The 70,258-nt window shown below is 32.4% G+C and overlaps 7 protein-coding genes and 1 pseudogene across 13 annotated transcripts; 3 read left to right on the top strand and 5 right to left on the bottom strand.

The window, feature by feature from the left end:
* Nucleotides 1-3,014: 3,014 nt before the first annotated feature.
* Nucleotides 3,015-7,351, bottom strand: LOC146897579 (jasmonoyl--L-amino acid synthetase JAR6-like). Its single transcript, XM_085738501.1, has 5 exons — nt 7,302-7,351; nt 5,815-6,129; nt 5,623-5,724; nt 4,130-4,920; nt 3,015-3,821 (listed from the first exon to the last, which is right to left on the bottom strand). The coding sequence occupies exons 2-5, from the start codon at nt 6,105-6,107 to the stop codon at nt 3,280-3,282; spliced, it is 1,728 nt and encodes a 575-aa protein (XP_085594627.1). The 5' UTR covers nt 6,108-6,129; nt 7,302-7,351; the 3' UTR covers nt 3,015-3,279.
* Nucleotides 7,352-12,882: 5,531 nt separating this feature from the next.
* Nucleotides 12,883-15,651, bottom strand: LOC146897580 (jasmonoyl--L-amino acid synthetase JAR4-like). Of its 2 annotated transcripts, XR_015023037.1 has the most exons (4): nt 15,260-15,651; nt 15,072-15,173; nt 13,757-14,547; nt 12,883-13,657 (listed from the first exon to the last, which is right to left on the bottom strand). XR_015023037.1 is itself a non-coding variant. In XM_085736103.1 (3 exons), exons 1-3 carry the CDS (start codon nt 15,550-15,552, stop codon nt 13,812-13,814), a joined length of 1,131 nt encoding a protein of 376 aa, XP_085592229.1. In that variant the 5' UTR covers nt 15,553-15,651; the 3' UTR covers nt 12,883-13,811. The 2 variants fall into 2 exon arrangements, 1 of the variants encoding a protein (XP_085592229.1); XM_085736103.1 differs by having other exon boundaries at nt 12,883-14,547.
* LOC146897581 (jasmonoyl--L-amino acid synthetase JAR4 pseudogene) lies at nt 13,116-13,565 on the bottom strand (annotated as a pseudogene).
* Nucleotides 15,652-22,258: 6,607 nt separating the features above from the next.
* Nucleotides 22,259-28,929, top strand: ADNT1 (adenine nucleotide transporter 1). Its single transcript, XM_085736104.1, has 8 exons — nt 22,259-22,693; nt 24,107-24,155; nt 24,339-24,502; nt 24,745-24,782; nt 25,624-25,736; nt 25,857-25,970; nt 27,764-28,108; nt 28,508-28,929. Exons 1-8 carry the CDS (start codon nt 22,515-22,517, stop codon nt 28,589-28,591), a joined length of 1,086 nt encoding a protein of 361 aa, XP_085592230.1. The 5' UTR covers nt 22,259-22,514; the 3' UTR covers nt 28,592-28,929.
* Nucleotides 28,930-31,324: 2,395 nt separating this feature from the next.
* LOC146897583 (E3 ubiquitin-protein ligase ATL4-like) lies at nt 31,325-32,629 on the top strand. Its single transcript, XM_085736105.1, has one exon. It carries the CDS (start codon nt 31,691-31,693, stop codon nt 32,594-32,596), a length of 906 nt encoding a protein of 301 aa, XP_085592231.1. The 5' UTR covers nt 31,325-31,690; the 3' UTR covers nt 32,597-32,629.
* Nucleotides 32,630-35,599: 2,970 nt separating this feature from the next.
* Nucleotides 35,600-40,345, top strand: LOC146897584 (protein SUPPRESSOR OF PHYA-105 1-like). Of its 2 annotated transcripts, none has more exons than XM_085738868.1 (8): nt 35,600-35,861; nt 35,958-37,177; nt 37,432-37,589; nt 37,735-38,563; nt 38,690-38,836; nt 39,035-39,352; nt 39,435-39,494; nt 39,865-40,345. In XM_085738868.1, the coding sequence occupies exons 2-8, from the start codon at nt 35,987-35,989 to the stop codon at nt 40,057-40,059; spliced, it is 2,898 nt and encodes a 965-aa protein (XP_085594994.1). In that variant the 5' UTR covers nt 35,600-35,861; nt 35,958-35,986; the 3' UTR covers nt 40,060-40,345. The 2 variants fall into 2 exon arrangements, with proteins under 2 accessions (XP_085594994.1, XP_085594993.1); XM_085738867.1 differs by having other exon boundaries at nt 35,600-35,646.
* On the bottom strand, nt 40,148-44,245 carry LOC146897585 (uncharacterized). 5 transcript variants are annotated; one of them, XM_085738870.1, is made up of 4 exons: nt 43,827-44,100; nt 41,690-43,621; nt 41,120-41,239; nt 40,148-40,569 (listed from the first exon to the last, which is right to left on the bottom strand). In XM_085738870.1, exons 2-4 carry the CDS (start codon nt 43,587-43,589, stop codon nt 40,517-40,519), a joined length of 2,073 nt encoding a protein of 690 aa, XP_085594996.1. In that variant the 5' UTR covers nt 43,590-43,621; nt 43,827-44,100; the 3' UTR covers nt 40,148-40,516. The 5 variants fall into 5 exon arrangements, with proteins under 5 accessions (XP_085594996.1, XP_085594995.1, XP_085594997.1 ...); XM_085738871.1 differs by having other exon boundaries at nt 40,175-40,569; nt 43,755-43,887; XM_085738869.1 differs by having other exon boundaries at nt 41,690-44,212.
* A 10,694-nt stretch (nt 44,246-54,939) lies between these two features.
* On the bottom strand, nt 54,940-59,695 carry LOC146897586 (formin-like protein 1). Its single transcript, XM_085736106.1, has 4 exons — nt 57,625-59,695; nt 57,205-57,404; nt 56,223-56,467; nt 54,940-56,133 (listed from the first exon to the last, which is right to left on the bottom strand). Exons 1-4 carry the CDS (start codon nt 59,589-59,591, stop codon nt 55,324-55,326), a joined length of 3,222 nt encoding a protein of 1,073 aa, XP_085592232.1. The 5' UTR covers nt 59,592-59,695; the 3' UTR covers nt 54,940-55,323.
* Between the last annotated feature and the right edge of the window lie 10,563 nt (nt 59,696-70,258).

The raw sequence follows: 70,258 nt of genomic DNA on the forward strand, positions 1-70,258 counted from the left end.
GGCCAAGTAGATGAGTAGTTGTGTCGTGTCGTCATGTTTCCTAGTTAGTAGTTATGTTTTTTTATGTGATCATGTTTAACTGACTAACTTGATGTGGTTTTTGTGTTTTGTTTGAAGAAGTAATGACTAAATTTATTTTCTATTGTGCTTGAATTTCGAGGACGAAATTCTTTTAAGTTGGGGAGAGTTGTAACGCCCTCCTTTTTATTTAATTATTTTACTTAGTTTTAGAATATATTTATGTATTTATATGATTTATATGAGGGATATATGATTTATTGAGATTAGATGTCTTTTTATAATTTAGTTAATATATTTTGTTGAGTGATATTTTGTTATGTTATATGTTGGTATTTACTAGCATAATATATATGTTATTTGGTGTAGAAATATATTTGTTATTTTGTGTAGAAATATATATGTTATTTGGTGCAGAAATATATTTGTTATTTTATGTGGAAATATATTTGTTATTTGGTGTATTATTATATATTTAGTAGAGAAATATTATTTATTAGAATATGAGGATTATTAGTGTGAGTGGATTTGGGGGTTAGAATAGAAAGAAGAATAAGTTGTTGGGCCTAAATAGATTTGGGAAGAATATTTTAGTATTACAAATAGAGAAGCTTAGGTTAGAAAGAGTTTACCGGAAACCGCTTTTTGGAAAAGAGGAGAACAAGAAAGAAGAGAAGAGAAGAGAAAAGTCAAGAGAAGAGGAGAAGACCTTAGGAAAAGAACGCTGCTGCTGATTCATGAATTAATCTAAGGTGAGGGTGAGACTATCTTGCATTAATATTAAGTTGTTAAATCATTAGATTACATCTAACAAGTTGGGGAGAGTTTGTGAGAATTTGAGAATTAGGGTTTTGAGAGAGATTTGATGATTAGATGATGAAAACTTGTTGAATTGATATATAAATTGTGTACAAACCTTAGATAATCCATAGGATGATTATTGGAAGTAGTTTTGAGGTTAGAACCATGAGATTAGGTGAAACTTGGAGAAAATCTGCATTCTGCCCGAATTTTGATATTAAAACCTGTATTGATCGGTGCGGAATTGGTCTTAGGTGTAAACACGAAAGTTGTAGGTATGGATGTTAGCTTTCTAATGCCGTTAGTCTCACATCAATAGGATTTATAGAACTTGAGATATGGTCAAATTACTGCACGTAGGTCACAGTGAATTTTTATGGACTTTCAGCATAACTTTTCCGAATTTAAAATGAAAACTGGTATTGATCGGTACAGAATTGGTCTTAGGCGTAAGCATGAAAGTTTTAGATAATTTTGTTAGCTTTCTAGTGGCTTTGGTTTGACGTGAAAATGATGTTTGGTCTGTGAGTTATGATGAAAATACTACAGGGAGGTCTTAGCAAAATTGTACGGTGACAGCATTCTCTGTTTCATGTTTTTGCATTTTGTTCATATGTTTCTGTTTTGAATTGATCTTTGTTGTAAACATGAAAGTTGTTGATATTTGTGATATATTTCCAGTAGCTTTGGTTTGACATGAAAATATGTTGTGGATATTTTATTATGTTTTTACAAAGATACATAGTGAATTATTGTTGATGTTTAAATATGATGTTATATGATGTTGTTTATGATTGATGAATATGATGTTTTAAGATGTTGTTTATTATCATTTGATATTGTTATATTATGATATGACATGAATTATTTATGTGATCCATATGTTGTCATGATGCTAAGATGTTAAAATGTTAAGACGTTAAGATGATATGAAGTTGTTAAGTCGTCGAGTCGTTATGAAGTCGTCAAGTTGTTAAGATGTCATAGATGTTCATGAAGTGTCTAAGACGTAAGATGTTGAGTCCATGCATACTCATTTAAAGATGAGGGCTCATGCCCTGGAGCTTTTGCTCAACCACGACGATGGAGCTTATGCTCAACCAGAGACGAGGGCTCATGCCCTAGGAGCTTTTGCTCAAATAGCGACGAGGGCTTATGCCCTAGGAGTATATTTATGCTCAATAGTGACGAGGGCTTATGCTCTAGGAGTATATTTATGCTCACAAGCGACGAGAGCTTATGCCCTAGATTGGTACCACATGCATTTGCATTTTCATGATGATTCAAGATGATTTAAGATGATAAGAGTTGCATAGTCGAGTTGAGTCGCATTGTCAAGTCAAGAGTCGAGTCAATCATGAAGTTGTTTATGACTATGATTATGATGTCGATTATGAGTTTGATTACGAAGTTGGTATGATGATTATAAGATGCTAAATGATTATTGTTGTTGATGTTCATGATAGTTTTGATGATGATGTTTGTTTATGAGTTGATGATTATGATTTGATGATTATGGTTATGATTAGTACTTGATGTTATATGATGATGTTTATGTCTATGATTAAGATGATGTATGATACTATGATTAAAAGGATATATGATAATGCTTATGACCAATATTTGTAGATATGTGATGATATTTATATGATGATATGATACGAAGTATATGACTAATATAGGAAGAATAGTGACACTAGTTAAGGAAGCTTAAGTTGTTAGATATGATTAATGAATTATAAGATGTTTAAGTTGTTGAATGTACTTTATATGATTTATATGCTTAATATTATTGTTTGAGAAATCTCACCTCTCTGCTTGGAAATGTTGGTCTTCGTATGGGTAACTTGCAGGTAACCAGGATTAGTTGTGGTCGTGAGTGGACTCCTCACAGGTGTGTCTTAGGTGCTCTGATACGTAACGGGATGGGATTATGTCTTCTATTTATATTCCTTACGTATTACTTATGGATTTTTATGAATAAATGTTTAAGAAGACTTATGAGATTTTTATGTTGAGGCCTGCGTGCCAAAGATTATTTTTATTGTTGAACTAATTTCCGCTGCGAAGTTTGAATTACTTATGTTAAATGATTTTGAAGAATAAATTGTTATTTATTCAGTTTATGAATTTTTAAGAAGTGTAGCATTCCGTTTAAAGTTGAAAAACTCTGATTTATTTATGAAATTTTTACGTTGGGAAAACGGGGTGTTACATTATGCATTAATATTTAAAATTGTATTACAAAGTTATTCAATCAGATTTCACCTTAGTGCCACTTTATATTTTTTTCATAGAATACCTCACAAACATCTATGTGACACAATCTCATCTATGTGACAAAATCTGATTAGATGACTAAGTAAAATATTTCTACATATTGCAGCATACTCTTTAAACTACTTTATTAGATTGCTAATTTTATTATTTGATTATTATTATTTTTAGATTGAATTTAATTCAATTGTAAGCAGAACTAATATAGTTCTTGACAACATTTTCCAGCAATATTTGCAACAATTTGGTGTTTGTAGGACCAATACACCTAGGTGTCTTGAATTGAGCCGCAGATGCTCCTAATCCAACATAATGCTCAAGAATCTTCTGGAATGTTCCTTTTCGAACAAGTCGGAGTTCAAGGGCTCCAATACCTTTGACTTTCCTAGAACTAACATAGCCAAGATCAACAAAAGACTTGTCCAAGCATGTACAACATTCACCAAGCACTTCATCACTTGTTTCACCACTGATCTCCCAAAAGATAACATAGTGTCCTGGTTCTTTGGATAAATCAATGTAGCTAGTGTAGTCAACCACTTCAATTTTCTCCTCAGCTAACAACTCGGATGCTGTTTCCACTGATAGTTGCAAATCAACTTCTGTGTTCTTGTCAATGTTGATTGTAAGCATAAGATTGTTCCTGCGAATAAACCTGATTTCTGGAGTTGAGTTACGGAACCCTGTAACCTTTACTACATCTCCTAGCCTATACCTGTATAAGCCTGCAAATTATCCAAGATTAATTATCATAAACAAAATTAGATTTATATAAATCTGAAAAGATATCATGTGGTAATTAATATTTTATATTTGAAGTAACAAAGATTGAATCTCAGTAAATTGGTGAATGCAAGGTCACTTTAACACTTACAATATCCGAGAAAAGCATCATGAAGAAATCATTTAAAATATAAAGATACATTAAAGATTACTTATTATATTTGAGGCGACACTAGTACTCTAAAGACTGAATTGAAGGTTTATTCTAATTTGTAAGAAGAAAAAAATGCTATTAAAGAATTTATAGTACCTGCAGGATTGGTGAAAACAACCTCATACTCCTCGCCAATCTTCACATCAGTTAATCCAACTGGCTCAAGCTCCACCTTAGTTCCATCAAGTTGTTTCAAAGGAATGAATTCATAGTAAGCAACTTGAGGGAGAACAACATAAGTAGCAAACTCAGGAGCCACTTTAGGATTCACATTTGAAGCAACCCAACCTTCAGAGGCACCATACTCAGAAGTCACCAAAGGAACCTCTCCTGCATAGTGTCTCAACTTTTTCAAGTAATGTTCCATTGAACCTGTCATGATCCCTAGAACATACTTAGCATTAGGGAAAAGCTCCGGTATCAATCCATACCAATTGCTCAATCCTATGCATTTCTTGTGGATCAAGTTAGCTAGTTCAGGATTTGGTGTCAGCAGTTTAGACATAGCAGTTCTAATGGATGGATGTGTGATTCTACTGCTAAGAACACCTTCTCTGATATCAGTAACAAGTTCCTCCCAAACTTGTTCAAATGTTCTGAAAGCATTCACAAGGCTGTGTGCAAATGGTGATGAAATTAAACTAACTTCTTCTCTGAAAAGTAGTCCACATAAGAGGTGGCAGTAGAGTGTTTGCTGAAAATCAGGACTAAATATTACATCATCTGGACTGACACTAGGGGATTTTAATGCCTGCATGGTATCCTTGTATCCTGGATTTCTGAACACATTTGCTGTGGCTGTTCCTGCTGTCACACCTCCTTTTGTTTGGGATAATTTGCTGCTGTAGATGAAGCTTAAGGCCTTGCCATTTTCGATAGGAAACTCTCTACATAATGGAATTGTGTTAGTTTTTGTCCACTATAACTGAGTAGCAGAAAACCAGGTAGAACCTTCTTTTGATGGTGCCTCATAAATATAAATCTAATAACATCGACACTTCAGATTGAAGACGTGTTTGGTTTCCGACAACGACACTGCACCAATACTTGTGACGAGTTTTAATTACTTTCATTTTCTCAAATTATCATTGGTGTCAACGTGTCAGTGTCATATCCGAGCTTCATAGACAGGAAATATCTATGAACTTATTAAGCACCTAAATAGACATTGACACGTAGATATCGATAGTAATTTAAAAAAATGAAAGTGATTAAATGGAACACATGTGGTAATATCGTATTGGTGTCGAATATAGACATGTGTTGGACACTAGACACGCCTTCAACTATGTGCTACATTGGAAAAAAAAAAAAAATACATGACATGAAGTTGAGTAATACTACCTCCGTCCCGGTATAATTGACCTACTTTGGTTTTTCACACAGATTAAGAAAAGTGTATAAATAAAGGGGAAAGTGGAATATATTGTATTGGGAATGATAAAAGTAGTATTATTTAGTGTTATATTGTATTGGGAATGATGAAAGTTGTATTGAAAATTGAAATGGGTCAGTTATTTTGGGACACTTTTTTTTAGAAAATGGGTCAGTTATTCCGGGACGGAGGGAGTAATAGTTATGAATCATACTTGTTCCTAAAGGCAAAAGAGGTTTTATATATCTCCACTGTGGTTTCAAACAATTCATCATTCCATGGAATATATTTTTGCTTCCCTTTACTAGTACCAGAACTGCACAAACACAACAATTTTATCAGATGCAGAAACTTCTAACTTTTTCGCTTCAAATGAGAAGGTAAATAAAAAAAATGTGTGTCATACCTTAAGGAAAAATCAGTGATTGGTTTTCCAGTGAGAATAGGAGAAAAATCACCATCAACTATTCTATTGATATAAGGCTCCAAATCTTTGTAAGTGACCAATGGAACACATGCCTTGAAGCTTTCAGGATCAGTTCTTCCATTCAGTCCTAAACTCTGCAAGTATTCAGCTGATGCATTGACTTCCAAAATCCTCCTCAGTGTTTCCTTCTGAACATTCTCAGCATCCTTTGTTAGCCTCTCAAATTCTTCTATCACCTTTTCCATGTCAAATTTCTCAGTTATTTCCTTCATCTTCACAGTCCTTCACCTGCACCTATTATGAAAAAAAATGTAATCAAATAAAGAAAAAGAAAAAAAAATGAACGCTCTATTATAAAGTGAACCAATGAGCGAGTTTTTTCAGTTTGGAACTATTATTATAAGATTTTTTTATTACTTTTGTGCTTTAAAAATATATGACACTGACACATCAATACATGCAATCACATATGTTAATGTCAATGTCAGACACATATCAGATACTGAACACAAATTCGGTCGGAAGGTCGTTGTTACCGAGCTTTTGTGCCACCACAAATGAAATAGGGTAATGATAAAATAAAGTTAGATAAAGAAAAGTTCATAAAGAACCAAAGACTAATGAAGTGGAAATAAACTTTGCCTTACATAAGCAAATTGTGTCAGCCAAACTTCACCGTTCAATTACAATTTATTTATTTATTTTTTAATCAGTTACAATTTATTTATTTTTTATTATTATTATTATTATTATTATTATTATTATTATTATTATTATTATTATTATTATTATTATTATTATTATTATACTAAAAAGAAATATGTTGTTATACTTATGAGGTTCTGCTCTGTCTTTGTTTTTCAAGCCACTGGACCTAGCATAATAGATTTTTGAAAACGAGTTAACAACATAAACAAGATAAATTAGTCAAATACACATTATCCTACAGATACTCTGAACCATTAAAAAAAGAAAATTTGGAGAAAATGATAGAAAACAACATAACTGGCTAGTAATGAAGCCAACAAAACAAAGAAGAAAATTTACAAAAAAAATAAAAATATACTGAAACAAAAATCACAGCCAAACTTCTAAATTTTGAGTATATAAAAAATATCAACACTCGACACTCAAATCCGGTTCATGTTGAGAAAATTGTAGAAATAATATAAAATGTAAAATATTGAGTATATATGATTATTAAAAGGTCAAAAGAAAAATAGTCAAATGGAAGTAAAAGTAGTCCTTTTAAGGGTAAAAAGGACAATAGCAAAAAGTGGTTCTGATTTCTGAAAAATGAAATATTTGAGAATAAATGAATAGCTATATGATTGAGTACGGGACTGAAAAAGAGAAGGGTCTGTCAAAACAGAAAGAAAGGTTGAAAAATGGTTCTGAATTATGAAGAATGGACAGTGTGTGAGAGTGTGTGTTATGTGATGTGTAAGAGAGAGAGAGGAACGTACACAAGTTTGTTGTATGAGACAAGACAGAGGGAAAGTGAGTTGCTTAGGTCAAAGATTCACCTAAATGTGTCCCAGTATTTATAGGCAACAATTTGAGTTTGAAAATTTTAATGAACATAGAATCTGGACGGAATTAGGAGGGATGTATACGTTTTTTTTTTAAAATTAATAAAAATATTATTACTTTTCCTTAAGAAAAAATATATTATTACGTTTCTTATTTTTTCTTATTTCTTTCTTTTTTGACAATATTTCTTATTTTTCTTACCTGGTTCTTATCCATTCTTATCTTTAGATATTAATATTAAATTGTTTCGATTAGGATTGAATTCCAATTTCTTAAATTCAAGTTTATTGTGAGATTTACATTGGTTCATATAAAAGTTGACCATTTGTTTGTAAATGAGAACAATCAACACTTCAAAACTCATTTTGTATAGTTGTGTTACTTTGAATTGTAACTTGTACATAAGAACAAAGTTTCATTAAAAATCGCTAATGAGATTTCCGACATAGCTTAATGACAAAATCAGTGGATACTTCGTATATATATTTGGTCAAGGGATATACTTCACATTTATTACATGATTTGAAGGAAAAAAAATTCATTCTTATCCTTTCCATATGAATTTAGAACAGTTTATAATTTTTAAATTTTTTATATATAGTTTTTAATTATAATGTTTTTAAGGAAAAAATTAATGGAAAAATCATTTTGACTGAATTGATTTCATTTGAATTTGCTATTTTATTTAAATTTAAATACCTATGAAAGAAATTTGTATTATGAAAGTTTGTGTCCTGAATTGGTTGAATCGGCACATATCTAGGTCAACTCGATACTACCTCTGTATTTTATAAGTCGTTTTGCTATTTTCATACATATTAAAAAATATAATTAATTTTGTATAGCTGATGAGATTTCCGACATAGCTTAATGACAAAGTCGATGGATACTTCATATATATATATATATATATATATATATATATATATATATATATATATATATATATAGTTGGTCAAGGGATACTTCACATATTTATTGCATGATTTGAAGGAAAAAAAACTCATTCTTATCCTTTCCATATGATTCATGAATTTAGAACAATTTATAATTTTTAAATTTTGCATATATAGTTTCTCTCAAAAAAAAAAAATTGCATATATAGTTTTTAATTATAATGTTTTTGAAGGAAAAAATGAATGCAAAAATCATTTTGACTGAATTGATTTCGTTTGAATTTACTATTTTATTTAAATTTAAATACATATGGACGAAATTTGTTTTTTTTTTAAGGGAATATGGAAGAAATTTGTATTATGAATGTTTGTGTCCTGAATTGTTTGAATCATCACATATCTTGGTCAACTCGATACTCCTTTTATATTTAATTATAAATCGTTTTGCTATTTTCATACATATTAAAAAATATAATTAATTTTGTATTAAAAAGGTAAATTATGAGTAATTTTACAAAATTATCTATCATTAATGACATAGGAAAATAATAGAGTACTAAATTATAAAGTGTATGATAGAAAAATAAACATCAACCCAATAACGCTTAGATGAGATAGTCGAGTCTCTTATAGCTTTGCCAAGATCTTGGTTTTAAATCCAACCTTTGACATGCAACAGCGTCTCTAGATTAGATGCTCCAAACTAATGACCTGGAATCATAAGAATAATAATGGAATACTAGTAGTATCATAACTTTTAATATACTACTAGTAGTTTCATAGGTATCGTATCTAATTATATAAAATCATGAAAACTATGGTTAAATATGTTTTTGGTCCTTATAAATATGTCAACTTTTCATTTTAGTCCCTCTAAAATTTTCCTTCAATATTTAGTCCCTATAAAATTTTCAATCACTACTTTTGGTCCCTATTTTTAATTTAATTTTTGTATTTTTTAATGAAATTGTGCAGAAATGTGTAAAATATTCTTAAAAAAATTCATAAAAAAAATTAGAATTTTTTAACAAAACACAATTAAATATGAATTTTTAACCGTAAAAAATTTAAAAATTCATATTAAATTCATCTTTTGTTAAAAAATTCTGATTTTTTTTTTGGAGTGATTCTTATAATATTTTGAATTTTTATGAATTTTTTTATTAAATAATATGAATTCTACATATGAGTCTACTTTAAAAGAGGGACTAAAAGTGAAGATTGAAAATTTTATAGGGACTAAAAGTTGAAGGAAAATTTTAGAGGGACTAAAATGAAAAGTTGACATATTTATAGGGACCAAAAACATATTTAACCCTAAAAACTACTTTAGTTATAGATCAAACTCAATGGTGTGGTTTCTCTTAATTAATGTGATGATCAAATTTAATGGAGGTTCTTCTGAAAGTCACAATATTATAATGAACTTTTTTTAGTTTTTAGATGTCATTTGTTTAATTTTTTTTATCTTAAAATATGTTAGGATGAGTTGACAAAATACATATTTATTAAACATTTAAAATTATGTGGCGTTTTTTTAGTTGAATCTCGCTATATTCCATATACTCTCACTTCAAACACATACTCCTTATTTCTTCCTAACCATTACTCTCATGAAAGAAATGAACAAAAGTCTTCCTCCTTGAAACCACCATCAATCCACATTGTTTACCATGATGTTCCTCAATCTGACCTTATATGACCATGTCACTAAATTATAAATGTGGAGATAGATGTTAATGTATCATATGTGAGTTGAAGTTTCACATTCGATGCAAGAGTAAATGGTGAGAAAATTTTATAAGTGAGATAATCCATATACCTAATGTCATAAGATTTTGGGTTAAGATGTGGCATCAATATCACTATTGTGGTTGTTCATAACCTTATGTGATTATCCAACCTAGTTTATGCTTCTCCAAAAGTCCGAACATTATATGATTAACTATTTTGTTAGTTTTGGATGTAACTTGTTTAATATTTTATTTAAATTTTAGTTTTTGGATGCTTTTTTTTATTCAACCTCTATTATTTGAAATTACTTTAATTTTGGTCTTTTACAATGATGTATCATTTTTTTAATTATGTCTAATTTTTGGGTAAAATTATTGCCCAAAAAATCTTAAACTCCTTTAACAAACTCATATAATTACCATCAACGCACTTTATTCCCTACACTCTAAGACAAAACACACTACATATATAGCATGGTCCGTAATGAATTTCTCCCTTAATGGTGATCCGTTTCCTTTATTGTATTGAACTTGTCCTTGTCACAGTCCGTAATAGTTGCCCAAAAGTTTTAGTTGAAGGAGTCTGATGGCTGGATGATGTCTTCGTCAAATGGCTAAACAAACGTGATGATATAATGTGGCTGGGATATATCACTCGTCAATATACTTAAATTAACCCATGTGTAGTAAAACTATACTGAAATCAATGATCATGTCATCTAACAAAAGTCAACATAAAATGTTGCCATTTAACATCAAAAGCAAAGTAGCCGCTTTTATCCATGATAAAATCTTTTTCAGTTTGTTTCGTTGGATCCATTAAAGCAAATCTAGGAAAACAACAAAATAGTACACATATGAATAGTAGTATCCTCAACCGATCACCGCTACACCGGCCAAAAAAAATAGCTTCATGTTATGCCTAAAATATATAATAATTACATTGAGGAATTTTTAAATTATTAGTTGTGTCTTGTGTGTTGATTTTGCTTTGACTGTTTGTTGACATGGTTAAAAGTTTGTTTTTATTAGTGTCATTACTTTCATATATAGGTGTTCGAAAGCTTTTGATCTCTTCATTGAGTTAAAAATGGTAGTATCTCGAGTTATTTGAAAATTAATTTGTTAACAAGCTCAAAAGTTATCAACAATGGATTGTTCTAAGTAGTGATGGATTTGTGCCCTTTAAGCATGTGGTAAACGGGTTCGATTGCTTGCTCATGTCTATGGAAAAATCTGGCTGTCAGGGAAGAACCCACCATATAGCGTGCGATCCAGATCCCATTTCTTGATTAATAAATTTTGCTTGTGAAAAACTAAAAAGTACATGAAATATATGGAGGATTTTCTAAAAATACGAATACTGAGTTTTAAAAAAGAGCACTCCTATACAGTGCGAAAGAATTTGTCGTGAAAAATCACGAAGCTCATGTGTTAAATGGTGATAGGGTATAAATTCTGGAATTGGTGGAACAAAAGTGGTAGTTGTGTTATAATTTTGGTCAAAGTAATAGGAAAACGTAAGTTGTGAACTTGTTGTGGGAAAAAATTCGCTATCTTTAGCATTATTGTTTAAAAAAAATTACCAAACCAAGCGTGTGGATTTCTATTCAACATTGTTGTCAACCACTTATTTAAATAGTGTATAGAGTGCAATTATGAGGGTGTAAGTGGTTCGGACAAAACTAACGAAACCGAAAGTCTAAACCGAACCAAACCGAAAAAATATCCGACTTTGTTTGGTTCGGTTTGAAACCGATCCGAACCAATCGAAACCGATCTAGTTTGGTTTGGTTTATGGTTTTTCATTTCGAGATCCGTGAAACCGATGAACCAATCCGATGATAACCACACTCCTTATTTTACTAATATTATCCTACCTCACACAAACTTATGGTTAGACCCAAAATTAAACATAAAATACTTTTCAATCCATTCACTTTCTCACCAAACCCATTGTTTATCGTCACCTGTCACCACTGAGATCGTTCATCTCTTGTTTTATCATATTTATGTCATTGATTTATACTCATTGTATTTCATTGTTTTCCATGTTCATTTTCTATGCCATTGATTTATACACGTTACGTTATATGTCATTGTTTAGTAAATATTAGAAAAGGCCATTCAAAAAAGAAAGCATTTGCGATTTGCGTAAAATTTCGATCGCGTGTGATGTCACTGATGTGTATTGATAAAAATTGAAATAAAACTATAAAATATATATACTAGTCAAATTTGCACTGATGCCATTGATTTATGTCAAATTATTTAATTTCATGATGTTTAAATTTTAGGATGTTTTGGTTTCAGTTTGCATTGATTTCTTATTGTGACTTTGTTTTAATTTTAGGATGTTCTTTTTGGAATTTTTGTGTTTGTTGATGAATAATGCATGTATGGATCATGAATGATTGAAATATTGGAGTTTAATGAAGTTGTTTTTGAAGAATGGTGGATGAATAAATCTTGGATCATATGTTTGAAATATTGAGTAAGGTTAGTTATAAAAAGTTGTTTGAAAAATAGAGAACATGAAAAAACAAAATATGAAATTCAATTATACAAAGTTCTATGAAATATTTTGCGAGAATATGAATTTTTTTTAATTGTATTTTTAAATAAACCGATCAACCGAACCAAACCGATTTGTTTGGTTCGGTTTCTTTTTTGAAAAACAGTGAAAACCGAACCAATCCAAACCGATGAAGGTTTCATCGGTTCGGATATTTTTTTGACTGAAAACCAATCTAAACCGAACCGTTAGATATGCAAAGATGAACTTAGTTATTTTATTTGACAAGTGATTGAGGCTAAGGATAAAAAGAATTGGGCAATGCAAGAAAGGTAGAAAAGAGCAAAAAACAAATGTTGAAAACTAAAAGAGTTTAAGGATTATGCATTAATATTGTAAAAATAGTATTACAAAGTTATTCAATCATATTTTACCAAGACATCACTTTATGCTAATTTTTGTTCTTAAAATACCTCACGAAACATCTATGAGATTAGATCTGATTGGATGACTAAGTAAAATATTTCTACATATTTATGCATCCTCTTTAAACTATTTATTAGATTGCTGATTTTATTTTATTATTCTCTAATTGAATTTAAATCAATTGTAAGCAAAACTAAAATAGTTCTTGACAACATTTTCCAACAGCATTTGCAACACAGTGGTGTTTGTAGGAGCAACACACCTAGGTGTCTTGAATTGACTCACAGATGCACCTAATCCAACATAATGCTCAAGAATCTTCATGAATGTTCCTCTCCTAACAACTCGGAGTTCAAGGGCCTCGATAGCTTTGGCTTTTCTAGAACCAACATATCCAATATCAGCAAAAGTCTTGTCTAAACAGCTGCAACACTCACCAAGCACTTCATCGCTTGCTTCGCCATTGATTTCCCAAAAGATAACATAGTGTAATGGTTGTTTGGATAAATCAATGTAGCTAGTGTAGTCAATCACTTCAATTTTCTCCTTAGCTAACAACTCGGATGCCGTTTCCACGGATAGTTGCAAATCAGCTTCTGAGTTCTTGTCAATGTTGATTGTAAGCATAAGATTTCTCCTGCGAAGAAACCTTATTTATGGAGTTGAGTTATGAAATCCCATAACCTTCACTACATCTCCTAGCCTATACCTGTATAAGCCTGCAAATTCTCCAAGATCAATTGTCACTAACATAATTAGACTTTAGTAAAAGTGAGAAAATATCAGTAGGATTTTTTTTTCATATGAAATTGTAGTACCTGCAGGATTGGTCATAACAAGTTCATACTCCTCACCAATCTTCACATCAGTTAATCACACTGGCTCAAGCTCTACCTCGGTTCCATCGATTTGTGCAAAAGGAATGAATTCAAAGTAAGCAATTTGAGGAAGAATAGCATAAGCAGCAAACTCAGGAGCCACTTTAGGATTCAAATTTGACCCAATCCAACCTTCAGAAGCACCATAATCAGAAGTTAACAAAGGAACTTCTCCTGCATAATGTCTCAGCATTTTCATATAAGGTTCCATTGCACCTGTCATGATCCCTAAAACATACTTAGCATTTGGAAAAATCTCTGGTATCAGTCCATACCAGTTGCTCAATCCTATGCATTTCTTGTGGATCAAGTTAGCTAGTTCAGGATTTGGTTTCAGCAATTTTGACATAGCAGTTCTAATGGATGGATGTGTGATTCTACTGCTAAGAACACCTTCTTTGATATCAGTAACAAGTTCTTCCCAGACTTGTTCAAATGTTCTGAAAGCATTGACAATGCTATGTGCAAATGTGGATGAAACCAATTGAACTTCTTCTCTGAAAAGTAGTCCACATAAGAGGTGGCAGTAGAGTGTTTGCTGAAAATGAGGACTGAATGTTACATCATTTGGACTGCAGTTTGGAATTTGAAGTGCTTCCATCATATGATTGTATCCTGGATTTGTGAATAGATTTGTTGTGGCTGTTGCTAATGTTACACCCTTTTCTGTTTGTGATGACTTGCTACTGTAGATATAGTTTAAAGCTTTTCCATTTTTGATAGGAAACTCTCTACACAATGGAATTGTGTTAGTTTCTGTCCATTCTAACTAGCAGAAAATTTTGTAGCAACTACAATTTAGATTGAATTACTACTAGTGTCGGTATCAATGCTTCACATGCAGAAAAAATCAAAGAAGATTGGATACCAACATGCAATCACATGTGTTAGTGTATTGTCAATGTCAAATATCGATGTGCGTTAGACACTCACACACTTCATATTGAACTAGTGTCTCGTGTCATACATGCGTTGGTGTTTGAGACCTACATGACACCGACATGTTATTAAGTTCAATTACTTTAATTTTCTCAAATTGTTGATGTTATTTATATGTCATAGTGTATGTAACTGTGTCAATAGTTTATAGAAAGAAAAAATCAATAAAGCATTGACATTGACATTTAGACGCCGATCATACTTCAAAAAAAATTGAGTGAGTGTGGTTCAATATCATTTCGGTGTCGAACTATAAAACATATTAGACGTCAAACAAGAAATCAATTTGAATAATAATAATAATGAATATTAATACCTGTTCCTATAAGCAAAAGAGGTTTTATATACTTCCACCGAGATTGCAAAAAATTCATCACTCCATGGTAAATACTTTCGCTTCCCTTGGCTAGTGCCAGAACTACAAAAACACAGCACTTTATTCAGATTCAACTTTTCCACATTCAAACTAGTAAAAAAGAAAACAAAAAATAGTGTGTCTCATACCTTATGGAAAGAGTTGTGATTGGTTTTCCAGTGAGAATAGGAGAAACATCACCATCAACCATTCTTTCGATATAAGTCTCCAAATCTTTGTAAATAACCAATGGAACACAAGCCTTGAAACTTTCAAGATCAGTTCTACCATTCAGCCCTAAACTCTGCAAATATTCAGATGATGCATTTTCTTCCAAAATCTTCTTCAGTGTTTCCTTTTGAACATTCTCAGCATCCTTTGTTAGCCTCTCAAATTCTTCTACCACCTTTTCCAAGTCATATACTTCAACTTTTTCCTTCATCTTCACACTCCTTCGCCTGCGCCTATTATGAACCAAAATATTAAAATAAAAAATATTACTCAATTATATAGTAAATCAATTAGCAAGTTTTTTCAGTTTGGAATTATTATTAAAGTAATTAATATTTTTATTATAATAATATAAATGATATTTTTATTTTATAAAAGTCAAAGACTATTGAAGTTGAAGTCAAAACCGGTAAGTTCAAGACTTATGATTAAATCAACGATAAAATAATTAACAATCAAATCAAGTTCATGCAGAGAAAAATATGTGTGTGTGAGAGAGAGAGAGAGACGTACACAACACAAGTTTGTCCGAGACAAGACAACGAGAAGCTTGAGATGAAGAAAGTAAGTTGTTGAGGTCAAGACCCACCTCTATGTGCAATAGTATTTATAAGCAATATCAAATTCAGTGTGAGTTTGAAAATTTTAAGGAAATTGATGTTTGTCCATGGAATATGGTCAAAATTATGAGGGAGATATGTTGTGTGTTTTTTTATCACTCTTAATCACTTGTTTAAAGATTTAAAGATTTTACTATTTGAAATATTCAATTGTCGGTTAGATTGATGGTTTCTTATCCTTAACACAACTACATTGTCCAAATGGACTTGGACTCCAAATTTTTAAATGATGTCGCAAGTTCAAACTTCATAAAAAAAATAAAAATAAAAAATTATCACTAAATGTGGCTAGCTAGGTTCTTTGTGGGGATTCCTTCAAAAAAAAAAGTTTTTTCGTGGAGATTAGTCGTTGACATAGTTTGTGGATAATTAGTATTATTACCAAAAAATTGATTCTTATCCTTTGGTTTTTTTTTAAATTATATTTGCTAAATTTATAATTGTATTAATATACATAACAATTGTATGTTTTTCTATTTTGAGTTATATACCATTTTAAAATAAATAGTAATACAGAATTAAAGAGAAAAAAAAATTGACCAACGAATTAGAGAAAAATTTGATTCATGAATTTAGAACAGTTTATAATTTTTTTTAAACACTTTAATATACTCCATCCGTTTCAAAATGAGTGTCGCTTTAGTCAAAAAAATTTGTTTCAAAATGAATGTCACTTTCGGTTTTCAATGCAATAATAATTTTTTCTTTTCAATTGTACCCTTCAATTAATACTATGTTACACTACTTTCAAAGTATTATTTTTTTTCTTTAATGAAAAACAAACCAATGGTTTATTAGGATAATTTGGTAAAATTGCTATGACATTTGACTACTTTATTTCATTCCTTAATTTGTGTGCAATTGGTTAAAGCGACACTCATTTTGAAACGGAGAGAGTATAATTTTTAATCATAATTTAACATCATTTTGACTAAATTGAATTCATTTGAAATTTAACAAGTCATTTGAAACAACCATTGACCAAAACTTCAGTCGGTTACAATCATTGTTCAATGGTTGTTCCGATCAAGATACAAACTTATATGTTATCTCAAACAATTCATTATTAGTTAGAGTTTGTGTGCAAGGAGCCAACAACACATGACCTCAATTTTGAGGCACCAATTTTTAGTTATTGATACTTTATTTGGTAAATGTATAAAATTTTGAAAATCCAACAACACTTTCTTTTTATTACGAATCAAATATTTAAGATTAGAACAAATTCATTAAAATGTTTAAGTCAACTCTAATATAAATATAAATATAGATATAGATAAATGGATATAAACTTGAGACTGAGGCATCATATATTCTAGTCTAGCCAAACCAAATATATTTTCTTCCGAACAATTAATAAAAATGATTCCGGATAAAAAAACCTATTTTAAAAAGTTTTATAATAACTTACCCTACTTAAAAAATTGTCAAAATATCATACTTTTGGGGTCAACATGTGGAGCCTTGCTAGTGCAATTTAAGAGGTCTTACCTCGCTATTTGGAATAGCGAAGCTCCATAGATCTTGCCAAAGTAGAACATTTTGTTATTCGATCTAAATAGCCTGCCTCACAATTTAGACTAATGAGGCCCCACATTCTCACTCAAAAAATAGAGCATTTTGACGACGACAAAAAATAAGAGTGTTTGATATAAGAGAGATACTAACGATTTTCCCCAACACTCTTTAATGATTTAAAATGGTAAATTTTTATTAAAATTGTGTATTCAATACATTATAAATTGATTTTTTTTAATAATTTTTTAAACTTGAAATCCTTAAAATATTTTGAGGTATTCGTTAGCCAGACCTTGATATAAAAAAAACTTTGGAGAATGTTAAATAATATCTCAAGGGTATTGATTAAGCAAATAAAACAGGTAAATTTTCATTAAAAAATGATGTAATTTTTTTAATAATAACTTGTATTTTTAAGATAAAATATTTATTTTTAAATTCCTTAACTATAGTTCCGTAACACATGTTAACAAGATCATTTTTGTAACGTGGGTTATTTGAAGAATAAAAAAAATCTTAGAAAATAGGAGCAATTAGGTGACATGTTCCATCAAAAATAAGATAAAATTAGGTGACATACATGTTCCAACTAAGGTGAATGACAAGCTACGCAGTACACGTGACCTAGCCAATAGCCAACGAGGTCGAGCCAACACAACATAATAACGCCGTCAAACATTTCTAGGTTTCCATTAGAATTGGCAAAATAATAGGATGCATTTTTGCTCCTTTTTATCGTTTTCTTCTCCTTCTTCCAATTTTGGGACTGTGCGATGCTGCACTACTCAATCGTCCACTGACACCGCACTGTTCTGTGGACTGTAAAAATGGTCGCACTAAAAAGTGAAAACAAACCAAAAACATACATTTTGGACTATTGGAGCAATATCTTCGGTATAAATTATAATGGAAGTATTTTTTTCTTATGATAAATATATACCAATTCTTTGATAAAAAATATTGGAGTATTTTTATTTATAAGGGTGTGTTCAATCGGTTTTGAATTAATGAATAAGAAGTTGAGTTCACTTGATTTTGATCTAGTGGTATTAGTTTGAGACGTTGAAGTCTACTATCAAAGTTTCAAGTTCGATCTATACAATGTCAATTTTAGTCGGTCAAACTAACTTTTTCAAACAAAAAAAATTAATAAGAAGCTCGAGATAATAATTCAAATCCGAACAAGGGAGAAAAGCTAATACTAACATTTGTCATTTGAAAAAAACAAAAAAAGAGGGCAATAGATCTTTTCTAGTTTAATCTTAGGTTATTTTCTAATCAAAACTTAGATATTTTCTAACTTAATCCGAGGTTATGATTCAAATCCAAACTTAGGCATAAACCAACAACTGGTTCAAACACAGACAAAATAATATATATATATATATATATATATATATATATTCTTAACTTTTTCTCAAAATGAATATCTATTATATAAAAACATAATATGAGAAATAATTAAATATCATCGCGCCCATTTTAAAAATTAACTTTCCTTTCTTTATAACTTCAAATGTAAACGATTATTAACTTTGAATATTTAATTTTATGATTTTATAACGTAAAAATTAGTTTTAATTACCTTTTTTTAGTCAATTTAGTAGTTTTTACAATATTTTTAATTTATCTTTTTTTTAAGAAGCTAAATCTCAGTTAGCCTATTAAGACCATCCACAATGGTGGGTGCTTCATCTATTTAGCACTACATTAAATAGACACCTCCATTGTGGAGTATAATACATGAGTGGCTATGGAGAAGGGTGGCTATGGAAGCACCCTCTCTCTCTTTATTTTTCATGTCCATTTAATAAATCTTAATAAAATAAATAAATTTTGTTGAAATATAATGATATAAAATTATTTGTGGGACCTATTTAATAATTTCTTTTAAGGTGCTGGGTTTGAGAAAATTGGTGCTTATTAAGTATTACGGTAAAATGAGCGATATGGACATATGAATTCAATCTAAACACCCAATTTAAGGTGTTCTGTTGTGGATGGTCTAAAATGGGCATTGGGGAGGAATGACTTATATGTACATGCATGGCTCATCTATTAAGAGAGCTCTATTAATAGATGTTCGAAGGGTATTGTTTTTTCAAAATAAATTACACTTTATTTTAACAGAAAATATGACATTCAATGTATTATACCACTAAATGCCATGTTTTCAAAACAAATAGTTTAACACTTTACGGATTAGCCATATTGATTGGACTCAAATGATCAATAAACTCTCATATAAGATGAATCGTATTTCTAAACGAACTTTAAATTATCGATTGATAGCGTATAAATGCAATTTTTCGTAGATTAAATTTCAAAAAATTTAACGTCAAAATATGTACAACTTTTTCCTGATAAACCCTTTTTATTACACTAACAAAAAATCCCTCCTCCTTATTTCCTATTTTTTGGGTACGGTCTTTATCTCTTAATTTTTTTTTTATTACAATCCTTATCTCTTATATAGTCAAAGGAAAGTAAGGTTAAAATTTATGTTAATAATAAATGCATTCTAAATATTCTGTCAAAAATTCTAAATATTTTTTTGAATAAATTTTACATAATAAATTTTTTTTATACGTACAAGTTCATGGATTTAATAATTAAAGATTATTATGTTAAAAATTTATGACTTTGTTTGATACAAAAATAACGAATAATTGATAAGTTAAATGATAACAAATTATAGATGATGGTTTACAACGGATAGAATTTATAGTATTTAGTAAAATTATTGTTCTTGTGAGTTTAGTTCAGTTGGTAGCGACAATGATATAGGGGACGAGGTTCGAATCCTGGACACCCTACTTATTCATCTTAAAAATGAATTTCTAACCACTAAACTACTTAGAGAAAAAAAAATATTTGTTAAAATTTGAAAAAAAATCATTTAGTTGAACTAAATTTTTTTTTTTTTTTGGGTACAATGGCTAAAGAAGAAAAAAAATAAAAACCAAAAACAAATAAAAAAAAACTAAGCTCGAAGGTGCAACACCCTTCACGATTCAGACAAAAGACCGTCTTTAAATCTTCTGGAGGAGTCTTCTAAACAATGAATTTTTTTATCATTGGTCGAGTCGAACCCACCTTTGCCAAAAAGTATGCGCTGAAATTACCCCCTATAAGTGAGTGATAAAGGATAACATCCCACCACAACTTCAATAAATCTTTGATACCAGCAATGACTACAATATAACAGTGGAAAGGATTGTGATCCTAAAAAACGAGATCAAACACAATTTAAAATCATAGTAGCAAATTATACGATTGTATCCAAGATTCCTAGCCATCTTCAAACCATGATAGATTGCCATAAGTTCAACAAAAATATTATTAGAAATCTCAAGGAAGCCATTAAAGCCAATAATCCAACTGTCATCCCCTTTTATTCAACCCTCTAAATCCAGCTTTGCCCATATCACCAAGACAACTACCATTTTCTAAATGAACTCATCAACTTCTGAGGGATCCTATTGTGAATCGTATTAAGGCTATGATGTCTAGTTGGAATAGTCGTTTTTTCTCCTTTGGCAGCCATTTGGTTTTGTTAAAGTATGTCTTGACCTCTTTGCATGTCTATGCTATATCCTATATCCTTTTTCAAAGCTCCATCAGATCGGTGGGTGTGACTACCAAACTCTCTAGGGGGTTACTCAGTTCGTGGTGCTTATCAGTTGCTAACCATAACAGATACTCCTCTTGCGGATTCAGCAGCAGCTATGATTTGGCATAACCAGGTGCCGTTAAAGGTCTCTGTTTTTGCTTGGAGGTTGCTTCGGGAAAGACTGCCGACTAAATCAAACTTGGTGACTAGAGGGGTCATCTCGTCAGAAGCCTCCCAGTGTATCTCAGATTGTGGTTCCATAGAAACGACGCAACATTTATTTTTAGCTTGCTGTGGTTTTTCTTCATTGTGGCCTATGGTGCGACATTGGCTTGGTTTTATGGGTGTCGACACTAATGTTTTGTCCGATCACTTTCTTCAGTTTGTGTATTCAACAGGCGGTGGCAAAGCAAAGAGGTCGTAACAGTAAGATGTTTAATAATGTTGTAACACCTATTGGCTCCTGTGTGTATGAGTCTTATGGAATGAGCGTAACAGTAAGATGTTTAATAATGTTGTAACACCTATTGGCTATTCCCAGGTTGTTAGATAAAGTGAAGTATGTTTTCTCTCAAAAAAAAAAAAGATAAAGTGAAGTATGTGTCTTTAACCAGGTTGAAAGCCAAAAAGGCTACTTTTATGTTTGACACGAATATGTGGTGTTCGAACCCTTTACAATGTTTAGACATCACCTAACATGTTTTGTATATGCCTGACTAACACTGTGTATTTTTAGGAATTCCTTTGGCACGCCTTGTGCTTTGGGGTTGCCTGGTTTGTGATTAATATATTCCATTTTTTATTGTTAAAAAAAAACATTTCGTCCAATGAACACCCTCCGGTCACTAATATAAGCAAAAATCCACTTTCTAGGTTCATTCAGTAAATGATGTATGTAGCCTATAATAAAGACTACATACATCATTAATTGAATAAACATAGAAATTGAATTTTTGCTTATATTAATGACTGGAGGGTATATTAAACAAATTTTAACAATATTTATGGTTGATGTTAGTACGTAATAGATAAACATGATTTTGTTTGAGTTTGTTATAATCCATTTATTTTGATTATCTCTATGTTTTTTGTTTCTCTCACTTAAATGTTTCTCTCTCTCTCTCTAAAGCTCCATATAAATAGCATAACTATAACCAAGCGCCGTCACTCTCCTTCACTCACACCCTCCAGTATTAGTGGTCACTGTGAGCTCTCACACTCTCTCTCTAAAACCTTTCCGCAGCCACCACTCCCTTTCTCTCTCTAGAAATGATCGCATAATCACCGGAGTAATTCACCGTAACCGGAAAATCGGAGATCTCTCAATCTCCGACGACCTAAACTACTCTTTTTTTTCTTAATTTATTCATTTCCGATTAGGTTAGGGTTTATTGATTTTATCATAAATTATTGATTTTGATTATGGCTTCGGAAAGCATGGCTTCAGAGGATGTGAAGAGTGGCGAATCGGCGGTGACGAAGATCGTGAATTTGGCGGAGGAAGCTAAGCTCGCCAGAGAAGGAGTTGTTAAAGCGAAGCCTAACTATGCTTTTGGTAGCATCTGCAAATCTCTCGTTGCTGGTGGTGTCGCCGGAGGAGTGTCAGTTCCGTTTCTCATTTCTTAGAATTTTTTAAATATTTGAAGAAACGTATTTGTGAATTTGATATTTATTTGTTATATAAAAATGATTGATTAATTGGATGTATTTGAGGTTATATTTATTTATTAATTATTATATAGTATAATTCTGATGCTTGAGATTGGTGTATGTTTTCATTGTTAGGTAATAATGAAGATTGAAGCATGTGGCTTTTTTAAAAAGAAAACGATTTTGTTTTGAATTTGGGTTGATTTTGTAGAGTAACTGCTGATTGATATGAATAATAGTTGATTTGGTTTTTGTGTTTGGTGAAGTATTATGATTTATTATATGATTCATGATCTGTTAAATGTAACCCCAAAAAAAAAAACTGATCTTTTAAATGTAAAAGGTTATGTTTATTTAGGAAGTTGTTAGGTCTGGATTTTGTTTATGTTTACAAGAGCCGGTTTGGATTGGCTTATTTTTGAGCTTATGAAATATATCTTATGCAAATAAATAAGCTTTTATGTTAATTCATAAGTTCTCATTAACGAAAATTGTATCTTCGTAAGCTGTTTTTTCATAAACTATCTTGACAGGCTTATGAGTGGTACAAAAAAGCTAATTTATTTGCATAAGCTTTTTAGCATAAGCTCAACAATAAGCCAATCCAAACGATACCACCTTGATTACATTATTTTCCTGGTGAGGAAATCAGAAAATTGAGGAACGCTTTGCCAACTGGCAAAACTGTAACTATTGTTTGCGTTAAAAGTAAGATACGCCCATAGAGACATTGCATTGTGAAGTAGCCCCTAGTTCAAAACCCTACTGTGTTTCGTTTGAGAAGTGGACATATACGGGCTCTAGCAGCCCGACAGTGAAGCTCCTGTAAAAATGGAACGAATCCTCAACTTATTGTCGTGCTGTATGTTTTCGGACTTTTTGGTTATTTCACTCTAAAACTTATTTGCTTTGTATTGGGCTTGGATATTTGGAGCAATGAAATTTGATTGTTTAGTTATGAATGTCTTTAATTTTGCGTATTCTTCTGTTTTTGAGCATTTTCACGTGTACGATTCTTATTTGCTTTGGATTGAATCATTTGTGAAGAAAACCTCAAATTTTTTTGGGGCTCTGGAACCAGATTTGGTTTCTTGTGATTGTATGTGTTTTATAAATGTAACTAGAAGATTTCCATTCCCTTCATATCTTGATAGTAAATTCCTTCCTAACATTACAAATCTTGCTAATGCATGAATGTATGCTGTGGGTTGCATTTAGATTTCAGTCAGCTGCGGTATAATTAGAATTACAACGACCTATAATCCAATTTTACTGGAACCTATTTCTTTTTGATAATTCCAAAATAGTTTTTGTGGTGTTATGATGAATTCGAATCAAACCAATTTTTTTTTTGTATCTTGCAGATCACGAACTGCTGTTGCTCCGCTCGAACGAATGAAAATTTTGCTACAGGTTAGTTTGTTTGGTTGTTTCGGTTTACGCTGGTATCATCTCTTCTTGCTTTTATATGCCGTGACGAACATTAGACTAATATATTTATATGCCGCGACAAACATTAGACTGTATATCAGCATGCTTGCTTGGATGTATCCTAATTTCCACAAATTGCATGTCACTTGGTCTTTCCGTCTGCAGGTCCAGAATCCTCATAACATAAAATACAGTGGAACAATACAAGGCCTGAAATATATATGGAGAACTGAAGGATTCCGTGGACTGTTCAAGGGAAATGGTACTAATTGTGCTAGAATTGTCCCAAATTCTGCTGTGAAGTTCTTCAGTTATGAGCAAGCTTCTAAGTAAGTTTTACATGTATACAAAACGGAGCATTAATTGTATCATTGTCTAGAAGCTATTTTTTTACTTATCATTCAGGTGCAATATGTGATGGCAAATTGGCTTCTGCAATCTTCTTTTGTCATTTTCCTTTAGGGGCACTCTAGTGGCTAAATTTTTTCAATCATTTCATACACCCTTTATATATTTTTAACTGTTTTTCTCCTCTGTTTATTTCCCTGACAATTCCTTCTTATTTTGACAGAGGTATACTGCATTTGTATCGGCAGCAAACTGGAAATGGTATGTCTACCATCTTTATTGTGGTTAATTTGTGTTGGCTTGGATTTATTTTTTAAATTGATGAAGGGCAATGTTAGATTATATTTGAACGTTAATGAATTTGACCAGCCGGCTTTGCTCCAGATTTTTTAAAAAGGACTGCAATTGCAGTGTCAGTGTTTTCAATGGCTTTGCAAATTGAGACAGTAATTGTGCTGCATCAGCTGTATTTGAATCATACAACAAATTTAACGTTTTCATCAAAACTTCATACAATATATCAAGCAAGGCAAAATACCTAAAGCTTGCATAAATCAACTTCTCAATAAATAGTAGTTTGTTTTATTTAAGTGGCAAATTAAAATAGAACTTTGTAGCAAAACATGGCGGTCTTTTGTGAGGGTTGGCTTGTATTTGAGTGATACCAAGTAAGCAACTTAATAAAATGCTCCACCGCCTAAGTGTATGTAGTAAAGTTTGAAAAGAAAAAAGTACTTAGGTATGCAAGCATATGTACCCAACCAGTACTGGGATGGTTATATACCTAGTATAGGAATGGCTACCATTTAATAGTAGTCATACTCATGCATCATAAATACCCAAGCTATGTGGTGTCTAGGGGCCAGCTTGAATATCCAATACACTAATACAGTGCTGAAAGTGAATATTTTTAATACAAATGATTTATTGGTGTTTCTTAAATACATTATTTCAGTAATCTTTTACATTTTTATTTTAAAATTATCAAACAACTCCAGTTTTCATATGGCAACATTGGCTGAAAAGATATGCGTATATAATTGTAAGAAAATTAGTAGATAATATTTCTGACCGTAAGTATATTCCCTTGTACTTTCTGCAGAGGATGCTCAGCTGACTCCTGTTTTACGTCTTGGAGCTGGAGCATGTGCTGGAATAATTGCTATGTCTGCAACTTATCCGATGGATATGGTCCGAGGCAGGATAACCGTTCAGGTCCATTTTCTTTTTACCAAATGATTGCTTTTGTTGTTGTGGATTATAAAGGGGGTTGTAATTGGAAAAAAGTTATTTGCCATAAAGTTTGACAGGAAGTTTTTTGCCTTGTATTGGCAGACTGAGAAATCCCCTTATCAGTACAGAGGGATGTTCCATGCTTTGAGTACTGTGCTCAGGGAAGAAGGACCACGTGCTTTGTATAAGGGCTGGCTTCCTTCAGTTATTGGAGTTGTGAGTAATCTTTCCTGAATATCTCTTATGATAATTATGACCATGAATTCATTATGGAACATACTTTTTTTTGGGTACAATTATGTAAACATGCTTTATTTACAATCTTCATGAGAAGTTGATACTGCATTTTAAAGCAACATAGAACATGCATTTGTGGGAGGGACATTGATCCCAAGAACGAGAAAAAAACTCTGAAATATAAAACTGAATTCCTGCTAAGGTTGCTTGGATGTGTAGTTCTATGCCATCTTATGTTCCTTCATTTACCTTCATTATTGCCAACATTTACATGCTTGGACTTGTTTCTCGGTTAAATGGCTTAAGAAGTGGGTTGAGCCTTTTTTATTCATTTAGTTTTTTAAAACCGGATCTTTAATTTCTAACAATGGTTGTGGGATTTTAGGCAGGGTGCATCCCTGGGTTCTCTGTTCTTGGCTTATTATGGTAGGATCTATTGGTAGATACACATATTCAATTAGTCATGTTATACCATTGGGCTTAAGACTGTGGAGCAACATTGAGGTATTTATTTGGATAGTACTTACCTCACAACCGTGTACAAGGAAAGGCAGATTGCATGATTCCCTACAGGCTCAAAAGTGAAAAGCCAATGCATTGCATTACATGTTCTCTACATTTAGGATCACAATTTTACAATTTTTTAAACACAATTCTTTGTAAATTCTGATTATTGTTAGCAGTTAGCACTACCATAAGTCTGGTGTTATAGCTTAACCACCTGCTATTGGATCTTGTAGATATATATCATTCTATCTTGCTTCATTACTTTTAGTTTTATGTAGCATATAGTTTGGAGAGGAATGCCAAGGACACCCTCATACACACACTAGTCTATTGGGCCACATCATCTATGTTTTCCAACCCCTTACCTGTTAACTGTTAAACAAGTTGGCCTTTTTTCTATTTTATTTTAGATTATTGCCCCCCTCTCGACGGTCTTCATTGCCCATTACTCTGCATGATCCCTCAACACGAGGGGCTAATGACACAAATGTCTCCATCCGTTTCTCAATCTTAGCCAACACAGAGGACCCATCACGGAGGAGCAAGTGGGATAGACACGGGGGTTTTACAATAGAGTGAAGTTTTTGGGATTTTCGAGAAACATAGAGCATGTACAGTTCCCAAATGTTCCATTCCACCGAAAAATGAGACATCCAGTGATTCTCAAGATCATTGATGAGGACATCATGGAGTTGGAAGAGAACAGAAAAGTTTGTATGGACCTGGTGCTGGTTGTCATCTGTACGCAGTCAAGAATATAGAGATAGCTAGAATAGTTTGTCGTTGTTTATGATTTTTAGAAGGGAAAATTTCAGAAGCAAAATAAAAGCAGCACAATACCATATGTTCATATCAGATGTGGCATTCAAGATTTGTAGGGTATGACAATTAGATGGTGGTCTGAAACCCAATAACTTGAAAAAAAAAAAAAAAATAATGTGCTAAAAGGTGAGCAACTGCTAATGACAAATTGGATGACGTGGTTCAATGGACGAGACTGTGTTAATGTGATGTCTCAGAGGGTATGTCCTTAACATTCCTATAGTTTCGAACAAAAATGTGGTTAATTGCATCAAACCTTTACCTGAGATTGGTGCAATTAATATTAAACTAAGAGATATGATCACATGCAAGGTTACTGTTTTGCAACGTCCTTTTCATGTTTCGTAATTATATTTGTAATTGACTGTTATTGTAATTTTGCGCAGAAGCAAGTTCTCCTTTTCAGTGCTTCTGTTATATTGATATTCTCTTTCTCTCCGCAGATTCCTTATGTTGGTCTCAACTTTGCTGTCTATGAGTCTCTGAAAGATTATTTGATTAAAACTAAACCATTTGGTCTAGCCCAAGATTCTGAGTTGAGTGTGATAACACGCCTTGCTTGCGGTGCTGCTGCTGGAACCATTGGACAAACTGTCGCTTACCCTCTTGATGTCATTCGTCGAAGAATGCAGATGACTGGTTGGCACAATGCTGCTTCTGTTATAACTGGGGATGGAGTAGGCAAAGTCCCACTTGAATATACTGGAATGATTGATGCATTTAGGAAAACTGTTCGGCATGAGGGATTTGGTGCATTATACAAGGGTCTGGTCCCCAATTCTGTTAAGGTCAGTCTTCAACTAACTGTCATGATCAATTCTGGCAAACTTGTATCTACTTGATCTTATCTTTTAAAAGGAAAACTTGCATTTCCTTTCAATTTTTTTATAAAAATACCACTATTTCTATGCATCTCTGGAAAATATGAGACACTCCTATCGTACAGCGAGATGGGAATGAGATTTGACGCTCCTATTTCTATTTCTATCTATTTCTTTATGAACATTCATAAATTGTTTAGACAAATCTTTTACTCGATAAGTTCATTTCAGTTTTGATAAAATAGGAGTGTTACAAAATAATTATTGAATATTTATTCACCTGGAATTAGTTTTACTGGTCTTAATTGAACATTTTTTTGGGCTCTTCTAATTACAACATTCTTTAACTCACTTCTTGTTATACAGGTGGTTCCATCCATAGCACTCGCGTTTGTATCATATGAGATGGTGAAAGACATTTTAGGAGTGGAGATCAGAATATCAGACTAAAGTTCGATAGCCGCCCCATATTATCTGTTTACCTGGTGGTGTGGTTTTCTCCTCTCTTTTTTGATAGGCAAGGGGATGTAGAGATGACAACTTAAAATTATTTTCTTGTTTTTCATCTCACTGAGGATGAGTTTAGAACTCTAGAGTTAGTGTCTATAAATTTATTCCCTTGTTCCTATTTGTTTTCTTTGCAAACGTGCTGTAGTTTTCAGCTTCTTATTCATATTCCATGTCAATAAGTGTTGTGGAAAAACAATGCAATGACACATCTGCCTAGCTTTCTGCACTAGTTAAGAAAGCATTTTTCTTGGTGGAATTTGATGTGCTTGATATTTCCATTCTATGCCTACCCTACACTATCCCCAGAATAATATGTTTGGAATGATTGTGTTAAATATTTGAGTTAAAGTGTGTATGTTGCTAAGTAGAAAGGTTAATTCAATTGCAATGATAATAAGATTTTACTTTGTTTAACAATAGTTTTATTGGTTTTGGCACAAGAAATTAGGACGCATGATTTATCTTACCTTCTAGTATGACTGCAATGTACTCCCTCCGTTCCGGAATAACTGACCCATTTTCTGAAAAAAAGTGTCCCAAAATAACTGACTCATTTCAATTTTCAATACAACTTTCATCATTCCCAATACAATATAACATTAAATAATACTACTTTTATCATTCCCAATACAATATATTCCACTTTCCCCTTTATTTATACATTTTTCTTAATCTGTGTGAAAAACCAAAGTAGGTCAATTATATCGGGACAGAGGTAGTAATTGATAAGAGGATGCTTCAAATCCCAATGTCGGGTATCCATAAAGGCTATGTCTATGTTTCTGCATTCAAAAGTGACTGGATGCATGTTCAAACTGTAATTTCCAGCATTCAAAAGTGACCAGATACTCGTTTAAACTCTTAATTTCCGGCTTCTATATTTTCGCCTTGTAACAAACTTTGTGTCGTGGGATTTTTGCCGCAACTGCTGTTCCAAACATGTCATTTTTTTAGCCAATTTGAATCCTAAAGCTGCCCCCAGCCATTTCATCTCTCTGAAATGAGGCAAAGTTAGTATTTGAATCACTGGTTTTTTGTTGGTCAAGTGTACGAATCACTTTTACTACGTGAGTCATGCTTTTTTCAGTTTATGGCTCTGTTTGGTAACACCAAAAAAGAGCTTTTAGCTCATAGCTTATAAGCTCGTCTGACTCTGTTTGGTAACGCTTTTTACAACAAGCTTATAGCTTATTTCAGGAGCTTATAAGCTATTTTTCAGAAGCTACTTCAAGTAGCGTTTGAGCTTATAGCTTTTAGCTTCTCATATTTTGTTCCATTTTTACCCTTACCACTTTAACTAAAACCCATGTTTACCCTTAATAATTAATTTATTATAATTTAAAACAAAAAAAAAAACGATGCTACATAACGTATAAATTGTGTGTAATTTTTATTTTCAATTGTGCACACAGCAGTAGCACAATGAATTCATAACGTATAAATTGTTACGTATGATAATTTTCTCCATGTGTGTAATTAGTTTTTCCTATCTCCATTTATACGTATTTTTTTTTGTTTTATCCTTCGTTCTTTTTAACAAATTTTTTTAATCATATGAATTGATTATTTTTTATTTTATTCTTAAAATAAATTTGTAAACTTTAGTTTTTTTTTATTAATGTATAATAACTGGAAACTGAATCGAAATAAATTGAAAATAAATTTTTACCGAAAAACAATAATTTAATAATATATAAACATTTATTAAATTTAAAATATTTAAATTATCAAATATCTTAAATATTAATTTATAGTAGTATAAATTTTATATGAATTAATAATGTCCTTTTATGTAATTTTACATTTATCAGCTAGTTCAACCGTTATTTTTACCAAACACTTTAATTAGCTTATCAGCTATCAGTCATCAGTCATCAGCTATAAGCTATCAGCTATCCGCTATTTTTCCAAACAGAGCATATATGAATCATATTTTTCATAACAAAATGAAACTATTGGATGATGGTGCCCTTGGGACATTAGTTAAACAATTAAAAATTGAAAGAAAAGACAAAAGTTAGTGTTAAACATTTTTTCAAGTTGTCCTCGTGAGCTTAGCTCAGTTGGTTGGGACAATGCATAAAATATGCAAAAGGTCCAGGGTTCAAACCCCGGCCACTACCAAAAAAAACATTTTTTCAAGTTTCAAAAAGTAAAAATATAATTATCAAGGTAAAAATTTCCTTTGATAATACCTTAACTAGTGTTCCGGGGTACTAGTTAGCATTTCCTGATTACTATATGCCTAATTAAAACGCAAGACAACATTTTACCCGAATTTGCCATTACTTAAAAACGTGTTTTTTTTTTCTTTGTAATTAAAAATATTGCAATTATAATCGACAAATAAAGAAACATCAATGTAAACACAATAAACCCGTCTTCTAGGGGTGTCGGGTCTGGATGACCCGCTCAACCAACATAAACCAAACTGCATTTTAGCCAATCTGTTTAAGTTTGTGTCCAACCCGATTCAACGCATTTAAATCCGTAGTAGTTTGGTTCCGGTAACGAGTTTATGATTTCAACACCGTGAACCCGCGAACCAAACCCTTTAAAAAAAGTTACATTTTATAGTTTTTATAATATAATGTAAGAATTTTATACGTTAATCGTTTTGAGTAAATTCAAGTGTTTACATTTTAAATACCAAAATTTAATTTAAATGTCATAATTTTCATGAAATAGAACTTCTGCTTAACTGTTTCATCAATCCTCAGCAATAGTTGCTGCCATCTAAAATCATCATCCACCCAAACCAAACCTTGCATTGTTTAATTAAGCACTCCAATGGAATAAATTTCCAACCACTGTACACCTCATAAAAAAGAGAAGACAATGGACAGTATTAGTAACCAACCAATTACTATAAAACAATAACAGAAATACGTTCACCGGACAGGACACTACACTAACACCGTTTGAATTCACACACATAAAATTGTTGATACTTGAAGATACAAATATGCTCACTCTGTCACTCACAACAAAACAAACCACACGCACGAGGCAAAGGTGACTCATATTTCTGTTACAACAATGCAACAGTACTGTCATTGCAAAACAACACTCACTCACTATGTATCATTGTTCTCTAACAATGTAACAGTACGCACTCTCATTCCACCATCACTTCTTTCTCTCCTTCTCTCCATGGATTCAGTACTCTCCAGTATTCTCATCATTCTCGCTATTCTCTTCATCACCTTCATCCTCTCACTCTTGCTCCGTTTCCTTCATCTCCACATCAATCACCGTCGTCTCCTCTCCAACTCAACACCACCGCGGCAACCACAACCACCGCCACCTTTGACGACGATTGTTACCGAGTCACCGCCAGCTGCAGTAAACATTGACTCATCACTCCCTCCGACTCCGTTTCATTTCACCTCCGGTTCAACACTACCGCCGTCGCAACAACCTCCACCGGCGCCGGAAATACAACGATCAATCGAATCACTTCCTACATTTCATTTCTCCTCCATTTCCACCACCACTACGGCCGCCGACTGTGCTGTTTGTCTTACCGCGTTCAGCACCACTGACCTCCTCCGCGCTCTTCCTAGGTGTTGTCACGCATTTCACTCCGAATGTATAGACAATTGGCTCCGTTCTTCCAACCTCTCCTGCTGTCCTCTCTGCCGTTCCACCATTTTCGCTTCAGAATCCGACCTCGCCGCGATTCTCCGATCACCTTCCGACAGTTTCCGAGTTGAAATTGGAAACGTGAGCCGGCGAGAAATCAATCTCGAAGCCGTCGCGGAAGACGCATTGTCATCGTATTCCATTGGAGGATCATTCGATTATCATGTAGTGGAGGTATCACAGGTTCCGGTGAGTGCAGTTTCGTCATTTCGTGGTTCTGGAAGGTTCTTCAGTGGAAGCAGTCGCAGAATTGGTGAGGAGATTACCGAAATGTTTCGTTGGCTTTCAGGGGATTATTAGCTTAATTCATTAATTAATATTGCTAATTCCTAATTTTCATCAACACTTAGTATAAGTTTAGTGTTTTAAACCTCACATTTGATTTTACATTTGAGGCATTATGACCCAAGGAAAATTCTACTATGGACACAAATATAAACAAATAGTGTTTGGGCACACATACATTAAAATATTTTTTTAATAACAAAAAACAAATTGATAATAAAGTGATTTAATAGTTTGAAAAAAAGAGTTGTGATGTATGTGTGACCAAACACTATACATTTATGTTTGTGCCCATGTAAGAATACCTCATGACCCAATTAGAAACCAATTAACTGCCACGTCAGACATATACATGTTATTAAAATGAATTGAAAATGTTAACTTGTGCCTTTGAGACACAAATTTAGAAACTAAACATGGAAATGTTTTCTTGAAAATTGTACATTCAATGTATTAAAATTTTAAAATTTTATCTTTTCAATACAAAAGTTATATTTTAATTCCCTTTTTAGCTTCTTAATTTGTGCCCTTAGGGCACAAGTTAACATGACCCAAAATGAATTGAAAGGGAATCTCATCTCATATTACAGGGGAATCGTTGTTCAAGATGTTTCTTTGGACTACAATTTAAGAGACTATTTGATCATTGTTCATTTTAAAATGTTTTTGAAGTTTTGGGACCTTGCAAATGTTTGAATACTTTATAATTTGTGCTTTATACTTGCAAAATTAAAGCCGTGAATTCTAAAAATAAATGACGATTATTCGGGATTTTTTGTTTGATGCAATGATTATCGAGGATGAAGTATTTATTTGATCCATCAACCACAACATCTCTAATGAACTTTTTGCTTTTTCAGACAAGTTTCGCGGAATCAGTTACAGGTGAAAACCCGTATCTAAAGACGGTTTTGCGTCACAATGAGGGGGATGCACATTTTTCACCACTTTTCCATCGACTCTCCTTATTTGTAAAGTAATGTCATAGTACTACCAAAAAAAAGTAGAGAACTACCAAAAAAAAAAAAAGTAATGTCATAGTAGCTCCGTCGGATCAAAATTTTCTTGTATACATTACGATTGAAACCCCGGCCACCACCCAAAAAAAAGAATAAACATCGACGTAGTTTACACCAAATTAAAGTTTATATTGAATAATTAGTTCACGACTTTAATTTGACAGTTAACTAATTGAATAATCGACATGTTTTCCTTTGATAGTGTTTTGTATAATGCCTAATATTATTGTTGCCATTGCTAATAGGGGGATACACGCTTTTTTTTCCTTTTGGGCTGTATTTTCTTCTACTTAATTACCTAATAATTATCTCATTTTCAAAACAAAAAAAAAATTGACATAACCTCATTTTCTCTTCTTTTAGCTTTCCAGTATTCCATTTTCTTTCATCCATATTTCCTTCATCAACCAATTAAAATATGGAGATTAAGTTATACCGGTTTCCTTAAGAATTAACAAACGATTTTATGTTTATTAGCGACTAAACTGGTCTCACACTTTTCCTCTGTTATGTTCACGATGCATTCGTTAAGGAAGTAAATATAGTAAAAAAATTGAAACTTGTGTAATCAAATATTTAAAGATGTAGAAAATGTCATTTTCAATGTAAAACTTACTTTTTTTTTTCTTAAATACTGTCTTGAAACATTTAGCATGACCCAAAATTAATTTATTTTTCTTATGTAAACTTTATTTACTATTTGCCACAAAATAATTTGAATAACTCTAGTTGTAATGTAATTTGTAAACCACTCCGTTTATTTTTTTTTGTTACAATAAACCTCTCCTTTTTATTACCCTTTAAAACAACACTAATGTTTTGGTAAGGAAAAATGACACTAATGTATGGTTGACATCAATAACAATCTGACCACCGTTGAGCCACCACATGCAACTTTTTGACCGTAGAATCATACTCGTGTCACCTTACCAGCCACCTAACAATATACAGTATTTCTTTTGATGATTCCTTCTGAAATAATAACATTTACGTTCAAAAAGGATTATATTTACAACAAACTATTGGAAAATAAATTAGCAAAATGTGATCAACACAAAAAATTGTAGCATCCTTTCTAGTCTTCGTGTGTGTGTATATATTAGAGTAGTTTAGCTCTTCTATTGGTCTTAATTTTTCCTTTTCCATGTAACAATTCTAAGCCTGTGTTTGGAATACCGGTGGAAAGCCACAAAAACCACGTTTTGGCAAAAGCTGGAATTTCCAGCTTCACAAAATCACGGTGAATATGACATTGGGCAGCGTGCACAGTGAAAAAAACGTGATACCAAACACATAGTAACTATGACATTACTTTGTGTAAAAAAAAAAACTATCACATTACTTAGAATGACTAATTACGTTAAGAAAATATTAACATAACAATTAATATACTAAATTTTATTATAAAAAATATTAGTGTGTAAAATAGTGTTGTGTAATGTATAAGTTGTTTTTCACTATTACATCAATAAGTTACATCATATTTTATTTAATTTAATGGTAAAATTTATCGATGTATCAATAGAAACAAACTTATTGGTTCATAAAACATGCTTAATAACCACCAGAAATATACTAAATAATTAATTATTTAATTTGTGTAGCACATAAAACATGCTTAATAACCAACTGAAATTGTTACAAACATTAAACACCAATTACTACAATCATGCTTAATTTTTGTGTATGGTTCAAAAATAGCATCTATCTATAGTATAGTATAGTTAGCTTTTGTTTTTTTACAATTACGTATATAGCTTCTTTAAATGTGTGAATCAGGCGGCATCATATGAAACACTAATATCGTGGCTGCACTTTTTGCCTCAGACGTGGACAGCCCCATCTACACTGATTCTAATTAATGAAAAATACAAATATTATTAAATTCTGTCCATAAAAATTCTTATAAATATCTTCTGAGCACAAACAATATACTCCTAAATTTTTTTTCTTTATTCTGAATTCAAGTATTTATTGGTTTCACTATACATTACTTGTCATTGTTGTGATCAAGATATTTTCCTCTCCAATAGCAATAACTCTCTGGTTAGTCCATATGTTCTGTATTTTATCCTTTCTAAATTTTCTGATATCTTGTTTCAAGTATCATTGTTATTCTCTCTCCAAAGGGTTACTTAGTTCATTGGTAATTTAGTACATCATGTGACCAAATTTATCTTATGCTATTCAACATGTCTATTCTTTTTCTTGTTATAAAGAAAATATATTCTATACATCTATGTTCATGCAATCATTTGAAGGTATATTTATTTATTTTAGTTGGTTGTTGATTTTCAGTCATATTCATAATATATGTTGTAAAATAAACTTATATATTGATCTAAATTTGATTGAAGGAACTGCATGAATTGGTTACTTATAAGACATGACAGCAAATAGTGGGAGAGGAACTGAAGAGCATAAGAGGAAAATCAATGACCCTTTGCCAAGGTCACCTAGATTGTGCACACCTATTAGGAAGGAAAATGTGATTGGTAATGAGAATAATAATATTTTGACTAGAAATTTTGCTTCCTTTGCTGGATCTGGACCTCCTAGTACTAGTTTTTGTTCCACCACAGATCCTAAACACATTGTTGAAAAGTTACATGTTAGGAATAATAAGAACTTGAATGTAGCTTTAGGTATCCCTCCACATAACTTTAGGCAGCATCAGAGGAATCAGTTAGGTATTGAGTCTAAGTATAATAATAGCTTGAGTAGAGAAATTGCACAGAAATCACTCAGATTAAGCAAAGGACAAAAGGGAATTGATTCTAGAAGAAACCTGAATCATGAACAGTATAAAGCTTTTGCGAATATAGGCAATATGGATAATACACATTTTGTTAGCAGTAAAATGCAAAGTTCTTCAGCTACATCTAGTTATCCTCAGTTGTTAGGAGAGAAAACAGTGAAGGGAAAGGGAATTCTTCATAATGTGATGTCTGGCGCGGAATGTTTTAACGATGGACTCAACTTAAGAGCGTGGATGAAGTCTGAAAGTCATAAAGTGAAGAAAACCTTAAGGCTGTATATATTTAAACAGATTTTGGAATTGGTTGATTTTGCACACTCTCAAGGGTTTGTCTTGGAAGACATAAAACCGTCTTGTTTCGTCTTATCGCCGTTGAATAAAATTAAATACATTGGTTCATATAGCCAACATGTGTTTGATGACCAAAAATCATGTTTCACCGTATTTAAGTCATGCCTTAAGGCCATCATGACCTGCAATGGAACAAGGAAAATGCCTTGGGAACAGGATACCTGTGCATGCCAAAATTTGAGTGCAAAGAAGCAAAAGCTATGTGAAGAGACAGCATCTCTTAAGGAGCAGCATCACTTCAACTGTATTCATGGCAGTGACACAAAAATGGACATGGAATCAAGGGTTGATAAAGAAAGGCTGTGCGTTGATGGTTCGAGTTATCAACATGCTTTTGCAGAAGAAAAACAGTTTATTTCTGAAACAATTCAGTTTGAAGAGAAGTGGTATTCTTGTCCAGAAGTGCTCAATGAGGAAACTTGTACATTTTCATCAAATGTTTATAGCCTTGGTGTTCTTCTTTTTGAGGTCAGCAAATTTTTAACACATTTTTATTACTTTCATAAACCTTTATCCTGCATAATTTTCCCTTGATAGCCAAAATATTTTGCTAAGTTTCACTAATTAAAATAACCATAGGGCTGTTATGCACAATTTAATCTAACCTTAGGATTGATTATGCTATCATTTTTAACTATTGAGTTGCTTCTCAGTTTTTAGATCATCACCCTATAATTATTCATGACCTATTTTGTTAACATTTTAGTGGATGCTTCTCACAGTTGCTGTGCAATATTGAGTCATTGGAAGCACATTCAACTGTGATGTTTGATATGCGTCATAGAATCTTACCGCCAAAGTTTCTATCACAAAATGCAAAGGAAGCTGGTTTTTGTCTATGGCTTCTACACCCTGAACCGTCTTCTCGTCCCAATGCCAGGTAAAACAGTATGCTGCTGTTCTTATGCTTGATGCTATTATTCTGAATGTATATTTTTAATGGCTGATAGAATATTGTCATTGATGTTCAAGGACTATTCTGTTTCATCTATAATATTTTAATTATCTTTTTTTATGTATAACAGGATGATTTTAGAATCTGAATTTATACGCGAATTAGAGGCATCAAATTCTGGTGATAATAATGTTATAGTATCTGAAGATGATGTAGCTGACACACAGGAATTACTGCATTTTCTAATTTCAGTTGAAGAAGAAAAGAAAAAACATGAAGCTAAATTGGCAGAAGAGCTACATTGTTTGAACGAAGATATCAAGGAGGTAGAAAGAAATCATTCGTATGGAAGTGATTCAGCATTTCCATCGTCACAATTGAACTATCTACCTTATCATGATTCTTCCAGTAAAAGTATTAGTAGATCTTTTCCAAGTTCATTTGTTGATGAAGCAAAATTTATGAATAACATAAGTCAGCTAGAGAATAGTTACTTCTCCATGAGATTCCAAGGCCCGCTCAAGGAAGCTGCAGCCGCCAAAAGCAGTGATAAAAGTGTGATGGAAACCAGATGGAGATTGCCTCATTTAGAGAATGTTGGTAATGGGCCAAAGAGAATTCAAGGTTCTATTGGTTGTCTAGGACCTTTCTATGAAGGTATATGCAAATTCGCTCGTTACAGCAAGTTCGAAGAGCGCGGAACATTGAGAAACAGTGATCTTCTTAGTTCTGCCAATGTGATATGTGCCTTAAGTTTTGACCGAGATGAAGACTACATTGCAGCAGGTGGAATTTCAAAGAAAATAAAGATATTTGACCTCAATGCTATTTCAAGTGATTCTGCAGACATTCAATACCCCGTCGTCGAGATGTCAAACAAATCAAAGCTCAGTTGTGTGTGCTGGAACAGTTATATAAAAAACCATCTGGCATCTACTGATTATGATGGTGTGGTTCAGGTGTGTATGTGTAATACTTGCAACATTTACATAACATTTGATGAAAACTAAGATATCATTGCTTTTTCTTCTGATTGTTTCTATGTTTTCATTAACATTAATGTTATGTGACATGGTTGGATTCAGATGTGGGATGCAGGCACTGGTCAGCCACTGTCTCAATACACGGAGCACCAAAAGAGAGCTTGGTCTGTTCACTTTTCGGCGTCCGACCCAAAAATGTTTGCCAGTGGAAGTGATGATTGTTCTGTCAAACTATGGAATATCAGCGAGGCATGCTTCTTTTTATGCATTTTGATTTTTTATTACAAACCATAACTAAACGATATTTTAATATAATCTCAGAACTTATGTAGCAGAATAATATTAAAAGAAATATAACTATGTGACTTGAAAGACAATTGATGAGTTGAATGTTTATGCTTCATAAAAAGTAAAATAATAATCTCATAATGCGGTTGTTTTTTGCAGAGAAATTCTATAGGAACCATAATGAGCCCGGCAAATGTATGTTGTGTTCAGTTCTCTGAATACTCCACAAATCTTTTATTTTTTGGATCAGCTGATTACAAAGTGTACGGTTATGATCTTCGTAACACTAAAATTCCTTGGTGTACGTTACCTGGTCATGGTAAAGCTGTTAGCTATGTAAAGTTTATAGATGCACAAACAGTTGTGTCTGCTTCCACTGATAACTCTTTGAAGCTATGGGACTTGAAGAAAACTAGCTCAACCGAGTTGTCCTCTGATGCTTGTGACTTAACCTTTAAGGGTCATAGTAATGGAAAGGTTGGTTTCTCTACTCATGTCACCTCACTTTTTGTTTTCTTTTGTCTATTCTAATTGTTTCTTGTTCATCTTTCTTCTCCAGAATTTCGTTGGTTTATCTGTTTTGGATGGATACATTGCATGTGGTTCAGAATCTAATGAGGTATACTTTTTAATTTATTGTATTCTTGATTTTATGATATAGTACAATAGTCTGTCTGGATCTCTGGTAAGCTGATTGTATCGTGAGACTAGCAAACCGTTTCACATTCTACGCTACATTTGGCCGAAGAAATTAGTTTATCATAATTTTTGTGGAATTTTTTCTTTTTATTACTCTACGGCGTTTTGGGAGTCTGATCATACAACAGAGTTACATATAGACTAAGCTCAATTAACATTGTGCTTGCTTTCATCTTGATGAAACTCCTTCGCAGATACCCGATAATTAGTTGAATTCAATATCAAGTGAGGGATCGAAAGATACACATTATGATTTCATTTTGAACATTTCTATTTTTTCTACCTTTCAGGTTTACTGTTATCACAAATCTCTACCAGTGCCAATGGCTTCTCACAAATTCGAGTCAATCGATCCCATTTCTGGTCATTCAAACAGTAGTGATAACAATGGACAGTTTGTTTCTAGTGTCTGCTGGAGGAAGAAGTCTAACATGCTTGTTGCAGCCAACTCAGTTGGAATTGTGAAACTACTTCAGATGGTATGACAGATACATTTTATTTGGCTAAGACCAGTGATTTATTCAGGCTTCAATGATTAATGACGCATAAAGCTTAAATGGAGAGGAGAGGGTATAGAGTTTAAATTGTTTCAAAGAGGCATGCAATAATGTCTCTTTAGTTTTCATAGATAGGTAATCTTGTTAAGATTTTGTTATCTACAACATGACATGAAGAACACTTTTTTTCCTAAAATATGAACAAAATATGCCGAACAAGAGATGTATGAAGCACGTACATATATATATATATAGGCTTTTGAATTTAATCACAGGTGAAGCTGTAGCATGCAAGTCTCTTTAAAATATCATCAAGTGGCAAGTGAAATTCTTCTCATTCATTACTGCAATGCAGAAGTTTTCACTTCAAGAATTTCGCATATATGTGATGTATCGAATAGGAACACCGGCCGATTGAACTTGAAACTATGTCAAATTTGTTGTTTTACAGCATAGCTCCTTCTTGCTTCTGTATATCCATGCTTGTAAGACTGCGTTCTGTTGAGGAAGTGAGGGACATATTACTATATCAGATGACATCCCTAGATATTCTAAACTTCCAAATCACTTTAACCAAAAAAAAAAGTACATGATATCATTCAATTTAACACCATCATATAAAGTTATGTAAAAGTTGAATTGCATGAAAAATTATATCTTTGTTGAAGATTGGCAAGGAATGCAATCTTAGGTAGGATGGTTTAAACTTTTTTTCTATTTTTTGTTTTAGTTTTCTGCTATGTTTGAAAGTTTTTCTAGCCAGCACCATAATATTGTAATCTTCAGTTTATATTTCCACCTAGTCAGAAAGGATAATAAAATTGTGGAGGAATTTTTTTCAATTTTCATGCATTGAAGAGACTCTTGTTGTGGTATGAATACATGGAGTCAATCACAGTACTTTTTGCTTATCCTATCCTTATTCACAAACTACTTATGTCAAGAATTCCTTAATTTAAACTAAACTTGAGTAAATTATATGAATCCTTCCTTGCAAATTGCAAATTCTATGTTGTGATCTAAGCTAGCTCAGAGTCTGAGACATGACCAGAAGATGATCTTCTTATTATCCTTGGACTTGATAGTAGATGTTTAGCTGAATTAATCCGCATGCTTCGCAATCGAGGGGACATTTGTGGAGGTCTATCTAGTCTCCCTTTCGGTGTAACTGCATCGATAAGCATATGAAAATGTCAAAAACCAGTTAGAATTTATTCAAACATTGATCTTCACACACCCTTGAAAGTAAAGACAGGACTAAGTTCAATATTATGCTAGACGCCATTTTTGGATTCCTGATATTATAGGTAAAGTCCTAAAATCACAGGCTTTCAAGTTACTTTGCATGCCACATAATAATAGCTGTTTGCTTCTTTTCATTGACCATTGATGTCAACATGGAATGCAAATAAATTTGAAAATAAATTTATTTGCATCATTAGCATGATGTGATGATGGTAACTTAAAGATAAATGATCAAGTTAGTAAAATTCACTAAATCGTCATTAATGAATTTCTATCCTTTTAGAACATTAGCTTCTTAAACAAACCTGCATTGCTGTATTGAAGAATTTCATGCATACTACTAACAAGAGCCGAAGAAAATTTCAAAGCTAACCTGGTTGTTTGATCCTCATATCTAGAGATTTCCTGGTCGTAAGCCTCCTGTTGTTTACAATCTCAGGTCCAAGTGAAGATTTCTTTTCTGTTACAGATGGAAATGGCTCGTCACCTGAAGTAACAAGCTCATCTCCACATGCCGAAGCATCACTTCCAGATTCAGAGAAATCCCTAGAGCATGTTCTTACTTTTTCACGCTCAATAACTCGATAAGAAAACATTTGAAAAGGAATATTAGATATTGGCGACAATTCAGAACTTCCCCAAGAAGGAAACTTCCTCAAAAGTGCTGACTCTACATCACAGTAATCTACAAGTGGCACTGGTGGGTCTGTCTCTCTACTGTAACCAGGATTCAATACAAGAAATCTTTTTACATAACGAAGAACTCTACATATGGACGAAAAATTCGGACGTTGATTTGGATCGGTATGCCAACATCTCTTTGTTAAGTTGATAACATATTTCGGTGAATTGAGTGGAAAAAGTGGCCTCTCTCCTGCTCTTATGTTTCTGCTCATTTTCTCCCCTTGAAGATGACTATCTTCAAAAGGAACTTTTCCGGTGAGAAGCTCAAAGCAAACCATTCCAAAACTATACACATCAGATTTCTCTGTGTACTTGGATATCGACGCACCCCCTGAGTGTTCTTGCTCTTCAAGTACCTCTGGAGAGTACCAAATGAATGAGAGGTTTCCATTTTGATTTGCATTTCCTTTCTGGTTCAAGTCCTTACCAGAAGGTAGACCTAAACCTGATATCTTGCAATGCAAGTAACCTTCTGGAGAGGTACTTCTAGGCTTAACAAGAATGTTTGAAGGGTTTAATTCTCCATGATACACTTTCTTTGAATGAAGATATTCCATTCCTCTTGCAATCTGAAGCATAATATCAACCGCGACATGAAGCAAGAATGGTAATCGCTTCCTCGGACCATGAACCTCTTTAATATGATTGCTAAGTGTTTTGCTCATCAGTTCCATCAACAGAAAACATTCTTTCTTCTCCTCATCAGTAAAACCACAAAGACAATCCATTATATTTGGATGTGAAAGCGATAAAAGTTCTTTAATCTCACCTTCCAAAGCATCAGTGTCACCAGAACATTGTCTTAAAACAAAACATTCACCTAACCATTGAATCTCTTTGTACTGATTTCCATTCCCTATTCTTCTCCTCACCTGATAGTCCTTAGAACCGACCAATATTGAACTTGGAAGAAGCTTGGCTTCGAGTGATTCTGATACTTCTGAATTCCTCAAAAGTAAATCGATTAATTTTTTCTCGTACTTTGTTGCTGCATCTGACACTTTTTTTTCATGGATTTTGTTGAAAAGAAACCATCTATCTTCCTTCCAAGCTGTATCATAGCGGTTGCACAAATCCTGAGTAATGAGGTACTGCTTCCCAAATTTCCACTTGAAAAGCTTCATGTCTCGAAATTCTTTTCTATACTTATTTGAATTGATAAGCCTCTTCCTTTGCATCTCCTCTTGATCCCAACCTGATGTCTCGGAAGCCGATTCAATAGCTTCGATCACAATAGGCATGCAACATAGCAAATTGTGTATGTAAAACTCAACACAATCTGTATTGTTACACAAGGTAATGGCATTAGCCCAAAAATCCTTTATTTCCAAACAATGCCTAATGTAAACTTCTCCTTCTTTGAAAATCTTATGGATCTCTCTTAAGGGGTGTTCTAGAACTTTCCACTTTCCATTCTTCTCTTCAAATTTCAGATTCTGTATGATCTCATCTGCAATAGATTCATATGCAAAGCTGAAGACATCTAGAAGAAGACAACATTGTCTCTGATTGATTTGAATGTTCTCTCTGAACACCATCACAGCTTTCAAACTTCCTAGTGCCTCACCAATTTGTCTAAATTGTTCCATAACTTAACTCTGGTTTTGATCTAAAACAAAACCTGTAAATAAAAGAAGAGGTGAATATTCATTCATATTCACAAACAAAAACCAATGTAAACTCACAAAGTAACACAGACACGACACTAACACATGTGGTTACATTCAATCACTTCCGCTTTCTTAAATTATTACCGATGTCTACGTGACAGTGTCGTGTTTGGTGTTCATGTCATAGGTAATCCATCAATGAGTTTAGATGCTAACCAGATAAGAATTGTGGCAAAGAAGGAGATTGATAGATCAAGCTCCTTCTATTGTAAAACTGATGCAGTTTAAAGCATTTTCAATTTGACTTAAAACTAATGAAAACTTCCTTAATTCATGTACATTAAAATGAACAGAAGTTTTTTTTTTTTTTTAAAAAAAATTATGTGTTCTTGGTTATCTATGCAAGATGTGACACCACTAATTTTCCAAGAGATTGAAATCGTAAGGAACCAAAAAGAAAATATTGAAAAAAATGGGTCTTTGTTAAAATATTGAACTTTGTAACATTAGAAAAGACTAAACAACAAAATTTCCGGATTGTGCTATGATTCAAGATTAGATTATCTTTTGAGTTTTGAGGTAAACCACTCAAACATTCCATTGTGAACGGTTCTGTGGGGGACATAACATTTCTCCTAGTTTTATGGTTTTTTCTGGTTTGTTTCGTATGACCAATTCTTTCTATGTATAATCATCACTTTATACGTGTCTCATGACAAGAAATCTTCAAATATTCTTCATCTCGTACTTCTTGTCATATTCCAAAAAAACATCAAAAATTGACAAAGATAGAGAAATAAGAAGTGTAAAAAAGTTTTACCCATAGATGTAATGATGTGTTGCCAGGGGCGGACCTGGACATGTCTTGGTGTGGCAAGTGTCACATCACCCCAAGCTGATTTTTTTTTTTTTTCCACGAGTCATGCCCAGTCCAAAACAATAGAGTGTTCAAAACCGAATCAATCTAATAGAAAAGTTGTAGATTGAATCAATGGAAACTTCAAAAAAACACATTTGGTTTGGATGTATTTAGATCATTTTTTTACTCAACTGCATGGTTTGGTTTGGTTTACGATTTTTATTTTACCAACCAAACCAAATCAAACCGCAACATAATCTTAGTCTTTTACATTTCTTACATAATATAATTATTTTTTGTTCACGTTTTTAAGTCTATATTGTTTAGTGAAAATGAAATTTTTAAGTTGGGTGAAATTAAAAACATTGTCGGAAACATTGTTAGAAGTATGTTGTGTTTTAGCTTTTTAACTTGATTTTTAATGTTGAAAACAAAAAATTGTATTGTCTGGTAAAAAACCGCACCAACCGATTCAATCCAAACCGCATTGGTTTGGTTTGCTTTGGTTCGGATTTTATTTTAAAAATCAACCGAACCAAATCAAACCGCATGCTTTTAGTCTGAACCAAACTGCACCACGAACACCCCAAAACACAAGTACATTGTAAACACTTTCCCTTCACTTCTCACTTCAGCAAGCCCCTTTCATTGTTCTTTCTCACAGCAAGCGCACAACACAAACAGAAGCAAGCACTTTCATTCTTATTAAATTTAGTTTTATTTAATTATTTGATAAAAAAATTGTGCTCACCAATATTTTGAGTCCAGATCCGCCCCTGTGTGTTGCACATCAATCAATGAAGTATGATAAGTCATGCGTTTTTAGCTCATTAAATGATGTGGAGACACATCTTGAATGCATGTGTAAAACTTATTTACACCAGCGTTATATTTCCCATAAATTAAACTCGAAAAAATAAAAGGTGCATTTGATTTGTTAAAAAATGAAGACAGGATAGGACAACTGAAGTTGTACAATGTTGGATTTGTAAAACTGTTTCAGGGACATAACAAACTGGAGGCAAAGGACCAAAAAATTAACATAAATTCTTATCCCTCACCAAACCACAACACAACTTTTTGTCTCACGTACAAGTTGTCTAAAATATCAAAATAACATTTTGTCCAACAAAAATCGTATAACAGGGTCGGCCCAAAGGGGCTGCCACTAAAGCAAGGGCTTTAGGCACCGAGTTTTTAGGTCCCGTATTAGGCCTTATATTTTCGTACGTCAAATTTTGTAAACATGTTCACTCGAAACTCAAGTGGTATGTAAATGAGAAGTCATAGTTCATGTAGCAAGTTTGATTTCGAGTTTAGCGCTAACTATTTTATTGGTTATTTACATTGAATTCTTTTTGCCTTCGGATTTCTATCAATCTAATTCGATGACGGTTGTTCTAAATATATTAGGACAAGTAATGTGTAATCAAAGTTTATAAAAGTTAAAAAATAATTTATATTTGTATCATTTCAATATTATTTTGTTATTTTAAGATCTCTAACAATTGGTAAATACTATCTATATTAAATATTATTTTCAACTCGCACGGGTGCGCGCGCGTGCGCCCACAAACACACGCTCGCGCGCACGCACACACTCATTTATTAAAAATGGCGTGCACTAACGAAGTTGATTATTGCAAAAGAAGATACACTCTTACAATGTGACAAATCAAAATTTAATTTCTAACTGACAAAATACTCATATTTAATTTGTTTTCTTTCTTTTTGGATGAAACCGAATAATCCTCCATCTACCTATAACAATACGTACGGAAACATTATAATTAAATTACGAAATTTCCCCCTGGTCAATAAACCGACCGTTGTGAGTGAGATCATAAGTTTCCAACCAGGGGCGGATGTACATTGAAACATGGTGTGGCAGCTGCCACACCAGATTCTAGCCCAATTTTTTTTTATTTTTTATATGCATGACAAAAGGCACTTGAAGTTCGGGAAAACACACATTCATTCTAAGCCAAGGTAAGTGAAATAGTCAATTGATTCTCTACTTTCTCATTCATTCTACAATTGCTTTTTTTAGGGTTTTAGAATTGTGAATTGAGAATGGGGTTTTTTTTTAGGGTTTGAATTGGAGATTTTCTGTTGTTCTGCAATGAATGAATTTAACACAAAATTCTAACATTGAGACATTAAGTCACTTTGTTTATGAGATACTCTTGATTTAATATATGTTTTGGTTCAAACGTAAATAATTGAGAATTAAAGTTCAAAATTGCTTGTTTAAATAAGTTCAAAATTGCTTGTTTAAATAATTGACAAAGCTAGTTCTTCGACTAGTCAAGCATCGAACACGGATATTGCTCCCAACTCGACCAATGAGGGTATTAAAGTTGTTGATTATGAATTGTTGGAAACGGATCCAGGAATTAGGCCTCCAATTTCAAGCTATCATCCTGACATCCAAGATGAGGTACGTAAAGCTTACTTGAAAATTCGTCGTCACCTCCTAGCAACTTTGTTTATCCTTGGTCTGATTTTGGTGGAACAAGACGTCGATTTAACAAGAATTGGTTTAATTTGTATGACTGGCTTGAATATAGACGATTTTCATTGTAATTTGCATCAAACAAAGTTATATATTATTTTTAGTATAATTTGTATTATAGTTTCTTTAAAAAATTTGCCACACTAATATGAAATGTCTAGATTCGTCCCTGTTTCCAACTATTCTTCAACCTCTTCTTTCCTTCAAAAACTAAACAAAAACAAATTTATTCTTCAACCTCCATATCCATGGCACTCCTTGATGAAATTACCACAGCAGTTCTAAAACTAAATTCTTTAACTTCAATTGCACTCTTCATTGGATTTTCATTGAGCAAATTTACCTCAATTGAGAATGTGGAGTCATCCTGCCAAGCCGGCATCAGCACAGCACGAGACCACATTTATTTTAATATTTGTGGAATTAAAATAAAGATTAAATAAATCTTTAAAACTTCCCTTACGAGACACATCTGCAGACGCTACGTTCCACGTGTCTAAATTTTTGGAAGAAAGAAACTGTAAAGTTGGAACTTCTTTCAACTTCTTAGACCACTATAAATACCATACCTTCCTCTGAAAGTTTTACTATCTTCTCTATTTCTCTTCCAACTCTTTGCAGAAAAAACCACAAATTTCTTTTCTTTTTTCTTCTATCAAAAATGGATTTCTTGAGTGATGATTTAATCCTCAACATTGCTGAGAGAGTTGCCGCTGATAGCATGCATGATCTGTTAGTTTCATGAGAACGAACAAGAGGCATGCAGACCTTTGCAGGTCCGTTGAGGTCTTAAAGGCTTTTGGCAATGACTGCATCGAGTTACTCGATGATCTCAACACGACCCATGGAAGCCTCAGGTTCATGCACCGCTTGTGGGACGCTGGTCACCACATGTTCTGCATTCTCCGATGTCAAACAGAGGAGATACACGTTGCAGACTTCCATTTGTACTATGCTTTGTGTAAGTGAATAAAATTACACTGTCATTCTTTAGTATATTATTTTGCACCGTAGCAGAAAATATTGCTTTTAGATCATTGTTGATCCTAAATTTGTTCAGCAACACTAGAATTCCAAAATAGCAATATCAGACTCAAACTAGGTCCTTAAAAAGTGTAATAATTTTACTGTGTCCAAAATCAGTGTCGCACAATGTAAACAAACATATTCAAAGAGACCCTAGTAAAAACATTGATGAGAACGTGATTTGAGTAATTTAGAGATGTTGGAGTTTAAAGAGCAAAGTGCAGTGTGTGAACTAAACCAGTTGAAAAGATGAAATATAACCAAAGTAAAAGAGAAGGAATGAACTACTAAAGTCTAATTGTATTAGGCCTCATATTTTCGTCCGTCAAATTTTATAAACATGTTCACTCGAAGCTCAAATGATATGTAAATGAGGAGTCATAGTTCATGTAGCAAGTTTGATTTCAAGTTCAATGCTAACTATTTTATTGGTTATTTGAACCTTGAATTCTTTTTGTCTTCAGGTTTCTATCAATCTAATTCGATGTCGGTTGTTCTAAATATATTAGGACAAGTAGCGTGTAATGAAAGTTTGTAAAAGTAAAAAAATAATTTATATTTGTATCATTTCAATATTATTTTGTTATTTTAAGATCTTTCACAATTGGTAATGTCTATATTAAATATTATTTTCAACTCACATGCGTGCGCGCGTGTGCGCCCACAAACACACGCTCGCGCGCGCACACTCATATATCAAAAAGGTCACGGACTAACGGAGTTGATTATAGCGAAAGAGGATATACTCTTACAATGTGACAAACCAAATTAACTATAAAAAGATACTATAAAATGAAAAATTATTCAATACTATAAAAATTTGTCTTGTGTTATGTCATTCTATCTTGTACTGTTCTATTCAATATTTATTGTTTCGCAGCCAAACATTACTATTATAAGATAATTAGATATTTGATTATAGCTGTTGGTCTTGAATCTTGATAAAACTAGAAGTAAAAATTTCCGTTGAAAAACTTTAGGGCATCTTTTCTGAAGTAGTGCATGCATGCATGCAATGCACTTGTTTAGACATTCAAGAAAGAAAGGAAGCATGCATCATTGATAATCTGACTTAACACAGGATCAGACTTTTTTTTCTTTCTTTTCTCTTTTAATTATCTATTCAATATTCCACTTTTGGAATTCTCACGAACATTGAAGGTGCGTGTCACTCTCTGCATGCAATGAATTTTCCACATGCCTCTTAGATATATTGTTTGAAGTTATAGGTGTGAATGTGGACCATCTTCCTCTGACACTTTTTATATTGTTAATTACTCCATCCGTTCCTTTTTAAGTGTCACTTTTGCAGAATTCTTTTGTTCATATTTAAGTGTCACTTTACATAGTTCAATGCAACATTAAATGTTATTTTACTAATATTACCCTTATTTATTATTGTGGAGAGAGAAATATATGTAATGAGATACTCCCTCCGGTCACTATTATAAGCAAAAGTTCACTTTTTAGATACATTGAATGATTAATGTATCTAGTTTTTATTATTGACTAGATACATTAATCATTCAATGTATCTAAAAAGTGAACTTTTGCTTATAATAGTGACCGGAGGGAGTATTAAATAAATAAGGTTATTATAGTAAAAATAGAAATTATTGTATCAAAAGTAGCAACATTTATTGATTGTCTTGGTTTGTGTAAAATGTCAAAATGTGACAATTAAAAAGGAACGGAGGTAGTAATAAACTTGGTATCACATATTGCACATATTATGATTGAGGAGCAACATAACATATAGACGAACGATAGATGTCACCAAATTAACTACTTAAATGATGATCTTTGTTTCATAACCGGTAATTGAAATTGTATTAATCTCAATAAAAAGATAGAGGGATTCGATAAAATCTTAATCGCAGCTAAAACTTTGAATTGAATTAATTTCTTTTATTTTCTTTCTGTTTTTCTTTTCCATCCTTTAGCAATGTAACTAAAAAAAAAAGATCGATCAGATCGGACTGCTAGCATTTCTTCCTCTGCTGTAACAATATACCAGTAAATAACAAATATGAAGGTAAAAAAATTATGATTTTGGCAAAAAAAAAATGGAAATAGGACTCTTTTATTTGTTTATGGGGTTCAAATGATTGGGGGGACCGAATAAATGGGATGTTGGAACTTTGGAAGAGGGGGAGGGGTTGGCACATGGGGCATTGGGAATGCATGAGATGAATCAAAAACTCCATTTTTGTGCCATAAATTGCACACTATTATTGGATTATTTTAGTCTATAAAATAATTACTAACAAAAGATAAAATTAAGAAATACCTGTAAAGAGAGTGACATATGAAGAATGGACATCAGAAGCATTGAAATTATAAATTGTCAATAGTTATGTATGAAGCTCAGATATTGGATATGATACGGATACGATATGATACCGATACAATAATGTGAAAAAAATTTAAAATTTAAGATACGATACGAACGGAAACTTTAATAAAAAAATTAAATATTTAATTGCAAAATATATAAATATAAATAATACTGATAATAAAGAATGTGACAATTAATCAATTACATATATTCGAAAAGGAATTCTTTAAAAACAAATTGAAAAGGAGAACATCATTACTTAATCAATATCATATATCATAAAAATAAAAATAAACATCATTACCTACTTATATTATACTCCTTCTGAAATGAATTATAAGCAAAAGTGATAGTTTGAAAAATCAATGAATGTGATTAAAAATTTAGGTCAGGTACATCAATTTTTCAACTATCATTTTTATTTATATTTCATTTCGGAAGGAGTATCAGACAAAATAAGCTCTAGGAAAATCTTAACTTTTCTAGATCCTTCTAATCATATGAACTAGAGTATCCATATCTCTAGAATTTTCTTTGTAATCAATGTTTCTAAATCTTTCTATATGAAGCCTTACTATAGTAGTATAAATAGGACTCGCCATCAAGTGTCTAGGCATTCAAGAATTCAAGTATCGAAACATTCAAGGGAGCTTCTACGGTGCAGTCAGGAAACTGACTTTTTTGAAAAAGTTAATTTTGATTTTAATATTCATTTTTAAATTGTTAATTACTGATTAATGATCAATAGTAATTCATCTAATAATGCTTGCAACATCTTGGACTTACATGTACTATTTTATCGTTGGAATATTTAACATGCAAACAGAGTTAATGATATTATGTGATAGTCTTAAGTGCTACACTTTGTGGGGTGTTACGCTTATAACAAGGTAAGATAAAATTAGATTAAGTGTAGTCTTCTTAATCTGATGAATTGATGATACTATGAGGAGTGAACTTTTGATGCCATTGTACAAACAGTGGGGTGTTACTCATTACATTTTTGATGTCATTCTTATGACTTCACCAAAAAAGTCATTCTTATGACTTCACCATAGAATTTTCCAACATTCAAATAATAACAGCTTGCTTTAAGAATATTAAAAAGTTTCTCTATTTTTTTCTATCTTTCATTTTATCTCTGAGCTAGGTACTTCATCAATTTTGAAGTATCCGGGCTTCACATTACATTGCATTGTTTTAAATTAAGTTGATTTATCAAATGATAAATTTGGTATTAAGTATTCAGTTCAATAATTACATTGCAATTTTTTAACTCAAATTGATATATCAAATGATAAATTTGATTTTTAAGTAGTCAGCATTGAAGAGTAAAATGAAATATTTGCTTACAAAATGTAACGTCTGGAATATAATGTTTTTATCATTTTATTGAATTCAAGGACTAACTTATAGCTTTACATTTTTTCAGTAAAAATAATAATAACAACAAACAATCTCTGTATACCCTAAAAAAAAACAATCTCTGTATAGTGAACATAATACATTGTTAAAAAACATTTATCTACTACTTAAAAAAAATTATGTATTTGTACAAAAAATATATATTTGTTTAATAATGTTTTATTTTATTTTATTTTATTTTTGTGTTTACTAAAGTTTACCTCTATCAGGCTAATGAACACAAAATGTATCACTTTTCTTACTTAGAATTCAAATTCGAATTTTGATTTTGTGAGTATGTAGTCTCTTATACTCTACTTCTATTGATAAAATATTTATTTATTCTTCTTGTTTTTGGTTAAAAATATTTATTTATTCTACTTGTTTGATTTCAAAACTTCCGTATTCCACCGTCAAGCTATTAAATTTGACCAATTATATTACCAACCCGTGGTAGGCACAGCTGGTAGTGAGTATTTTAGAGATACACAATATTTTTAAAAAATTGGATTTATTTATGATTAGTGAATACTGAATACTATAGTTTTACGTCTCAATGATTGAAAATGGAGTGAGCACTTAACATTATAAAAAAAAAAATAGAGTAAAACTCAATTTAATAATAAAATCCTAAATGAATAAATTACCAAATGTATTTATGATCCAATGAAGACCAATGTCTGGGTTGAATTTTATCATCTACTTCCTGCTTTGGTGTTCTTCACATGTTATTGAAGGCACATGATAAAGATGATGTCATAGAGATATGTATTATTATATATTTAGAGTACAACTACTACACCACCACTCTTCTACCACATGCATTCAATTGTACATGGAACATGCCTTCGTAAGAAGTAAACAAACAAAAACACTGCCATAAAATACAAATCCCTTCCATTTTCATAACATATTTGGTCGGTGTCACAATTTTTAATATGTACTTCATTTCCTCTTTTAAAAACAAAACACACATATAAAGTGGAATCAAAACTTTATATTTAGTTGCTCAAAAAAAAAAACTTTATATTTAGTCCACGGCCAGTCTAAATTGTATTGGTAATCTAATCTTTATAGTATTTTTTATATGTTAAGTAGTTTAATGACTAGAAAGAAATTTATCTAATAATGAAAAATTTGAGATGTGAACTTCAATCTTTACATACTACAATGTCTCTTATGCTCACATGAACTGTTTTATATATTATTTTTTTGTCAAATAACATAATGACTAGAAATTCACCTCTTAGAAAGATGATAAGTGAGGTGTTCGGAATTCAAACTTCGACCTCTACATATTATGATGTATTGTCTCTGCCGGTTAATTTAAGTCCACTGACTCTAAATGATCTTTTAGTTAAATGTTTCCGGACAGTTTGTTGTTGTAAAAATGTTTTGAAGTCGTTAAATAATACGGCAATGTACTATTGGTGACAACGTATATTATTGGATATGTGTACAAAAAAATCCATTATTTACAGTCATACACTTCTATAGTTCTATATGTAGCAAATGATAAGTACAAATGTTGGAAAGATGCTTTTATTCTCAGTTTTGTAGGGGGGAATAAGATACGTCCAATTATAGATTTTAATTAATATCATATATTATATTAAAACTGATATTTTAACTATAGGTATCATGTGATGAAGTTAGGCACATCTGATAGAACCTTCTCATCACCTTAATTGTAACGTATTCAATGTTAAGAGTTCCTTCATTGATAAATTATTATTAATTAATTTTACACTTTAGTTATTTGAAAATTAAAATATAGACAACATATATTCTACATTGTATGTGTTTATTTATAAGATATTATAAGTATTTCATGTAACTTGCATACATTTATCTTTGCGCTTAAGACAATGACATAGTTAATGAGGTTCTAACCAAGATGTGTCTATATTGTTGGTTAAAAACTTGCTCATATTTAGGGCTGGCAATGAACCGAACCAACTCGAAAATAGTTCGTGATTCGATTCGATAATTGATTCGTTGAACTTGGTTCACGAACCAAATGAGTCGAACTTGAGTTGAAAACCAAGCTCGTTAAATAAATGAGTTGAACTTGAGCTAAGTAAAGCTCGACTCGTTTGGTTCATGAACCAGCTCGATATATATATATATATATATATATATATATATATATATATATATATATATATATATAATATTATCTTGCATTTTTTTATACAATATGTAATTTATATAATAATAGAGAAAGCGAAAAAAAAAAAAAAAAAGAAGTTAGTACCTTGTGCAGGCTTTTAAACAAACATGTACACTCAAATAGTCCCACATCGGGGAGTTTTGAAAACACTAAAGAGGAAAAGTATTATATATATATAACAGAAGTGCATTCAGATTCACAAGGTAGAACTTATACTGGCATATGCGCTACAGTAGTAACGTCCTACTACCTTTCTAGGTAGTAACATGCCTAATAGTTTTATTTTATTTTGAGATCTTTTTTTTTGAAAAAAAAGGTCAAAGACATATTATTTGAAGGAAAAAAAACTATTGAAATATGAAATTCGAGCAAACGAATTGAACCTAACGAGCCGAACCGAACTGTTCGTGAACTTTAAACGTGCCGAACTTGAGCTAAAAAAAAGGTTCGTTTCGAACTCGAGTCGAGTTTCGAGCTGAACTAATTCTTATCGAGTCGAGTCGAGCTCAGACAGGTTCGACTCGACTCGACTCATTTCCAGCCCTACTCATATTTAAATAAAACATACAAATACTAAATAATAATATTGCATTTGACATCAAAATTTTGATGTTTACAAATCATTTCTCTGAATTTTATCCTCAACTCTCTTAAGTTACTGGAATATTTTTGACATTGCCAAATTTCAACCTAAATTTTTTGTTGTAAAAAAATATGTAAGTTTGACATTTTGTACTAGTAGTACTTATTTGTCTTGACTATAATTATTTTGCTGTGAAAAAAACTTGTGACAGAAAACCATTTGCCAATCTGACAAGTTAGAATTCAGCTCAACCGACTCAACCTTTTTTTGGTTTGTAGCAGCTTATTTTGAAATGTGAAACTGGCTCAGTCAGAAATTATTTGTCATTTTACAAAACTACATTATACCTATTAATAGCTTATTAGCAACCAAATGTTGTCTCCAATTTGCCATTTGAATTGCTTTGTACACAAACATTATGGTACATAACCTTCATAAAAGGCACAAGCTTATTTTTCTCAGAAAATATTCTACACTATATATATAATCTAGTATATATATAACCCAAATCTTTTACAAGGATTTTTACAATTTAACAAAAAATAAAATATTCATTTGGGCCAGACCATAATGCACCCTCCATGACCCCATCAAAATCACCTGGTTAAAGGTTGTTTTTCTAATAGAAGATGCAGCCAAGATGTCACAGTGACACTAATGACATATACAGACACCTAACTGCATATTTGGAATCGCAGCGAATTTGACGAAACCACGATAGCACCTTAATTTTGTTGAAGCATCAAAATGCAGCTTTTGCCTAAATCACAGTAACCCATTGATTCTATCTAACTCACTGCGGATCCAAACATGCGCTAAGGAGATGAACTATCATCATCCGAGGAACTGTAATGTCTCTTTCCATGTAATCCAGGAAGTGGTTGTGGAAGCATAGGGTTCACTGGAACAGGAAATCTATGAGCAGAACTAATCATGGTCCTTTCATTTATATTACCAACTTCTTTGCATACCCTATCAAGAACTGTTAAGAAGTCTCTTACTACCATGAAGATTCTAAATGGATGAGCTTCTTCTTTAGATAAGTTACCATGAAAATACTCTGTGATCTCTTTCACAAGTGATAAAGCAACACTTTCTTGTGCTTGAATTCTTAAAATCTCCTCCTCAGCCATCCTCATAAACTTGTTCATTGATTCTGCGAATTTACGAACGGTTTCATCTGATCCCGCAGTTTGATTCAATTTTACAATCTCGGCGATGTGTGTGATTCCTTTTGAAAGTTTAGAGACTTCGCTCGTGAGGACTTCGGAGTCCATTGTCGCGGCCTTCTTCACATTCGCTAGATCGGAACTTAGACTAGATACTACTTGAAGACCAAGTCTTCTGCACTTGGCATCGTCAATCAATGTTGCGCTCGGTGTTTGATTAGTAGAAGTATCTGAATGACGAGCTCCTTCTGTTCTAATGATTTCTTGTACAACAAAGTGTAGAAGAGTTGTTTTACCATCTGCACCTTTAACGTCAACCAGCTTGAGAAGTGTATCGAGCTTGAATGCATGCGCATCACCTCGGTTTGTTCCAACATTCATGCGGTTCCCAGTTTTGAGAACGGCCTCTAGAAGCTTCAAGAACATTCTACTGTTTCGCAGCTCTTCACATGCAACCTGAAACAAATGTTTCGATCAGAAAATGGAAGAACCGTAAATTATGGGACATCACTATCGGATTCTACTACACTATCATTACACTTTACCTCTAGAGTCTGAAAGGATTTACGAATATACTCCACTTCAGATTCAAAATTGGCTATGTAAAGCATAGCTTCCACCCTTTTAAATGCAAAAGGTACATCGAGAACTGCCTTCAAAAATTTCTCAGCAGAACCGAGTTTGTTTGGAGAGTCGTCTTTATGTTCCTTCAATTTGCGCTCTTCTTCCTTGCTTGGCGCCATTTTTAATAAGCTTTCAAGTAGTTCAGTTCCAAGCGTATCAGTAACACCTGTTAAAAAGCCAAATTGGTTTAACTTATTTACTTAATCAATATCTAAACAAGGGCTACAAGAAACCTTTTAAAACACATTATAACAAGAGTTTAAATTTTGTCAAAAGTTTTACATTGTCAAAAAATCACAAACAGTCATAGGTATGACTTTAGAAGTGGCTACAATTGAAGTCAATTGTTCTTAATGACCAAACGATTATGATTAATTAACAATGTAAAAAAACTTTACACTGACGGTGTATATATATTTAAATCCTTTTAATGATTCACGTTTATGTAAAGATAAAATTTAGAGAGAGCATCGTAAAAGAGAGACAACGAAAGCATTGATTTATGATGCACACATTTATGCTTTTAGTAGTAACCAGAGGATAGCTATAAAACAGCATAACAAAACTGTAGACTAGCTTCAATTCAATCATTTGATATATGTAATAATAATAACACCACCTAACTTCTTAAATTAAATCAAAGCAAAAGATGTTTGCCAAATTAGTGTTGGTATAACTCTATTGTTTTTCCTTTAAATGTGCAACTACCATTTGCATACCATTAACTAAAATCATGTGCAAGTTGGTAACAAATCTAATCCAAAGGATTCCAAATAAACAAAAACAAACAAGGATTTACGCAAGTGATGGCTTAACCACAACACTTAAATAAGAAATTGTTCAACAACAGATCTAATCAATAATTACTTGCAACAAAACATGAGGGGAAAATAAAATACAAACCTTCCAACAGTGCTTCACACACTTCCTCTACCGTAACATTAACCGCTCGAAGCAAGATAGCAATATTTTGAGACTTTTTCGGATCCAATACCCTATCCTCGTGACTTGGAGGTGTAAGAACTGAACGTGGAGTAGCATCCTTTGGTTTTGGATTTGGTGTATTCACCACAAATAATGTTTCTATCATTTCCTCATTCAACCTGCACCCAATTCAATTCAATCCAAACCAAACTACTTTAGATTTTAAAAACATATTGCAATATAGTACGAAATAAACATCAGAATAATCAACTACTTATAACTAACATTCCCAAAATAGTAACAAAAACAGTTTACTATAATAATCTAGTAAAAAGCAAGAATAAACAACATAGCAATAAGATAATGGCATGGTGATGATAATTGAATTGAAACCCTTACTTAAAAGAGCTGGACCTCAAATGATCCCAAACCATTTCACGATCGGAACTAGCCCTCACTTTATCCCAATGCAAAGGCTTCAACTTTGGTTTAGAAACCTCTTCATTCTCCTCAAAACTAGGTGGTAACTCAACCGGAGAAACCAATGTATTTGAAGGAGTTTGCAACACAAAAGGCCTTGAAGGAGGTTTCAATTCCGGCGGCCTACAAACCACCGGTTGACCAACAGGAGTTGTTGGAGAAGGTACTTCCCATTGCTTCCGCTGCTTCATCGGCATTGCCAGTGGAGGTGGAGGTGGTGGTGGCGGCGGTGGAGGAGCTGAAACTCTATTAGCAGGTGTAATTGGTGTTGAAAGAACAGGAATTTCCCATTGTTTTCTCTGAGAAACACCGTTCTGAATCAAAACAGTTGGTGATTCAGCAATTGGTGTTAACAAGTCAGGAATCTCCCAATGCTTCCTAGAAGCTGGTTGCGGAGGCGGTGGTGGTGGTTGAGTGCTCATTATATCTCTCTCCGGCGATGAAAGAAGCGTTGGTGAAAGTGGCAATGATGAAAGAGGAGAATGTCTAAACCGATCTGAAACATCAGAAATTGTTGGAGACTGATCCAACCCATGATTGCTATGAAGATTCATCATCGTCATCTTTTCCGGCGATGGCAAAGTAAACGCCGACGATGAAGAAGACGATGATTTACCACTAGAAGCATTCGATAATCTCGGCGAAGAAGAACCATCTTCATTACAAGATTGAGTCTTTTCAACTTTTACAAAAGACCCATCTAAATTTTTCGTCGGTGAAAGATTCAACGGTGATAAAGACGGTGACTTGCATTCTCCGGCGAAGGTTTTCTCTGGAGATGAAGACATAGAAGAACAAGACTGCACGTGACGGTTAGAAGAAGCCCGTGACGACGACAACGAGCTTCTTCCAACTTCACTAACAAGTAGTGGCTGTGTCGGTGCCGGAGTTACAACATTTTCCGGCGACTTTGGTTGTGATCTTCTTGGACTTAAACTCACCGGCGGAGAGAGACTAATCGAATGAGAACGATCCGGTGAAGCAGAAGAAGATGAATACGAAGAAGATGAAGAAGTAGATTCACTGCTACTTCGACCCACCAAATTCTCAGCTGAAATTCCGGCAAAAACTCTCCGAGAACCCGACCCATTTCCGTTTAAAGAACCTCTTGGAGAATAAAACTCTTCTTCATCATCTTCACCACCTGTAACATTAGCACCACCATTACCTTCATCATACATCGAGCCTTGTCGCACAAGCGGCGGTAACGGCTGTAGCTCCGGCGAGTCCATTTTTCTTGGATTCCGACCACCACCACCAGCTCCACGTGGATCAGGTAGTTCATCGCTTCGAGAGTTAGCAATAGTACCAAGGTAAAGAAACTCTGAGCTAGTAGAAGAAACGTTTCTCGATTTAGCGATGGTGGGGACGCCACCGTCGCGAGGGAAGAGACGAATACTACTGTCGGATCTGAGTGTTTTATCATCAGCTAAGAATCTTTTACTGCGACTTCTGCGACAGTAAATGAAAGCGGAGATTGCGACGACAGCGACGGCGGCGATGACGGCAGTAATGGCGACGGCGAGGAGTTTGGAAGAAGATGATTTGGTTTTTTGGGTTTGTGGGATAGTTAGAGATGAAATGTTAGCTGGGAATGAAGCAAAGGAAGAAGGTGAAGGTGGTGGTGGGGTTGAGGGGTATGTAGGGAAAAAGGGGGGTGTAGAAGAAGAAGATGAAGTGTTAGGGGGTGTAGTAGAAAATGGGTATTTTGGATTTGGTGATGGTGGTGGTGATGAAGGAGGTGATGGTGAAGGAGGTTGTGAAGGTGAGAGATTGTTGTTTTGTGGAAAAGGTTGATGAAGGAATCTTCTTGGTTCATTTGATGAGATTGGTTTGAAGAAGATGAGAATGCATAAGAAGAAGAAGAAGAAAGAGTAATAGCACATTGTGAAATTGTGTTTGTGTTGTTCTCTCTTTTTGGTGTAGTGAATGTGTTTAGAGAGAGAGAGTAGAGTGATGAAGGAAGAGAGATGAGAAAGAAAGGAGAAGTGGGAAAGAAGAGAGTGTGAAAAGGTTGAAAAACATAACATGAGATGGTAAAATTTGGGTAATGGTGGATCCAGCTAAGATTCTGCTTGTCCTTGTGTTTTTTTTTGTTTATGTTATATGATGATCTATTTGCATTATTCACTTGATCGGTTACTTTTTGATTAATTATTCTCCACTCATAAGAATATTTTAATTTAATGTTGGAGAATGTTTAAATATTGTTTGAGTGACAATGATTATTAAGCAACTAAAATAAATAAGTTTCGAAAAATGTTTACCCGAACATTGATTTAAGAAGTAAATCTAGTAGGTATTGTATTAAAAATTGTATAGTCAATTCTTTAAAAGTTAAAAAAATGTCATTTATAATTTAAAAGCTTCTTTACAAAAAAGTTATATAATTATTATTTGATCAAAAATAATACCATCTCATATTTTTAAAATAAAATTTTATTTATAAATTTTTTAACCAATGCATGCATCACACTTGTTAGAAACGTTTTGCATTTCTAAATAGAGTACACTAACATTGTCTCATACTTCGGTCACTATTATAAGCAAAAATTCACTTTTTAGATTTATTCAATAAATGATGTATGTAGTCTATATATAAACTACATACATCATTTATTGAATGAATCTAAAAAGTCAATTTTTGCTTATAATAGTGACCGGAGGGAGTAAGAATTAAGGATTTAAATTTTTTAAGGGTAGTGTTAACTTGTGCCCTTAGGGCACATGTTAAGAAATTCAAAAAGAGAAATATTCCCTTAAACTTTGTGCATTCAATTCATTAAAACATTAAAAATTAAATTTAATACACGCATTCCAATACATTATTTCTATATTTGTCTTCTAAACTTGTGCCTTGAGGACACAAGTTAACATTTCCTATTTTTTAATGATAATAAAATTAAGAATGATTTAAACAAATTAGAAAAATCTTACAAATACGTTTAGAACACTTGTTGAAGAGTCAACATTTTAAAGTTAAAAAAAATACTCTTTTGAATAGTAGCTCTTTTTGTTCCATAACAAGTGTCCTTAAGACGTTTCTCAACCTAATCTTTTAAATAAATGACCAAATTTTGACTTTTGGAAGTTCAAAATTGTTGTTTTCCGTGCTAAACTATTACTCCCTCCGGTCCTAAATATAAGCAAATTTGACTTTTTACATTCATTCAATTAATGATGTATGTGGTCCATAATATGAACCACATACATCATTAATTGAATGAACCTAAAAAGTGAAATTTGCTTATATTTAGGACCGGAGGGAGTACTATTTTGGGTCTCAGTTTTTATTAGATTGGTCATTTAATTCATAACATGTGTACATTGTTACTCCCTCCGTCCCGCAATACTTGATCTATTTGAAGAAAAAAATATTTGTCCTACAATACTTGACCTTCTCAAAATTTTAAGCAGAACTTGACAAATTTACCCCTTATGAATACTTTTTGTGGTCTCCATGTAAACATGTGCGTCAGTTGCAAAAAAATGTGTGTTTGTTGCAAAAAAAATTGAAAAAAAAGAGCAAGTCTCGTTAACTTCCAATAGCTTTACAGCAAATAACCAATAGAGTTGTATCTCATAATTAAGCATGTCTGGCATGCAAATATTAACCAATGACAGTGAAGTGCAAAACGGCTGAGGAAGTAAGTAGGTCAAGTAAAAATAATAGTAATATGGGTAATTCGGTAAAAATATCATTCTCTTTCTTTCATCTTTCCACTTTTCTTAATCTGTGTGAATTGGTTAAGTAAGTCAAGTATTGCGGGACAGAGGGAGTACAATATCAGTATTCTTGTTATTCTTATTACTCTCTCCGTCTCATAATAAGTGAGTCTTTTGTAAAAAAAATATTGTCTAAAAATAACTGACTCATTTTACTTTTCAAGATAATATTAATTACTTTTTCTCAATTATAACTTTAATTAATACTATTATCATCACTCTTAATTCAAAATATTTCACTTTGCATTTACGATAATGGAGAATGCACCCATACTTGAAAAGAGCACTTAAAACCATTTTTCTCTCTTTTTCAGTTACACATTTTTGTGTGAAATGAGAAAATGGCTCACTTAATATGGGATGGATGGAGTAGTGTTTTTAGAACTCAATCTTGTTTATGAGTTTCTAGTAGGGTGGGGCATCAGTCGGATTTGAGCAAGTTCATGTCTATAATGGCCCAACAAGCAAAAATTGAGCACCTAAAATCCTTGTCCAATTTCGCCCCTTTTTAGGCTTGATTTTGATGAGTTACAGTTTCAGCGGATCAGTCGGTCATACGTGTGGGTACCATTGGTTTAAGGTTTGCTCACTTTGACTAACCACTTTTAGGCAGAACTTGAAAAGGAAAAACAGAGGGGAAAAATAGGACAGTGAAAATAGAAAATCAAAAGAAAATGTGCCAAAATATAGAAAGAGGACACAATAGCACTTACAATCTAACATACAAAGAGAAGAAATTATAGTCTGGATACAGTTTTTAACTTTTCATGCCATTGTTGTTCTTTATTTTTGTCTGGGTGAGATTGATGATGGAGTGGGTAAAGAAAAAGTGAAAGAAATAAGGATAAGATGAAACAAATTGAGGATTTTTAAGGTCTTTACAAGAGCTAGAATTAGGTTTCGTTGTGACGGTGAAAACTGAAAGTAACTGAATTCTAAGTTGTTAAAATTTTCCTTTTAAATCACTTCGAGTAGATTGGGGTGATTATTTTCAACTTGGCATGTGGACCGGCTCACTTGCCTGAATCTTATTGTGGCTCAAAAATAGGTATGAGTTCAGATGGATTCAATTAAGTTCAAACGCAAAAACTGGTCAGGAGAAAACGGGACTTTTGGCAATCATGGGGGGAGGGGGGGGGGGGGGGGGGTTTGAGACATAAATCAAAGAAGGAATAAATCAAGTTGCAATATTGGTTCATCAACAACCGCTTCTTCTATAAGCTCTTTTTTTAGGTTTTTGGGTATATTGATCAAACCCAAAAATTGATACCAACATTCCCATGAAGACTTTGAACACAATTTCTGAAGGAAGTTTTTTTATTTTTGACAAAATTTCTCAAGGAAGTTGGAACAATGTGTGCATGTGTTTGTCAAGATAAACTAGTACGAGGCCTCACTATAAACAAAAATAGAAACAAAATACTCAAATTAAAGAGTAAAGATAAAGTTATAATCACATTCTATTATCCATAAAATAAAAAATAAAAATCTTATGTTTGTCAACAAAAAAAATGACATGCACAATAATCATATATCAACAAAATGACATGTTCTTGTTCAACACACTATGTTGAGAAATAATATAAAAATTACGTAATTGAACTTTGTTCATTGTAATGAATCCATAAACTATTGCTCCAACAATTTTTTATAGGTTTTAATTTCTGATTATGGGTTCGAGATCTCTTATAGGTTAGAGAAGAAGAAGTTGTTGATGATGATGATCGAAATTGCAGCTTCAATTTAGTTTTTCTCTGATTTTGATTAAATATCTCTTTTTCATGTAGATTGTCAAAAACCTCATTTTTTCTGGAGAAATTTATGGGTTTGAAAATCATAAACTCATAAACATAAATGAGTTTAAAGAACGTGAACATAGTTCGTGCGGAAAATTGATTTTAAAAAAGGTAATGGTGTATGTGTTTTATAACTTAAATAACCAGTCTCATACTAAAAACTAAGAGAACTAACTTGTAAATAACCGTGTGATGTATTTTCCCTAAATAAAACTACGTTATTGAATTCATCAAAAACTTCACTAGTACTAGTAAGCATTAAAAAGTTTTGAGGATCATAATTCAACAAATAAAGAGGATCATATACCCAAGTTTTGAGCAAAACAGCCTATACATTCAGCTTACTTGTTTCTGAAAATACCACAACAAACAGCCTTTGATGGAATACCATCAGTTGCACCATCTGTGTTACATCTAATCCAGTCAAAAATACGTGGATGACATAAGACTTCAATGATCTTTAGGGCCTTATGGGAATGAATAGCAATATTAAATGTTTTACGAATACTAAACTCAGTTATAGAATTTCAAGCACCTTTGCTTGTATTGTTACCAGACAAAGAAACACTAGCAACAATCAAGTTAATAACAACTCTCCAGTGAATTTTCTTGTTTGAGAATCTTGATTGATTCCTCACGAACTAGATTACATGGGAAATATTGACAAGAATGGCTTGAATAACAACTTTTCACTGTGGTGACCATCTTCCATCAGTCAAGTTCCAAACTTCGTCAAAAGTTTTGAACTGAACTACTGAAGCCTCCTATTGAGAACAGAAGCTAGCCAGAGAGACAATGCAATAGAAGACGATAAGAGATTATCTTTCGATTGAAGATGGATATTTGCTTGGGCTGATTTATGTCAAAAACGACGATGATTTTTATTGTGGTTGTAATCAATTTCCAATGGAAAGATGCAACTTAAAACGATTTAAAGGAATGAGAGATGGTTGTTAATGTTGTAATCAATTTCGATAGAAAGATGATTTTTCTTATAAAGAAATTATTGACAACAGAGTTAGAATGAGAACATGTAAGAGTGGTGGGTGGTGGTGGAACGATGGGCCGTCAAGGCGCTGCTTTAACGAGAGGTGGATAGTCAAAGCAGGAGCTCGACATTGTTTCAATGATGAAGACAATTCGAATTGTTGTTTTATTTATTTATTTTATTATAAAAAATATTAGTTTTCAGTCTTTCAGTGCTACATGTTAACATCGATAAAACAAATTGAATAGCATACTGATAAAGAAATGGAGGCGATTCAGATTATGTATTAGAAATGGGTTGAGATTGTCTATCTATTTTTGATATTTTGTCTCTATTTTTCTCACTCATCAAAAATAATATATTTTTTGATTAAAAAAACTATATTAATCATTAAAGAAATACGCTAAAATCACTAAGAGAAATGATATTTATACAACCATTTTGTGACAACTAACTTTCTCTCTCATACTCATATTGTATTTTTATTTTCTTTCTATTACTTTGATTTTCGTACTAATACATATATTTGTTTGTTATCTTTGGTTGCTAAATAAATTGTCCCACATATTGTTCATATAACATACCTCAATCACTAAATATTAAAGGTAGAGAACTCTTTGGTATCACTTACCACTTTTTTTCCTTTAGGTGTTGTCCTTTCTTTTACCACATCACCAAAAACAATAATGAATAAATGTGAGTACTTTTTAGTTTGACAAGAAAAATTGATAGTAAACAAATAACATTTTTTTGATGCATAAGGAAAAAAAAATCATTTTAATGCGTTAAAGTTGAGGAAAGGATTCATCAAAGCAAATCGATCATAAAGAATAAAGAAAAGGCTGAAAAGGGAAGCAACAAACTTTCTTTTAGGAAGCACTACCCGTTATTTTATTTTATTTTCTTCCTTTTCGATCTATCCAAAATTATTATTTGATGATTCAAACATTTCGGAAGCTCCGTTATAATCTTGATAATTCGTAAAAAATTGAAAGAAAAAAAAAATCTAACACCACTTCTAGAGACAAACTACTACGCTGGTGTTAAATATATCAACAATAAATCAAACACTTTTACTTACAAAAAAATATGCATTTATCTATAGACAATGCATAATTGACAGCAAAATTGATGTTTTTCAGACTTTTACCTACAAAAAAAAAAAAGATATTTAGTGACGAATTTTGATTGTAGGTACACGTTTTTTTTCCTTACTCTTTCTTAAATTTTGAGGTCATGCGCCAAAAGTCTTGTTGCACTTTCACATGATCGGGGCTCTGTGGCTCAGAAATGAAAAACACAAAAATAGATAGAGAAACAAAATGAAAGTGAAAGTAGTACTCCTCCATTCATATTAAATGTAAATTTGTTATGAAATAATCTTAGTAAATTATTATTTTAGAGAATCTTAGTAAATTATTAAAAGTGTCATCTATTTTCTTAGATGTACAAATTGACTTCAAAGCTTTGTATTTAATATTATTTAAAATTAAAAAGAAAAGGAGAAGGAGTAAAATGGAGAAGTGTGAGCTATGAAGGCATGAATATGATAGTGACATGGCTACCGGTGAAGTGAGCTATATATGCGGAGCCTTAGATGCGGATGTCGGTCATCGAAAATGCTGTGTTCTCTCACTCTCACTCACCATCTTGGCACACACCTCCATGGTTCATTACACCATCTTCTTTTAGCACCATGATCCCACCTTTCATAAATACCCTTTTTTATTGTTTAAACAATATCTTAAGGTATTTATTAGCATTTTTCTAATTTTATACAATCTTTATGATTGATTCTAGATGTATTGTGCATTCATTTGATTTTATATGTTTGATTTCATAATTGATTCTAATTTAAAATTTAATTTTGTGACAGAACAACGAGATAGTGGGAATATTCTGAGAAAAATAGGGATTGAGAGAGTTGAGAGAAATTGAATGGATCAAAGTTTTGTTGAATTGATTATCTTACAAGTAACTACCTCACAATGTGTATTTATACTACAATGCATAGCAAACGTGAAAACAAATTTCAAATTTCTTTGAGTTAACTTGTAACACAAGTTAACTCCTCAACTCCTAACTAACTAACTGAATTATTTTCTTCTAATACACCTCCTAATTCATTAGTTAATGACTTCAATCATTCCTAACTTGTTCCTAAGTATTCAAAGCCACCAGTATTCAAAGGCTTGGTAAGCATATTTGTAACTTGCTCTTTTATCTTACAATGTTTGATTTACAGCTTATCATTGTTTAGTTAATCCCTAGTAAAATGGAAACATGTCTCAATATGCTTACTCCTATCACAAAGTTAATCTTTGTCCAAAAAATTGTAAAACATACGATTCAAGTCTTTTCCTCCCAATCAAATTTCTTTCATACGCAAATGCAAACTAACTACTTCTTAGATTCAATTTACACAAGATGATATTCCTTAATTTGAAATTTTTCTTGCTGCCACACCTAGACTTACTCCAAATCTCTTATGAAATCGTTATAAAAATTATTAATTTATTACTATCACTATGCCACTTCTCCACGTTTTCTTTTTTTAAATCTAGCACCATTAGTAGTAGATAATTTTCCCGTAAATAGAACGAGTATCCAGGAAGAAAAATGATCACGTCCATAATTGAGAAATTGTGCACAATGTAGCCTATAATTATTGAAAATGATTACTAGGACATTATTCTCTCATCTTCATTATGAAAGCACACTGAATTACTAGTGATTATAAGCTGTAATAATTATGACTCAATCGTGGATATAAATTACATTTACATGCACTCCACCGTTACATTGAATAAAGGTAACACTAAAATACTTCATAAAAATAAAACAGATCAGATTCTCAAATTACACAGACCATCATTCTCCCAAAGAAATATTATGTGTACAGTACGTAACATTAATTTAAATGTCCCCATATTGGTCCCCAACTTATTTATATGTGACTCTTTACGTACACTCACATTACTTTATGGTGAATGGTCGGTTAATCTTTATTTTTTGTTGCGTCGCTATCTAAATGATATGATTAATTTGTTTCCGTTTTATGTTTATGTATAAATGATTGGAATTACCTGTAAAAAAATGATTGGAATTCATTTGTTTTCACTCACACTAATATAAATAATTTAAATTTAATTTGGAATTCACAAATTTAGTTTTTTTTTTTTTTTTTGAAGAAACACGAACAGAGAAACCTCATCAGCACAAGGCGTATCAAAGAGATCTCTCACAAATTTAGTTTTTAATTATAAAAAATAAACTACATAACTTTAAATTTAATCCAACGATTTTATTTGAAATAATCTTACTTTTTTGTGAATAGAAATTGGCATTCATGTTCTAAACTAAAAAACTTCATGTTAAATATTTCATGCCTTATATATTAATCCTAGAAAACATTTTTTTTTAAGATCATATTAGATATTTCATTTTGTTTATCTGCACATATATCCATCTCAAGCTTTTTGACAAGCTACTATTCTATTTACAAAAGTTAAAGTCTTTATCAATTACCAATATGATTGCGGTAAGGAAAGTGAATTTAAGCAGAATCAACTTTTTATGATTTGGGTATTTTTGCAAACCTTTTTTTAACTCTTTTAATTATTACCGTTTATGAACGTTAAGTTGTGGCTCTTTTTGCATTATGAAGAGAAAAAAAAATGTTTAGTGCATCATGTGCAGATCTTTGTCTTTGTTTGAACATGAAGAGTTGGAGTACATGGTATGCTTCCTATAAAGGAGACACTTCTCATTAAAGAAAATGGCTGTATGATTTGGAATATACAAACAATTAGAACTACAAATGGTAAGGTAGGTAAATGATCAAGATATCTAATACTTATGCAATTTAGTTTGTTTATTGCCTATTGCTGCAAGTAAACCTTCCTAAAAAGAAAAATGAAAAGCCGTAAAATGCAAACCTGGATCTCCTGCTGTAACTGCTTCACGCAGTGGTCGATCTCAGCCATAGAACAATGATTCAGCGGTTCAGATTTGTTCATCTAGTTTTCATATAGTTTGATATCTACCATTAATCTTTAATCGGACGACTCACATACCTTACAACATCCCAAGAAATCTACTTCCGTAAAATGGTGACAATTGTTTATTTCAAAATTTCAAATAGTTTATTATATCCCCGTTTGCAAATGATATGAGCTCATTTACTTACCATGTTTTATGTTTTCATTTTTACTTAACCGATAATCATAAGAGGATATAAATTCAATACCACCATTTTATATTATAATTTTTTAAAACACATGTAGCATTTCCAAAACATTTGAAAACGTCAAAAATATTCTTTTCATTGTTTTTGAAAATGTATTCTTCCTAGTTTATTTTCCATCTTCTATCTATCACAATTATTCATCACATAAATCTTTCATCTCTTCATCACCATCTATTTAAAAAGAACATAAACTTTGAAAAATGAATATCGAAAAATATTTTCAAAAATGGAATGGGCCTAAATATTTTAAGGAAGTCCCAAATTTTACAAATTTCCTCAATACTTTTAAACCTTAGTGTCAAATTAGAAAATTGTTCTTCTCCTTTTTAAAATTGCTCATTCCCTTGATCTAACGGAAGTTAACTCATGCTCGACATTTTTCATTGAGTTAACTCACGTTGACACATCGGTTCAATAACTATTTAAGTCGGGTCAGCTGACCTTCAAAGTACCAAAGTGACTTAACTCATGCTGAAAAATGACAAGCGTGAGTCACCTCTCGCTGTGTCAAAGGGAATGGACAATTTTGAAAGGAAGAAGAGCAATTTCCGTCAAATTATTTCTTAGCGTTCTTAGTTACTATATTTCAAAGCTATATTAGATTCCATTTAAAACACTACCAAAAAAGATTCCATTTAAAAGGTCTTTTTTAGCATGCACCCATAAAAATATCGGTTCACACTTGACCACAATTTTCAACCATTAAACTGGCATCCATATTGAAATTTCACTAGATCTAATGGTGAATTGTCAACACCAAATTATTTTTCTCTTCTTCTTCCTCATCTTCATCTCTCCGCCTTCTTGCACCTTTTGCCTACAAACCTATAAAACCAATTTCGCATTTGGACATGCTTGAAACATGATGTCAAAAATAAGCTCTTAGTTATGTATAATTAGGGATGAAAGTAGATCAAATCGTTCAATAGGCATCTATGACCTAGCCTAATTAAGGCTTTGCTCGGCTCGATTTGTTTAGTAACATATTCAAGTTTAGGCTCTTTAAAAAAAACATATTTACTTAAATATGTCACACTTGAACCGTTTAAAAAGTCTATTAAGTCTAATTATATAGGTCAGCCTATTTTATATTTTTTTTGTCAAGTAGCCTAGTGACTAGAATTCACCTTTTTCAAAGTGAATAAGTGAGGTGTCTGAGGTTCGAACTCCGGCCCCTGCATATAATAATGCATGTCCCTGCCAACTGAGCTATGCTCACGGGGACTGGTCGGCCTATTTATTCTACACATAATGTTTATATGTTACATTTTTCTTAGTAATTTTTTTTTTGTTACAAAGCTAATCAAATTAAAACAACAAAAAGAAAACAAGAAGGAAAGGCAAACACAAAGAACTAATCCCTAGAGTAAAAAGTTCATGTTGCATCATTCTTAAGGAGGCTCGGAATATTATTCGGAGGAGAAGGATTGATGAGGATATCAATATCCGATAAAGCTCCAAGCTTAGCCATAAAGTTCACACATTGATTTCATTCTCGAAGAGTGTGACAAATAGTGACATTGTTTTGCTCGATCAATTCTTTTACGTCTTGAATCAAAACAACATGAACATGAAATTTCATAGATGGACTTTTATGAGATCTATATCGTGTAAGGAATCAGAGTAGCAAACAAACTCATTAATGTCCATCGTTTTTGTTAACAATATGCCTTGATAAATAGCTACTAACTCAGCTTAAAGAATATCAAAAGAATTATGAATATAACCGGAAAACCTTGAATGGTAAAAACCTACATTGTTTCTTTAAGACACCACTGAAGTCAGCTCTGATAA

Source organism: Medicago sativa, chromosome 8 (assembly GCF_051527215.1).
Source record: "Medicago sativa cultivar Bolivia chromosome 8, Bolivia_mono, whole genome shotgun sequence".
Classification (NCBI taxonomy): domain Eukaryota; kingdom Viridiplantae; phylum Streptophyta; class Magnoliopsida; order Fabales; family Fabaceae; genus Medicago; species Medicago sativa.

Bases quoted from the DNA above. Each gene is read 5' to 3' on its own strand.
- ADNT1 (XM_085736104.1), top strand. From the start codon at position 22,515: ATGGCTTCGGAAAGCATGGCTTCAGAGGATGTGAAGAGTGGCGAATCG. The intron at 22,694-24,106 runs GTCAGTTCCGTT...TGTATCTTGCAG, and splicing joins GGTGGTGTCGCCGGAGGAGT to ATCACGAACTGCTGTTGCTC. The intron at 25,737-25,856 runs GTCCATTTTCTT...TTGTATTGGCAG, and splicing joins GAGGCAGGATAACCGTTCAG to ACTGAGAAATCCCCTTATCA.
- LOC146897586 (XM_085736106.1), bottom strand. From the start codon at position 59,591: ATGTGCTATTACTCTTTCTTCTTCTTCTTCTTATGCATTCTCATCTTC. The intron at 57,405-57,624 runs GTAAGGGTTTCA...AATTGGGTGCAG, and splicing joins TTGAGGTCCAGCTCTTTTAA to GTTGAATGAGGAAATGATAG. The intron at 56,134-56,222 runs GTAAAGTGTAAT...CATTTGTTTCAG, and splicing joins AATCCTTTCAGACTCTAGAG to GTTGCATGTGAAGAGCTGCG.
- LOC146897579 (XM_085738501.1), bottom strand. From the start codon at position 6,107: ATGAAGGAAATAACTGAGAAATTTGACATGGAAAAGGTGATAGAAGAA. The intron at 5,725-5,814 runs GTATGACACACA...GTGTTTGTGCAG, and splicing joins ATCACTGATTTTTCCTTAAG to TTCTGGTACTAGTAAAGGGA. The intron at 4,921-5,622 runs GTATGATTCATA...TCCATTATGTAG, and splicing joins TCTTTTGCCTTTAGGAACAA to AGAGTTTCCTATCGAAAATG.
- LOC146897585 (XM_085738869.1), bottom strand. From the start codon at position 43,589: ATGGAACAATTTAGACAAATTGGTGAGGCACTAGGAAGTTTGAAAGCT. The intron at 41,240-41,689 runs GTTAGCTTTGAA...TTATCGATGCAG, and splicing joins TATGAGGATCAAACAACCAG to TTACACCGAAAGGGAGACTA. The intron at 40,570-41,119 runs GTCATGTCTCAG...CTTCCTCAACAG, and splicing joins AATAAGAAGATCATCTTCTG to AACGCAGTCTTACAAGCATG.
- LOC146897583 (XM_085736105.1), top strand. From the start codon at position 31,691: ATGCAACAGTACTGTCATTGCAAAACAACACTCACTCACTATGTATCA.
- LOC146897584 (XM_085738868.1), top strand. From the start codon at position 35,987: ATGACAGCAAATAGTGGGAGAGGAACTGAAGAGCATAAGAGGAAAATC. The intron at 37,178-37,431 runs GTCAGCAAATTT...TGCTTCTCACAG, and splicing joins TTGGTGTTCTTCTTTTTGAG to TTGCTGTGCAATATTGAGTC. The intron at 38,564-38,689 runs GTGTGTATGTGT...GGTTGGATTCAG, and splicing joins ATTATGATGGTGTGGTTCAG to ATGTGGGATGCAGGCACTGG.
- LOC146897580 (XM_085736103.1), bottom strand. From the start codon at position 15,552: ATGAAGGAAAAAGTTGAAGTATATGACTTGGAAAAGGTGGTAGAAGAA. The intron at 15,174-15,259 runs GTATGAGACACA...GTGTTTTTGTAG, and splicing joins ATCACAACTCTTTCCATAAG to TTCTGGCACTAGCCAAGGGA. The intron at 14,548-15,071 runs GTATTAATATTC...TCCATTGTGTAG, and splicing joins TCTTTTGCTTATAGGAACAG to AGAGTTTCCTATCAAAAATG.